We start from the raw sequence: 72,089 nt of genomic DNA on the forward strand, positions 1-72,089 counted from the left end.
TCTAAAGAAGATGGTTGTTGATCGACAGCTTTTTTCAAATATCGATCAACATTGATTTCCGAAGCGTCATCCTATATGTCAACAACATTTTCTACCTCCATACTTGCGTCCATCAATCGTGTGTATTCCTCAGCTCTGCTGTCAACACTAAATGTCTCTTCTTCACTGGACGTAAGTACTTTCTCCAGGGATCATCTGAGCACAAATCTATGAAAGATTCTTCAGCTAACTCAGAGATATCATCCACGTAGGAAGTTTGTTTATCGATCAAGGGTCGTCTAATCAGCTTTCCCATGTCGAAGGTCATCGGAATGTTTAGACATATCCTACCTTCCTCGACATCGATGATCGCACCAGCTGTAGCTAGGAATGGTCTACCTAAAATGAGGGGATCTTTTGGTTCATTTTGGTATTTCAGTACAACGAAATCCGTAGGTACGTGACAGTTGTTAATCTTTATTGGCACGTCGTCAAGTACCCCCTCAGGTATTCTAACGGATCTGTAGGCAAGAACAAAAGTTATTTTTGTAGGCTTGAACTTTTCGTATCCCAGGGATATCGCGACATAATGCGGCATAAGGTTCACGCTGGAACCTAAATCACAAAGGGATCGAGGAAAGCTCTTGTGTCGTATATTACAATGTAGAACAAAACTGCCTGGATCAGGTCTCTTAACCTGTTTCGCCTTGGATTATTGCACTTACTTCCTCTGACGATGTGTTCAGTACCTGGGAAGCTGTTGGATACCATATCTTTTACATATTTCTTTATTGAAGATGAAACTTTTATGGCATCACTCAGTGGCATTTCCAACGTGATTTTATCGAATGCTTTCTTACAGATCGCCTTATCTAATTCTCGCTTAGTCGGCATGTTTTTATGATGAAAGGGCGGTAGAGTCTTATACACTCTCTCTACGGCCGTTCAGCAGGAGTTGAGCGTCAATCGATATTACTTTCAGTTTGTCGATCGATATTTACTGCAGTGGGTCGATCGATGTTAGTTCCCTCTTGTCGATCGTTTTCTAACTCTTCTTCTAACTCCTCTTCTTCCTACTTGAGATCGATGGATGCATCCTTGGTGTTGGACCGCTCACTTTAGGTGTTTCAGATTCAGGGTTGGGACTATCGAAGATTATTGGTCGTGACCTATTTTCGCCGGTTTTCTCAACGTCAACATTTTTTTCCGCTTGGTTGATCTCTATTTTGCTCAGGTTGAGGCTTCGTCCGCTTCTTAGTAACACAATATTAATTTGATGTTTCGGATTCGCGTCAGTTTGCCCAGGGAGACGTCTTGCCTCTCTTTTGATGGTGATCGCATTTTCCGCGACTTGACCATCCAATCTCTTAATGTGTTCACTTAAAGCGTCAAATTTTCTCATTAGCTCACTGTAGATCATGTCTATTTTTCCGTTCAGGCCAGTGGCCATTTTGCGATTTCCAGTGAAAGTTTGGTTTAATCTAAACTTCCCCCTGCCTCGGCGTGAGCCAACAGTAGCATCGTAATTTTGGGTAAAGCTATCGTAGGGATAGGGTACCTATCTTTCAAGGTTGAATTATCTACGAAGTCTACTCGTTGTTCTAATTCAGAAAGGGTATCATCGTCAATTTCATATATCCCAAATTGGTTTTGTCCCTCTAGAGTCGAATGAAGCGAATCTATAGATTCTTTGATTTTGGCTAAAGGTGACACATCCATTGAGTCACCTCTCCTTTCTCGCTCTACGTCCATCATTTCGTAGGATCTAACCGTAGCTACATTCTTGATCAAACGCTTTGCCTCTTCAGGGTTCCTGGTACTGAAGTTCCCTTCACTGGCTGTGTCAAGCGTGATTTGGTAGTGCAAGTTAATACCTCTGTAAAAGGTATTAATGAGTTGTGATTCTGGATAACCATGGTGGGGCCATTCAAGTTGGTAACTCTTAAATCTCTCCCATTCGTTTCTGAATGACTCCCGTGGACCTTGACGAAATGTGGAAATTTTCTTCCTTACATCCCAGTAACGCGTCTCATCGAAGAATTGATTAATGAAGGTATTCCTTATCTCCTTCCAGCAGGTTAGAGAACCCGTAGGTAGTCGGTCCAACCATTTTCTAGCATCGCCTTCTAAGGAGAATGGAAAGATTTTACAGCGATTGTACTCATCATTCATCATATCTTCTAAGTGTTCGATGTGATCGTGTGGGTGCTCTGAGACGGTTCCACGGAAAGGGTTTTGACGTACCAAGAATAAATATTCGAGACTGACCCCGGATTTCTTGGTATCATCTTTTGGTAGTTCAATGGCGGACCTATTGGAATAGGTTCTGCCAGGGTTTAAGTAGTCTTGCAAGGGCAATTTTGTTTCATGATCTCTTTTCGAGATCGGATTTATTTTAATAGGGATTTCAGTCCCCTGTTCATTGATGATTTGGTTAATTGCGTTGCTTAGTTGACCTTTAGGTTCTCCTAGGACTACTCCCTCATTAGCATTATTGGTAAGAGGAAACTTACCTGCTTCCGGTGGGGTGTCGTCGATCGATGTTTGATGAAAGGCATCGATCGATTTTGTGTCGACTTGTCGCTCGATGTTGTTGTCATTTTGCCGATCGATATCCGGCCGAATTCCATATCTTCCATCTTTAAGTTCATGTGTCAGCAGGAAAAGCAGGAAAACTTTTTGCAAATTTAGTAACAAAATCTAGACTGAATTCTAAAATTAATCTAATGGTAATAAGAAAGAGTCCTCGGCAACGGCGCCAAATTTGATATCACTCAAAATTACCCTAAGGAGTGAATTACTCTCTCAAATAAGAGGTTCAGATGTAGTACTTAGGGATCGAATCCACAGAGACTCTAGGATTACACAATAGATTATGGTCTTGAAATAAATCTAGATTAATTGGTTTATAAGTTTTAAAACAGTAAATGGATTGGTGAGCAAGTTTATTGCTCGATTGATTTGTTTTGAGGTTGTTAACAGTTGGGAGAAATAGCTAGATTCAGGTATGTTCTCAGGTATGATAAGTAATACTTAAAGTGGTTTTTAGGGGTTTATTGATATTAATTGTTCTTGAATTCAAACTAAGATATAATCAATCTGATTATCTAATCTGGATCACGGATTTCAACTCTCGTATGTTAATCACGAGAAAGTGTCGATCGATGATTCTTTACGAATATCGATCGACACACCTTTCAAAATATCGATCGACAGGGCTATCGCTGCGTCGATCAATACTTCTTCCAGAAAGATTTATGGATGGGTTTGATTTATATTCTCTAACTCACTAGACCAACTCTCGTCTGTATATAGTCAGTTAGATCATACTAGTTAATTTCATGTATTGAGTCAAACAATTGCTTGATCTCAATTAATCCTAAGATCTAAGTTTAAAGGGTGATCAATCCTAAACTTAGCTTTAAGCACAACTAGATGAAGAACTATATTTCTAAACACCCTAACAATTGTTGTTGTCAGTAATACATTTAACAACCTATTGAGAAACCTAAATCTAAAATAAGGACTACTCAGACATATTTATGGAACACGTAGTTATGATGGTTTGAATAATACTTAAATAAAATGAGTAAATAGAGTAAGCAACAAAGTGAATGAAAGCAAGGGAGTTCAAGATCTTCTATGTTTTGCAGTGTTGATCTATCTCTCCAATTCTAAGCTCTCTCCTTTCAATGGTGGCTTCTTGCTTCCTCCAAATTAGGTCTAAAAAGGTCTCTAGGCAAGTCTGCCTCTAAAATGATACAAAACCCTAATAAATAGCCTAACAGGCGGCCAAGAACTTTTTAATTGTAATTATTGAAACTTTTGTGAAACTTGAAATCTTCTAATTTGTCATTAAATCTCAGGTGGCTTCGCTGTCGATCGATGAGAAGAGGTCAACATCGATCGATATTTGTTGGCAACCGTCGGTCGATATTTCTTGGTAACCGTCGACCATCTCATATTTCCAGCAAAGCTCAAAAGATCTCCAAATAGCTCCATATACATCATTTTCTTCTAGTTAGTACCTGAACCTGTAATTACTCTAAATAGACTCTATATAATAGTAAATATATCTTAAAACATTTATAAACCATGGCTAAAATGGGTAAAATCCTTGGTCTATCAGCCTCTAAACAACTTATCATTTCTAGCTTTCCAGATGTACAAAATTATCCAAGGATAAGGGTCCCTATCATCTTCTGGCTCCATAATACTATTCTTCCTCCAAAAAAGGTAGTCCATATTAGCATAAATACTTGATACATGGAAGATTTGAGTGCTCGGTGGTGTTGAAGATAATTCCCATGCTTGTAAGGCCGGTGGGCATTCAAAGATCGCATGAGTAACAGTTTCATGTGGCTCACCACATCTTGGGCAATAATTATTGCATCGCATATTGCGACGTACCAGATTTCTTATTACCGCTATCTGTCCTGAGATTAGTTGCCATATAAGATGACAAATATTTTGTGGAGCATTCACCTTCCAAGCAAAGGCTTGGAGTTTGGTTAAGCTGGGTTGTAGAACTTTTATATCCTCCGTAGCTCTCATCAAATTTGTAGGAGCCCAATATCCAGACTTGACAGTATATTGACCATGTTTGGTGTAACTCCAGCAAAATGTATCACGTCGGTGAGTAGGGCTTATGGCCAAACTCTGAATTATCGATATATCCTCTTGATCCACATATTGTTCCAATAATCGAGCATCCCACTCTTTTGATTCGAAATTAATAAGACTGCTGACGGTCATCTTTGGGTTTACTACTGGGACCCGGGCATGAGCCAGCCTTGTTGGCATCGAAGGAATCCAATGATCCTCCCATACATTAATTTTATATCCTGAATGCACTTTGCTTCTAATACCCAAAAGTAATAGCTTCCTCGCAGCTATAATACTCGTCCATACATACGATGGGTTATCCACTGCACCAGTTCGCAACGGCAAACTCAAACGATAATATTTTCCCCGAAGAACTCTCGCCACTAATGAGTCTGGAAATTGAACAAGAGGCCAAAGCTGTTTAGCTAAATGAGCTAGATTGAATTCATGGATCATTCGGAAGCCAATTCCTCCTTCCTCTCGCGGTGCTCACATTTTTCCTATTTTGCTCAGTGAATTCCTCTTTTTGATGGATTCGACCTCCACCAGAATTGGACAATGGCACTCGCTAGGTTCTCACATATCTCCAAAGGAAGCAGGAAACTGGACATGACATAAGTCGGAAGAGCTAACAAGATATATTTGATTAAAACTTCCTTTCCTCCCTTAGATAACCATCGACCACTCCAACCATTCACCCTGTGTACTAGTTTTTCTTTTAAGAAAGCAAATAGTTTACACTTGAATCCACTAATATCCTCTGGGATTCCTAAGTAGGAGCCCAACCCGCCTTCGTTTTGAATACCAAGTGTATTTTTGATCTGCTGTCGATCATTCGCTGGAATCCTTTTACCAAAGAGTAATGAGGATTTATCAAAATTAATACATTGACCTGATGCTTTCCCATATTTCCTGACTACTTTCATAACTTCTTCACATTCACGGGGCTCCGCTTTACAGAAGAAAAGGCTATCATCAGCAAAGAGAAGGTGTGATACTGGGGGGCTAGCACGTGCGACTCGCATACCCGTTATCTTCCCTTGATTCTCTGTTTGATTAAGAAAGCTAACGAGCGCTTCCGTGCATAGAATAAATATGAAAGGAGACAAAGGATCTCCGTGACATAAACCTCTTCCAGGGATAATGTTTCCCCTTGGTTCTCCATTCATGAGAACTTTATACTTGACCAAGGTGATGCATCTCATAATCCAGTCAATCCATATCTCTGAAAAACCCATCTTTCTCATGACTGCCTCAATGAATGACCATTCCATCCTATCATATGCTTTGCTCATATCAGTTTTTATGGCCATTCTCTTAACCCGTCCTCCCGGTTTGGTTCTTAATGCGTGAAACATCTCCTGAGCTATCATGATATTATCTGTAATCTGTCTACCAGCAACAAAGGCTGACTGAGTCTCAGATATCCACTGTGGAAGAACTTTCTTCAATCTTTGGCATAAGACCTTAGATATTATCTTATAGCTGAGATTACATAGACTGATAGGTCTAAACTTTGTCATCTCATTTGGCTTCGTTGTCTTCGGGATTAATCAGATGTTCATGTCATTCAGGCCATGCACCATTGTCCCCTCAAAAAGGAACTGATTAACTATACGAATTAAATCATCTTTGACAATATCCCAAAACTGCTGGTAGAAGAGAGCTGTCATTCCATCAGGTCCTGGTGCTTTTTATGTGTGCATAGCGAACAATGCTAATTTGACCTCCCATTCAATTACTGGATCTGTAAGATCTTCATTTATCGCCCCAGTAATCATTGTCGATACCTCTGATACCGCATCAGCTATATCCTCTGGGTTGGAAGACTCAAATATTTGTCTAAAGTAGCTAGTAGCAATGGCTACTAGTCCTTCCCTATCCTCCACCACATTTCCATTTTCATCTAGGAGTTGTGTTATCATATTCCTTGCTCTTCTTTGCTTCACCAATGCATGTAAATATTTTGAGTTCCTATCACCTTCCCTTAACCAGAGAACCCTACTTTTCTGTCGCCAAAACATCTCTTATGCCTTAAGAGCAGCAGATAGTTCCTTAAGAGCGTCTGCTATTTCCTCAGAGGTAGCATCATCATTCAAATATAGTCCCTCCACCTTCTCCTTAAGCTCCTCTACTAACTTTTCCGAATTCACCTTGTTTTGACTCCTCCATTGACTCAAAGCTTTTCAACAGCTAGCAATATGTTCCATTATATTCGCTTCAGGAGGCAAATCCTCTGACTTCCATCCTTCCAGGATGACTTTCCTTAGCTCCTCATTATCCTGCCAGCGTTTATCAAATTTTAATTTCTTATTTTTCCTCACTGGTTTTGTGAGAATGTCTGCTAGGACCGGACGATGATCCGAGCTCCAAAGCCTGAGATACTTAACGGCTGAATGAGGAAACTTTTCATGTAAATCCTCATTCCCCACTGCTTTATCCAATCGGCATCTAACAGTTGTCCCTCCTGATCTTTTCCCAACCCACGATAGCATATTCCCAGTAAATGGAAATTCCAGCATGCCACAATCACTCAACATTTGCTTGAAGGGCAAGAAGGAGCTATCAGAGCGCCTTCTGCCTCCTTCCTTTTCACTATGATCAGTTATTTCATTAAAATCACCTATCATGAACCAAGGTCCATTTCGTGTTGTTGAGAAACGCGTAAGACATTCCCATACCTGATCCCTACATTCTAAAACATGGTCTCCATAAACAAATGTCATAAAGACTTTTATTCCATCAATGACTGCCTCAATGTCAATCATTCTGTTATTCGAAAATAAAACATTAACTTGAAATTCATCCATAAATAAAAGAGCTAATCCTCCGCTAAGGCCAAGTGGCTCAACGGTAAATAAGTGATCAAATCCTAAGTCGGCCTGAATGTTTTGCAACAGCAGCCTCCTATTCTTCGTCTCAGAAAGAAACACGAGTCCTGGGCGATGCTTCTGACACACCTCCGTAGGGCGTCAAACTGTGAGGTTGTTTCCAATCCCTCGACAGTTCCAACTGAGTGTCCTCATAGATAATCTCGTGATGAGTTTTTGGAACCCATCAATACATCACCTTTGGACGAGCTACCTCTCTGCTTCTTCGAACTCTGGTAATGTCGCCTTGACCTACTTGAGTCTCTAGTCGTATGAGCTCCTTGAGACGAAGAGGAAGACTTGCGAGGAGATCCCCGACGAAGGATCTCAAATTTTTTACTTTGCAAGCCCAATGGGACATTCGCTTTAGTGCCTTGCTTACTGATCTTCACCGCTTTAGCATCATGCCCTCTAGCATCATGGCATGTAGTCTTCATGCTCGCCACATGCTGAGCCGTGGTGTCCTCCATCTCTTTGAGGTCCAAACCAAGTAAATCCTCATCTGGCACGTCACACTCCATCAATGCATCCTCATGGTGATCCTCATTGTCCATATCGTTCAAAGCTCCAATGATTTGATTATCTCCAGCAGTGGTTACCGGTTCCTGATCACTGAGATTCGTGAATGAGGGATCTAGTAAGCCCTTTAGCTCGCTTTGTAACATTCTCATCCATGTCATGGTCGCCTCGGGATGGCGTAACAATATTGCTAGCCAGTCTTTTAGCGTTGTTACCCTCTCCCGACCTGAGACCTTGTTGAGCATTAGAGCCATTTAGACCATTGTTTCTTGTGGGAGAAGTTTGTTCATAGGGAACAATCTCACGAGCGCGTACCGATGTTATTGTATGCTTGGTCATCTCCGCTTTCTCTTGCCAAGTTTGCTTCTGATGACGGTCATATGGACCTTTAGAAGCTCGAGAACCCCCATATCTGTCACTCCTAGAAAGATCATTGCGGCGTCGCACGATCCTATCTGTATGTGTGCCACGTAACTCGCCAGAAGGAGGTTTCCTCTGCGCATACTTCCTATCGTCCTCACCATACCCTGAACTGATTGAGTTTCTGGTAGATGTTTCCATGCGTGTCACGTAAGGCTGACGGGAGAGTGCACTTGCCCAATGATCATTGTTGAAGTTGTGGCGCTGTGACTGTTCCTTTGGAAGCTGCATCCTCGTAAAGATACCAGGACGCTCTGTTTGTGGTTGAAGTCGAGACCGCATGTCCGAAGAGGGACAATGATCCTTCTCATGCGTAAGCATACCACACGTAGAGCAGTGTTTAAAAAGCATCTCATACTTTATCTCAATAGTTACCTCATCCCCATCCTTCTACTCTACTTTCCGTGAGAATTTAAGGGGTCGACGAGTATCCACATCGACGAGCATACGGCCCTCAGCTACGTCCAAAGTGTCAACATGAAAATGGCCTCGTCTTGCACCACTGTTTTTGAGATTTTTATCCGTCCAAAGATGCAAAGGAATACCAATCACTTGAACTTTAAAAGGGATGATCCAAGGTAATCATCGTGAACGATGGGTTCCCACCTCACCAACACAAACATGCAGAAGTTGAAATGAAAAGGACCATGTCGAAGAACAGAGCTGAGATCCTCTTCCGAAGTGAAATTGAGAAGAAACTTCCCATTGCCCAAGTCATTGGCCGTAATGCGATCTGCCATGCCCCATTGTGATGGCATCTTCTGGAGTAGCTTATCGACATTTTGTTTCTTAGGGTTGAGAATCTTTCCAATAAGTGATAAGCTAAACTCATTGACGATTAATGTATCATCCTGATCCGTCAGTTTGATCGGCGCATCATCATCCTCGTAAAGGATGCCCTTACCTTTTATGTCCGCCGTGTGGCTAGAGCGGTGCCTGTAAGATGACCCCATACGAAGATATGGAGATCAGATCGCAGGTATGAAGAGATCTGTGTTACGGCCTGGAGAGCTGGAGTGTTCTGAGCACAAGTGACCGTAGATGATCTGAGATGATAGGGGCCGGGAGCGCAATTGAGAGTTCTGATAATCCCCACGTCGATGAACGTGGTGATTAGATGGAGATCAAAGTTTCAAAGGAAACTTCAATCTAGAGGATTCGCCAACAAGAATCAAGCCATCAAACAGACGATGTTTGGGAGATACGGCACCGGAGAGGCTTTCCCGGAGCAAAGTGAAACGCTTTGAGCACATGGAGTGTGGATAGTTTCCCTTGCGCTGATGCAGAGCCCGCAGAGTGCAGGATCAGCGTCAAAAAGGTCCGGAAGTTGAGATCGCCATTTTCATCTCTTCGAGAGCGGCTAGGGTTTTGTTCCCTTCTCTAATGTAAAAAAAAAAAGTTGTCACTGTTATTCAACCCTCCTATTATCTTTTTATAATATAAAACTTGCTATACAACATACGAGCTTTAAAATAATTTTGGGCTTTTGGACAGCGAGTTTTAAAATATACATCTAACTTAATAATTCAAATAAAGTAAAACAAGATGGTCCTCTTAAATAGATTAGATCATTTTCCGCGCCACACGCGGAAAATTTCTATTTAAATTTTAGTAGTAATTTTGCTATGTTAAAATAAAATATTATAAAATCTTCATGTGTTTATAAACTATCTAGTGTATAATATATAGTATAAGAGGAAAGACATATTCGGATTTTTTTTGTTGGAATATTACATATACTTTTATCTTACAATGGTCATGACCTAACAATCGTTTTTGAATTAAAATATTCTTAAAATATATAGTAAAATGTGTGCACAATCATAAATCTAAAATAAAGATATGCGAACTAATATATATTAATAGTTTTTATATATTAAAAGAATTTTAATGACAGTTTTAAAATTTTATTGCAGATCAAAAAAATATTCTTTATATTATAGATATTTTAACAAAAAAAATATGAATATTTCTAAAATTGTTGCATTTTCGGGTTCAAAGAAACCACATAACTACTAAATATTAAAAATTATAAATTTCTTCATCTTGATTATATTTTGCTAAAGTTTTAAATATTTACAACAAAATGTTCATCTTGATCCTTCACGATTCAAATTTGGGTTAGTGGATGGTTTAATCACCACATCATTAATACCTACATGCGGACGGAGGAAGAAGATGAATCGAAAGCCTATAGTTTGAGCCGATATCGTGACGCGTTTCAAGAATGCACAGTTTCTATTATTTAGAATGGGTTTCACCAAGCTTTATTTTAAAATCTTGTGCAATCAAAAGCCCAAACAAAACTTAAACTTGAATAAATAAAACGCTCTGTGTTGAGTCAAGGGACACATGTCGCACCAGGAAACTTCGAATTAATTATAGGGCAGACGACGTGGACATCTTGGAAGAGAAGCAAACTGTTCTTTATATTTAAACTAGGGTCGGCCCGGGCTACGCCCGGGTTTTTGTTTGAATTTAAATTTTGATTATATATTTAGTATGTTTATTTTAAATATAAATTTTATAATCTATCATAAACATATAAGTAGCTATCGACAAATATAAAATAATTTTAAATTATTCAATCTTTTTGTCTTACGCTATTCAAAAAATTTTGTATCCATTTTTTTGTTATTGAAAATTATATATAAGGTGAAGAGCAGAATGATCAAAAATTAATTAAATTTTAGTTATGGTGTTTAATTGGTTAAATTGTTTTAATGTTTACTTAAAACTATTTATAACATTTGTTTTCAATTAGTCTCTAAGTAATTTAATGGACTATCCCCTTAAATTTACAACCAATAGTATATTTTAAAAAAAAATAATTAATTTTTTCAAAAATTTATGATTATATAACACCAACAAAATTTATTTAACCCGATTTGCTTAACTAATTGATTTAGTTAATGAATTAGTTAAATTTTAAACTGAAACTTTCTCAATGAGAAAAAAAAATGAGAAGAAGCATTTAATGTTTTTTATAAAACTGTAATGACCTGGTTTGCTTAACCAATTGGTTTAGTTAATGAATTAGTTAACATTTAAACCATAGCATTTCTCTAGTTTTTTTAACTGTGTGTATAAGTGTTCATACATATCTGATTATTTATCTTTTGGTCAAAACATAGCTAATTATTTAATACCTATTTCTATCAAAATAACATAGTAATTTGATAAAAAAAAAATAGTGATTAGTGTAAGGCTATTGTATGTTTTTATTTCAAAATGTAATGCAGGACTATTTTGTTGGTATTGCTTTTTTTTTTTAGTATTTTCTGGTTCTTGGTCTTTAATATTTGTTGTGTTAATAGTCCTGATCTTTTATGAGTATTGTAAAGGGCTTTTTGCAAAAGTAACTCAAAACTTGAAGTCAAACAGAAAACTAACCTTTTCTTTTGACTCCTTTTTTTTTGAGATTTTAACCCCACACCTGCATTTTATCTACGAAAATGCCATTAACATTTTTTTTTTTTTTTTTTCGAAAATGGCTTCTTTACTGTCTCAACCTCATCTTCTTCAAGTATTTACAATATTGCCACTGCAATGAATAGTGGCAACAACCTTGTACGAACTGTTTGGAGCTTTTAATGCCCTTTAATGCACGTAAATCTCTTTACACTCTCTCTGTTTCAATTGTTATGAACTAAAAACAACATTTCTTTCACTTTCTCTCTATATTCATCCAAAAAACTCAAGCTTTTGATTCAAAATATGGGCTATGGTTGACAGAGCCATATTTCTTTCGTTTTTACTTACGGTTGCTTTCGTTTGAGGTTCTGGGTGGTTGGAGAAGACCCTGTGTGCAAACGAAGTCATCTCACCTAGTTTAAGGTACGAATTTGAATTTTTTTTCAAGATCTGTTCGCGTAGAAGACTTACTAGTAAGTCATCTGTATGTAGAAGACTTACTGATGAGTCTTCTGGTCAAACGGACGACTTAAATTAAGTCGTCCAGCTTTGTTTGTTAAAAAAAACACTCCAGACGACTTATATATACGTCGTCTACGAGAAACGGGCTAGTTTTGCATTTGACCGAATCGTGTCAGATCTTTGACTATTTCTGGACGACTTATAATTCAGTCGTCTCTGGGAAAGTTAAAATTTTAATATTTTATGAAAACTTGACGACTTACGTGTAAGTCGTCCTAGGTTAGTTTTGTAATTGAAAAATAAAACTTCATAATTTAACTTTAACCAGACGACTTAATATAAAGTCGTCCCTCCAGAAGACTTAATTTAAAGTCGTCCGGGGAAAGCAAAGTCGTCCAGAATTTTTCCCAATTTTCTGGTCAAACCTTGCTTATCCCGGACGACCTTAAATTAAGTCGTTTAGCTGGACGACTTTCATCTAAGTCGTCTGGAGAAAGTTAAATTTCAAGTTTTATTTTTCAATTACAAAACTAACCTAGGACGACTTACACGTAAGTCGTCAAGTTTTCATAAAATATTGAAATTTTAACTTTCCCAGAGACGACTGAATTATAAGTCGTCCAGAAATAGTCAAAGATCTGACACGATTCGGTCAAATGCAAAACTAGCCCGTTTCTCGTAGACGACTTATATATAAGTCGTCTGAAGTTTTTTTTTAACAAACAAAGCCGGACGACTTAGAATTAAGTCGTCCCTTTTAATTTTCAATTGCAAAAGTGACCTCTTTAGACGACTTACCTTTAAGTCTTCTGGACGACTTAATGCTAAGTCGTCTGCGGCAATGTTTATTGAACTTCTTCATTTTCTCTATGTTTACTAATGTGTTTTATTTTGAATATTTGCAGATGATTTTTCAGTTACATGCAGTGTATGGAGAATGGTTGTTGAGAGATTTCCGTTGGGATTTTGTGGTTGATGATCTCAAAGGAGCAAGATTGTTTTTATTGAATGAAGATTCAACACATGCTGAACTTGTTGCAATGGCTCAAGAAGATTATAACCTGGACATGAGAACAGTGAGTGTGGAGATTAGCTACTCATTACCAGCAGAAATGATGATGGCTCCAGGCAGTCTTCCCATTCATGTTACAAGTGATAGACAAGTTCGAAACTTGCTGGAGATACTCAAAACCCATAGAGTATGTCTTTGTGTATCAAGCCGCAGCAAGGTCGAAACGGTTTCAGAGAAAAGGGATATTGATGAAGCTGGTGAATGGGAAAAAGATGTTGGTGATAATGATGAAGCTGGTGAATGGGAAGAAGATGTTGGTGGTGATGATGAAGATGTTGGTGATAATGAGTTTGTTGAAGATGAAAATCAAGATGGGGAGGAGGAAAATGGGGAGGAGGATGCTGATAATTCTATTGTTGGTGAAACGGATCAGAATGGTGGGGATTACAGTCTTTATGGAAAGGTTCCAGATGAGGACGAGGAAGATGATGATAATATTTTTTTTGAAGAAATCCAAAAGGCATATGATAAGACAAATGCTATTGAAGGAGGAAAATCGAATGGTACCATCTATGTCAACCAGAGTTTTGTTAGCAAGGGTGCACTGCTTTCAGAGCTGCGGTTGGCAGCAGTGAGGGGTAAGTTTTCTTTCAGATTATACAAATCAACGAAAACTCTCGTTGTGGCAACATGTCCGGTTAGCTATTGTGGATGGAAGGTCAGAGCGAGTGTCAAACATGGGACAAACACGTTTTGGGTAACAAAGTATGTGGAAAAACATTTATGCTCAGCGGGAGACCGAATCGCTCAGCGGAGACACTGTACTCCGAAGTATGTAGGTAGTCTTTTCATTGATCGTGTTGGAATCATTGATGGGATAACTCCGCAGCATATCACTGATGCAATGAGGAACATGTTTGGCATGGCGCTTGATTACACCACTTCATACAGAGCACTGTTATATGCACAAAGATTGGTGAGAGGATCAGCAGAAGAAGGGTATTCGCGTCTGGCATCATATCTCGAGCAAATCTCCATTGCAAATCCTGATTCTATCACGGCGATAGAACTTGATTCTATGAAAAGATTTAAGTATCTATTTCTCTCTTTTGGAGCTTCTATCAAAGGTTTTAAGTATCAGAGAAGGGTCATTGTGGTGGATGGAACTCACCTAAGTGGAAAGTATGGAGGAACTATGTTAGTTGCAGCCGCACAAGATGGCAATTTTCAGATATTCCCATTGGCTTTTGGGATCGTGGATGAGGAAGATATACCTTCTTGGGAATGGTTTTTCACAAAATTGGCTAGTTGTATATCTCATGACAAGCCTCTGGTGATAGTCTCCGACCGGCACAAGGCCATTAAAAGTGCGTGTGATAAGGTGTTTCCTTGGGCAACCCGAGGAATATGTTATTATCACCTTCAAGATAACATTGTCAAAAAGTTTAAAGGGAAACATCTCATGTACTTGGTGAAAGGGGCTGCTTATGCTCACACGGTTTACGATTTTGACCGGTACATGGCTGAGATACGGAGTGCAAACCCGGAACTTGCAACGTATTTGGAGAAAGCCGACGTCAGGCTATGGTCAAGGGTTTATTGTAAGGGGAACAGGTTCAACATAAAAACAAGCAACATTGCTGAATCTATTAATTCCGCACTGAAGCGAGCAAGAGGATTTCCGATTACGTTCCTGCTGGAGTTCATAAGGCAGAAGTTAGGAAAATGGTATTGGAAAAGGAGACAAGATGCTTTGAGTCTCACAACTGAACATAGCCGGGCTGTTGAATACTTGCTTGCTGTTCGAGAAGAGATAGCGGGTATGATGACGGTCGAACCAATTGATGGATGGCATTTCTTTGTCAAAGGTGGCAAAATGGACTGTGTGGTTGATTTGGAACATGCAAAGTGTGATTGTGGTGTCTATGGAGTGGAGAAAATACCTTGCTCTCATGCTATAGCTGCTGGAATACATGCTGGTTTGCATATCTCCACACTTGTATGTCCACTGTACTCAAAGAATTATCTGTATGCAGGATACTCAGAGAATATATATCCTATCGTGTCACAACATATTGAGGAACGAGAATGCTTTCCTCCAGAACTAAAGCGTGGTCGGGGGAGACCGAAGAAATCAAGATGGCAATCTTGGTTGGAGCTATCTAGGATGAGAGGACACAAACCCAGGAAGAAACACAGGGCACGGAGATGCTCAAACTGCAAGGAAACTGGCCATACGAAACCACAATGTACACAACCAGTTGACTAGTTGTCCAGACGACCTAAATTTAAGTCGTCCCGTCTTGATTACCCGTCTAGACGACTAAATATTTAGTCGTCCAGTGTATTTTATTTTTAGACGACCTTCTACTAAGTCGTCCAGTGTATTTTATTTTTAGACGACCTTCTACTATCCCTTCAAGTGTATTTTATTTTTAGACGACCTTCTACTAAGTCGTCCAGTGTATTTTATTTTTAGACGACCTTCTACTATCCCTTCAAGTGTATTTTATTTTTAGACTACCTTCTACTATCCCTTCAAGTCGTCCAAACCTTCTAGACGACTTATTTGTAAGTCGTCCAGTTGGAAAACCTTCCAGACGACTTATAATAAGTCGTCCAAACCTTCTAGACGACTTATTTGTAAGTCGTCCAGTTGGAAAACCTTCCAGACGACTTATAATAAGTCGTCCAAACCTTCTAGACGACTTATTTGTAAGTCGTCCAGTTGGAAAACCTTCCAGACGACTTATAATAAGTCGTCCAAACCTTCTAGACGACTTATTTGTAAGTCGTCCAGTTGGAAAACCTTCCAGACGACTTATAATAAGTCGTCCAAACCTTCTAGACGACTTATTTGTAAGTCGTCCAGTTGGAAAACCTTCCAGACGACTTATTTGTAAGTCGTCCAAACCTTCTAGACGACTTATTTGTAAGTCGTCCAGTTGGAAAACCTTCCAGACGACTTATTTGTAAGTCGTCCAGTTGGAAAACCTTCCAGACGACTTATTTCTTCCAGACAACTTATATCATGTTCAAATACAAAAATCATGTTAAAAAATCATGTTCAAATACAAAAATCATGTTCAAAAATCATGTTCAAATACAAAAATCATGTTAAAAAATCATGTTCAAATACAAAAATCATGTTAAAAAATCATGTTCAAATACAAATCTAATCATACATGCCCACGAACTTATCACCATCCACATTTTCTTTCAGATGCTGATCAACAAGCTCCTTCCATATATCCACCGCCATATTATCCCTCATTTTCTTCGCGTTGCACCTAGCAAAGTCTTTAGGGTCAAAGGAGCCCCCGAGCGCATGACATTCAATGTACTTTACAGTGTACACGCCACAATCACCATTGTTGGCCGTGGGTACACCTTTCAGCGGTCTCTCATATGTGTATGGCTCCAACCCGTATTTGACCCGCATTTCGTCGGTGGCTGCGCACTCAACAAGCAGATAAGGGACCATCTGGAGAAAAGGCTCCATTATCGCATCCCATGCGTCTGGTACACTAGATGAAGGTATGCTGTCCCAGACGACTATGTGCCTCTTAGGGATCGATATCCAAATAGCAACCCAATGCTTGTCGTCCAAGTTCACTGGCGCATAGATATCATCAATGTCCTCCCCCCACTTCTTGTTTGATTGGCAAAATGAAGGTATTGATCCGTCATAAAAATACGACGCCCCACCAGGTAGAACTCTTCCTAAACCTTTGTGATCAGGTTCCGATGTTTTGAAGAGCTGATACTGCTCTCTCCAAGACTGAGAAAAGTTGTGATCCAGGAAGCACATTCGCTCGCTCCTGAAAGCTTGTGGGTTCTCCTGATACCTCTGCCTTAGCACATTAATCCAAGCATCTATATGCTGCATATTAAATATAACAAGTTAGAAGTTACCAGACGAAGACGACTTAATTATAAGTCGTCTACGTGGTCGTCCAAGTAGACGACTTTCCAGACGATTTATCTTTAAGTCGTCTGGAAAGTAGTCTACTTGGACGACTTTGTAGACGACTTAAATCGTGTGCAGAAGACTTACGCAGTCTTCCAGCCATCCTCTGGCTGTCCGGAGGAAGTGGTACCACCTTGTTGGTGATGTACGTGGTTTGTCCTCGATCTTAGTTAAATAATGACTGCAAACAAAAAAGCAATCAGTTTTGGACGACTAAATCAAGCTATTATGGGTAAAGCAATCACTTACGGATCAGTTTTCAACCAATCAGCGAGTTCCTTCAACTTTTCTTTGTTTACTGGCGGAAATGGATTATAGGCTGCCACTTTATCTTTTTTTTTCTCTGCCATATAAGGAGATCTCACAGTAGGAGCAGGTTTCTTCGCTCGTTTACTCTTTGCACGCTTGTCCAATACAACCAGGCTCGGTTGTGAAACTGGATCGCTTGGCTCGGTGGAAGCGAGGCTCGGTTGTTGATCTGTGGAAGCGAGGCTCGGTTGGTGATCGGTGGAAGTGACAGCAACAATCTCTTTGGAGGTGACACCATCTGCTTTATTTACCGAGTTCGCCTCGGTTGCTGTATCCTCCGGCAACCATCTCTGCAATAAAAGTTGCACACAAGTTAACCCTGGACGACTTAAATAAAAGTTGTCTGGACGACTAGTTGACCCTGGACGACTTAAATAAAAGTTGTCTGGACGACTAGTTGACCCTGGACGACTTAAAATTAAGTCTTCCGTGGTCAACTAGTCGTCCAGACAACTTACGTTTAAGTCGTCCAGGGTCAACTAGTCGTCCAGACAACTTTTACAGTCGTCTGGACAACTAGTTAACCCTGGATTTGATACTAACATATTTGATTTGAGGAGGCTGTTTCTTTTGAGGAGGAGGCTGTTTCTTTTGAAGAGGAGGAGGCTGCTGCTGTTTCTTTTGAGGAGGAGGAGGCTGCTGTTTGGTTTGATGAGGAGGAGGCTGGTTACTAACCACGGTTTCATTGGCATGAGGGGTAGCCTGTTTGTTTCTACCCCCGGTTTCTTTGGCAAGAGGGGTAGGCTGTTTATCTTGAGGGGTAGCCTGATTGGTTAGAGGTGGAGGGGTAGCCTGATTGGTGACACCAACCTTCTTCTCCACAGCTTCCAATCTATCAGACAACTTCCTAAACTCCCTCATGCACTTATTAAACCCTTTTTTCATAGCCTCAGCTACGCCCTTGAACATAATTTCCAACTCCTCTCTGGTCACCCCTCTAGCCTCTTCTCTAGCCTCTTCAGGAGCCTCTTTACGAGCTTTCTTCCGAGGTCTTGGATTGTCTTCCTCCTCCTCCTCCTCCTCCAACACAACCATCTCTTTGGCCTTCTTCGATGGAGTCACAACCTTAGGTTTTGTATTGACCTTAGTACCAGTGACTTCCCAGCAATCCATGGTCCACTTCCACGGTCTCCGCTCATACATGACTTTAATGATGTTCTCCGCGGGCAGGTCCTCAACCTCAGAGTCCCATTTTGGCCACATTTCACTAATGTCCTTCTCAACAAAGTTGATCACGCGGGTCTGCAGTAAATAGAAGAATCGAGTTAGATATTTGAAAAAAAATACTAAATAGACGACTTAATTATAAGTCGTCTACTAAGTCGTCCAGCTGGAAGACCTTCCAGACGACTTATAATAAGTCGTCTAATAAGTCGTCCAGATGGAAGACTTTCCAGACGACTTAATTAAGTCGTCCGATAAGTCGTCCAGCTGGGAAGACTTTCCAGACGCCTTATTATAAGTCGTCTAATAAGTCGTCCAGATGGAAGACCTTCCAGACGACTTATAATAAGTCGTCTAATAAGTCGTCCAGATGGAAGACTTTCCAGACGACTTATAATAAGTCGTCTAATAAGTCGTCCAGCTGGGAAGACTTTCCAGACGACTTATTATAAGTCGTCCGATAAGTCGTCAAGCTGGACGACCTTCCAGACGACTTATAATAAGTCGTCTGCGCAGTCTTTTGGATTGAAGTAAATACCTGACTCAAGATAGCAGCTTTCATTGATCTGCGGCCTCTGCTGCCCTCGTAAGCCAGTATCGGTGGAGACGGACTGTCTGCTCTGGGACCACCAATACTAGCACCCAATTCCGGCATAGCTGTGTACGTCCAGACTTGAAGAACTTGTATAAACCCATCCACGGTGTAACAGCCAGCAATTTCTTTGTTCCACAAAGAGTCCATCAGCACCTTAAACGCGACTCTCCCCCATGGATAATTCTCAAACCGTTCTAAATCCATCACTAGCCTTGCCAGAGTAGATCGTGTAGCGGTTGAAAACTTTCTCCCTTCAATGAATCCAGTGAAGATGGAGAGGTACGCGAGCCGCTTGCGATCTTCCCTGGACCAATCCCCGCATCTCTTCAGTGCTGCTATTATCTGATCAGTAGTTGGCCCAGCTTCCAGATGAACTCCCAGCATCCCCCAGAAAGAAACCATCTCTGGGGTAACGTCACATTTTGGTGTCTCAAGGTCCTCGATGTACTCGCAGTTTAGACCAGTGAGGTTTTCAAACTCTAACAGTGAAAACCTCAAAGGTTCTGGACCAACGAGAGACCACATCTCATACTTCTTCTTAATGTCCAGCTTGAAACTGAGCATGTAGTGAACCAGCCTTGAAGCCCAACCAAATCCCTGCTCCTTGAACTTGATGAAAACTCCCAAACTCGACTCCTTGAGCTCTTCAAATTCGTCATCAGTAAGAGCTTTCCTAAGAGCAGTATGCAACTTGCTGTTATCCGTATGATACGAAATGCTATTGTGGGCTTCTGGCTCTTCCCCTGATGTGTATAACCTACGGGGGAGTTCTGGAATATCCATCCTTTTTGTCTGCAAAATAATCAAAGACAACAATATAAGTCCAGACGACTTAGTAGACGACTTAAATTTAAGTCGTCTGGAAAGTCTTCCAAATGGACGACTTATATTTAAGTCATCTACTAAGTCGTCCAGTGGAAGACTTTCCAGACGACTTAAATTACTTACAAGTCTTCCAGTCGCAGAAGGAGTTGGAGTACTCGTCATTGCGGTTATAGATCTGAAAAAAAAAACGTGAAACGGTGAGAATGAGTAAATTGATAGAGACAACGTTTTATGTTCATCTTTTCCTCGAGATTGATGACTTAGCGGCGTTAGGGTTTACAGAGAAACGGCGCTAAGGTTTACAGAGAAGAAGCGGCGGCGCTAGGGTTTAGAAGAAGCGGCGGCGCTAGTGTTTAGAGGAAGCGGCGGTGAGAACGTTGGTGACCACGGTGGCGAGGGCGACGGTTTGTTCAGAAATAGTGGAAGCGGCGGCGCTAGGGTTTAGAGGAATCGGCGGCGCTAGGGTTTAGAGGAATCGGCGGCGCTAGGGTTAGAAGAAGCTGCGGCGACAACGGTGAGAATGAAGTGAGATAGATAGCTGACGTTGAGAACGATGGTTTGTTCGGAAATCGTGGGAATTCGAAATCGCCTTTGAGAGAGAACTGTTAGGGTTTCTGAATTTCGTGAAAAATGAAACAAAAAAAATAAAAATCACCTTATATATTGGGTAAATAATCCGGTTAGCTTTAAAAGTACATTGGTAAACTTTAAGGTTTGGTCCGGTTTAGACGACTTATTCTGGCTGATAATGTACAACAGACGACTTAATATTTAGTCGTCTGTTTTCAGACGACAAAATATTAAGTCGTCCTAGACCCTAAAATGAACCCCTAAACTAAAATGACTAGATTAACTAACTAACCACGTTATAAAATCAAATTATACTTAAATAGTGTTTACTATACACAGAAATGAACACGCATAAGTAATTTTAAAAATTTTCAAAAACGGTTTTAATGCTTTCCAAAATCTAACCCTAAGAACACATACAATACTACAACATATGTTGATGAAACATAAACTAAAGAATATCATGACTCACTACTTTCACTCATCTATGCTGAAAACAATTGAAATTTGTTATATCTTAATTTATACCTCCTAAGACATATGTTAATTACATAATTCCCATTTTTCACTTATCAAAATATTTTTTACAAAATTTTTAAATTATGTTTAAGACTAACTGTCCAGACGACTTTCAGTTAAGTCGTCTGGACGACTTATTTTCAAGTCGTCTAAACAGACGACTTGCGAGGGGTAGAAACGTAAAAAAAATTCCGTTTTTTTGTTTGGTCACAAGGGGATAGTTGTAATTTCAATAGCCTTTTAGGTTACTTTTGCCTTTGACCCAAGTTGGGGTATTGTTTTGGTTTGACTCCAAGTTTTGAGTCACACTTGGCAATTCTCCCTATTGTAAATTTTGTTTAGTTAGATTTTTCACTTTGTTGGTTTAAAATTTAAGGGATTAAATTATGATAATTGTGTAGCATATGCATGTATATGTCGTCCACTGCTCATTTTGTTTTAATAAAAAATAATGATCTAATATTAGAAAAAGCTCCCAAAATTATTATTTAGGATTCCTATTATTTGTAGGAAAAAAATATTCTTGCACGTTAGAGAAATATAGATATTCTTGCACATTAGAGAAATATAGAGAAATCACTTCATGTCTTCCATGTATTTTCATCTTCAGGTCGTGTATATATTATAGCTTACTTGGAAACATAATCAAATGTAATCTGACAAAATATGTTACAACTTTGCATTTCTCAGGACTCAGATGAAATGTAATCTAACAAAATTACATTGGCTGATGGCTCTTTCAAGAACAGTTTGTTTCCTACATCTGTTCCAACCATTTTCCAGTTATCAGAAGCATCTTTCACATAAAGCTATCATGTAATATAGAAAAAAACAAAAAAATTGAAACATTGACATTAACTGCAGCAAAATTAAATTGGATCAAATAGAAAGTAAAAAAAAAAAACAATATGAGCTTGGTATCAAGACGGTTGCGCACACAATTCAAGTAGACAGTTTAGTCATGTTTTTTATCTTTAGATTGACAGCATTTGTGCAGGGTGCAATAAAAATAATGAATGCAAATACTAAAAGAATTCGAGCTTCTAAGACTTCCTATATTATTAACAGTATATTTCTTATATATCAATAACAATATACTTGTGTAGAGTGACCTTTATATATAAATATTCCTTACATAATTGGCTAATTCTAAATTTCATTTCCAAGCTATACTAAGTTGTCTGTACACAAAAAAATTGTATGAGAACAAAAAAAGGCTATACTAAGCTGTCCAAAACCTTGTCCTTAAAATATCAACCTGCATCACATGCCTTCGATTTTTACCATTTGATAAGGCTTCAAGCTTTTTGTTGTTCAAAAATAAAAGAGCATAAGATGGTTACCTAGTTAGTGCTTCAATCAACTGATGTACCTGAGTGAAAAGGATACAAAATTTTACCAAGAGAATTGGTGAGAAAGGAAAATAGCGAGAGAAGTGATCACCACATCATCAAACCTCTTGTTAGTGTGAAAGTACCCAACAATATTCAAACCTTAGAGCCACGTAATGCTCCACTATCTAAACACAGATAAATAGCAAAACAATTATGTTTTTTGCATCGAAAACACATGGATACACACTAAATCTCTCTCAAACACAGCTATAGAACAATGTTGCGCTTGTGGTTAAACCCAAAAAATCCAAGATCTAAATTTTCTATGTTAAAAAGACACACCATTTATAATTTACTGACAATCAAACAACATACATAACATCAAGGAGACAATTTAATTCCGTAGACGAACTAAAACTCCACAATCTGTAATCCAATATCAAAGTTCAGTTTCAAAGTTGATTCAAATCATAAGATGAAGAAGAGAGATTGACCATGATGAGCAAGATCTCGAGAGGAGGGAGGTGAGCGAGGTTAGAGTGAAAGATGGAGAGACGGTTGAGACGTCCTCAAAATCCGCTAACAGTGAACAGAGTACCCGCCTTGAGATGGTGGTGCCGGAAGGTGTCTCGAGTGTCAACTGAATCACATGTGAAAAAAGCCTAATCAACCAACAGTTTCAAGATTTCTCATTCAAAAGAGTTTAAATCAATATCTGAATACAGAAGTTTGGATAATTATGAGTTAAAATGCCCATGTAGTTTAAAAAGAAGCTGTTAAAGAGTTTTAAGAATGAAATACCTTATCATCGAAGAGGATTGTGTCAACTCGTCACAGCGTTGCACTTTTCAGTTTCTGAGCAGCCGCACCTTGACGACGGAAGATCAACAGCCGAATTTTAATCCAGCAAGTAAAACAGAATTTAGTCATTATATAGAGAACAAAATTTTAGAATGCAATTGGAATTGTGAGGATGATTCTCATGAGATGAGGCCTTACCTTTTTATAATGGGAGATCCACCGCTAGTAAGAGGGATAAGAACCATTGAATCTGTAATTGTGGATCTAGTGCTTTCTTAAACAGTTTCAAGCAGTACGGTACTTCAGTACGGTACTTCAGTTTTAATAATATAGAGCAAGAATTTGAGACATGGATGTTAAGGTGGCTTCACCACGAGAGAGCAAACTCTCTTTTATATATAAAGATAGGGCCAGTCAGCGCTACGCGCGGGATGTGATATATTGTTGTTGCTTAAATAAGATATACTTACTATCAACATTTTTTGTTTGTTCATATGGTTTGCCTTTGGATTATTTGTAATCGTTTGGTCTTGTCACCATGGTAGTGAGTATTAGTCATACCTTTGCAATTTAGTATTTTATAATATCTATATTATTAAAACTGAAGTACTATACTGCTTGAAAACATGAATAACAGTATAAATGAGAATTGTTTGGAAACTTGAATAACAATATAAAAATGATATAATGTCATTTTAGTAATTTCATTAATACAGTTAATTTCATTGTCTTTCAGTCAATTTAACAATTTCATTAATTATATTACTTTAACAATACATCACATCATTAATTATACTACCATAATAATAGTGCAGATTTTTATTTATTAGTTAATCAACATTAATTTTGTGCCATTTATAAAAATAAAAATGTAAAATAACTGAGTTTTGTATATGGTTAAATGTTCGGTTTAGTTTGTTTTACTAAAACTTATTTTAGTTTCAATCGGTGGAAAATTACGTATCAAAAAACATAATTCAAAAACATGTTTTTGTGAATAAAATAATAACTTAAATTAAAATAATAGAAATGTATTACATTTATTGTCATTTAATTTTTCACTCCATATAATTATTTTACTAAATAAAAAAAACTCTTTCTATTTCACTTATTTAGCCAAACACATAAAATAGTTTTTTTATTAGTTTATAAAATCAGTTAGGCATGAACATTGTCTATCCATTTAGATACTGATTTTTCTTTTTGGGTATCGTTTTTTTAAATTAGGCCCCGCTTGAGTATTATAAATTTATGTGTGGGTTTTGAGTTGGGTCCTTCTGGGTCTGGATAGATGAGTTCAGTTATGATGTATAAGAACCTAAAAATATCTAAATAACAAATGTATCTGGAACGGGTTCAGATATTTGCACAAAAAATAACCATATTACCAGATTTGGTCAAGATCTTTTGAATATAATTAATTATATTAGGACTCATCTAAAATATATAACACTAATTATGAAAAACAAATATCAATGTATAAAAATGTAAGAATCAACGTCGATGCGGGTGTGCCGGTCAATCTCTAGTATTAACTTAAACGAAGTAACATGGAAACATCAAAAAAAAAAATTTGGTTAAAACGGAAACATCAAATTGGTTCTAAATAGCAAATATACCTATCAATCAAATATTCCTTTTTGTTAAATATGGAACCAGTTCAAACCAGATAAATGTAGTCTCGATTATAAAGTTGCCCCATCTCATCTAATCAAAGTGACTATGGGCATTACAAAGCTATGGAAACTAAATGCTATAAATTGTAGATTATTGCCAAAGAAAAAGACATGTATCTGCAATCCATATTAAGTGCAATTGAAAGAGAAATTTTCCAAAACGAAACAAAAAAAACACCAAGTGCAATTGAAAGAGAAAGCTGTCCCTTAAGTATAAATTTTTTATAATCCCAAAACCAACCATTGATTAATCAAATTAAACACATTAAACACAATTTAAGAGTTTAATTGAATTTTAAAAAATTTAATAAATAGGAAAAAAACGTTTTAAAAACATCAAGATTAAAATTTTAGTTTTCTAATTAAAATTTTTAATAAAATAAAAGTTTACAAACGTTTTAAACTTTTTTAAAAATAAAACTTTTTAACACGTTTTTAATAAAGTTTATTAAAAATTTTTTTATTAAATTGTTTTTATAAAGTTTTATTTTTATTTTTATAAAGTTCACAAAGTTTATTTTATTAAAGTTTTATTAAAAACGTTTTAAAAGTTTTATTTTTTATTAAAAACGTTTTACAAAGTTTTATTTTATTTTTTATTTTTTTACAAACGTTTTAAAAACGTTAAAATAAAAAATTTAACTTAATTTTTTTACTAAAAAGTTTAATAAAAAGGAAAAAATGTTTTTTTGAAAAAACGTTTAATAATCACGAAAACTGCAAACACATTTTAGGGAAATTAGAATATTACAAATATTTTTTTTTTATATTTGTGACAATGTAAATCGACCTATATTTGTTTTTGGGAAGTTAGAGTATTACAAATATTCTTAGAATATTTTCTTAACTAAAACTTCCATAATTTTCGCCAAAATCAGGTTTTCTTATCCGTAGAAGGCATTTTCTACACTGCGTAGAAACAAGACCAAAATCCCATAAGTAGATTCTACCTCATTTAGCCGTTTGAATAGTATCTAGATTTCACATTCCTAGAATTTTAGAATACTTCATAAAAGTAAAAAGTGCATTCGTAGAACAAATAGCTAACTTTATAATTAGTAGAATTCATAATCCTTATTTTTAGAAGTTTAATTAAAAGTAGATTGTTCGTTCTAAAAATAGATGAACTTGTTTAATCTGGAATTAATTTCTACTAACATATTTTCCGTAGAAGATGAAATATACTTTTAGTAGAAAATAATTTGAAATTTTAATTTATCAAGTTTTTCAACAAAAAAATATCAGTTTGTGTATATGGCTGTTTTTATCAATTGTTTGTATTTTTTATTATTTTTTAATTCATAAAACTTTTTATTTCATTAAGTTTTAGAAATGAAAAGGGTAAAATGGACAAAAAATGGGCAAAAAAAAATTAAACTAAAGGTACAACCATGTTATTTTTTTTGTTCTGTTTTGGCAAATTTTCATTGAAATTATGTAATGAACAATTGAGAGATATTATTGACAGATATTATTTTAGTTAAGTTGAGTTGTTTTTGTTCTGTTTTGGCAGGTATCCCCAAATTAATAGTCGTCCTCGTGAAGAAACTTGGATTTAACAGAGATTCGCATCAATTTCTAAATATGATTCTCTGATATAAGATTAGATCATATGGTTTAGATTTGTTAATTAATGTTAATCTAGATATAATTTAAAGGTTCTAAATCACTTTGTTGTTTTAGAGATGGATTAGCAAGGCATATTGAAGTTTTTCCAATCGTCAGCCACTCAAATGGTTGGATCCAAGTGAAACACATAAAGATCATAGATCACAATTCCTTGTTAACTTGAAGAAATCCTCTAAAAATTACATGTCCGTAATCTCTCTTCTTTTAGGCGAATTTATGCTCTGTAACGGTGATTCCAATACGGGATAGAAACGACGAACATAGAGAGAGAGATAAAGAATTAAAAAGTAATGCTTGCACCGAATGGATTTATATATGATTTCACTAAGTTGGCTAAAATGGTCAAGTAACAAACCTACGTATGCGCACCCAGCAAATTAGCCGACCCACAAATAGAGACCCAAATAATGCAAGCTGATGCGTCGGTGAGAGTTTAAATAATTTTCCTATGGCTTGTTTGGTGCTAATCCCAGGTTTTTCCTTGTATTTTAGTTCAATTTAAATTATTTAACTATTATATTTGAGTATTTATATCTTGCTAAACTGATTAAATAAAAAAACTTAACAAAATATGAATTGTTTGTATTATTTGTTGTCATTATTAATTTATAATTACTAAAATTAAATATATTTTTTTTGTCTTTAGTAGCAGAAAATATAAAAGATGGTGAGCATGTTGACGAAAATAATTAAACTTTAATTATAATAGAACAAACTATTTGTGAACAAAGCAAAAGTATAACAAACTACTTCATAATCCATATGTTCTCAAACAGCGGAGTACGAATCCGTATTTCAGTTGCCTCCCATTCTCTGGAAAGTGAACATATTTACTCTATCCAAAGCACTTGAATTCAAAACAACCCAATGTTTATGCACTTGATTGCGTTAAGCCAGGATGATGAAGGTGACATTGATAATCACTCGTGTTGCCGATTGCTTGCCTCTAGCTGACTTGCCAGTCACCAAAATCCATCCAAGAATCACACGGCTGAAGAAGAGGAAAAGAGTCAGATAGTTCTTACTTAAGAAAGCACACAAAGAACATTCCAGGGTTTTTACTCGTGTAATGACCTGTATCCCAAAAATTGAAGAAGCAGCAGGAGAAGATGATTAGATAAGATCATAGGAGTTAACAAATTAGTAGACAGTTGAGAAACATGTAGTGGAAGATTATGAGCTTGTAGGAGTTATATACAAGCTCATCTTTCAAAACTTAAAAACATTACAAAATATGCAGATTTTTCACTTACCGAGACCAAAAATTGTCAAAAGGTAAGCAGTTGAATCAGTGATAATCGTGTTTTCAAGATTTTATCATAAGGCTTCTGTAACAGACATAATTTAACTATTAGGGGCTGTTCTTACACGGAATTAAGAAAGTTTCTTATATCACTGGAACTATTAGTGGCTATAGAAGAACTCAATTTAACTCCAATCTGCTCGATTTCAGTTTGGACATTTGCAGGTAAAGACACCTGAAGAACCCCCATCTGCTTTGCTGAAGCAAGATGTTCTGAAATAGCTCTACGCTGAGAAACTATGCTATCCGCTTGCCTCATGACATATGCTAATGTCTCTGTCGTGCTTTTATTGTACCTGATCTGACCCAAGTATAGCAAAAGACATCCAATTCTGCAATAAGAGGAGCTCAAAATGCTAAGAACTCAAAGTCTCATGCATGTTTCTACATAAAAACCTTCAATGAATAAACAGACAAATCACAGATATTAAGTGAGCAAAGTGGTGTTTACATCTCTTACATTTCAATAAGAGTGAAGAAGAGGAGGAAGATGAGGGGGAGAAAGTAGTATCTAATAGATTTGCTGCTGAATTTCATCGAGCTCTTCTCCCTACCAGGCTGTAACAACAAACGAACCCAAAATCAATAAAAAAACAAAACCATCTACACTCAAGCATTCCAAATCAATAAAAGAAACCAAATCATCTAAACTCAAAGCATTCTAAATCAATAAACGAAACGAAAATTATCTAAAATCAAGCTTTTTACTGAAAAAGAAGTTTCAACGGTTTTGAGGATTTGTGAGGATGATGTTCACATGATGAAATCTAACCTTTTTTATAGTTGTAAATGCACCGCCTTGAAGGGAGGGAAGAGGCATTGATGGAGAATGCGTGGTTGCAGTGGATCGAAGGATTTAAGAAGAGTGTTAATGACCAAATCAATTCATCCCCTAACGGTACAGTGGATAAGAAACGGAGACGAAACGACACTAAGATATCTCGATCCAGTGAATCGTCAACACGATTCTTCTCGACTTACTCTCCCGAGACTCCATTGTCAGACATGAATGAGAACTTAAAGACAGATAGAACCCTAAATGGTGTCGGCTCCAATTGCGGAGGAAGGTTAATGAAATATGTGGGCCTATGTATGATATGTTCGACAGCACAAACAAAGATCGAAGCCCAGCAATTGTAAACGAAGACCGTAAGCAACGAAACCCAAAAATAAAGAATAAAAAAAAGAGGACACAGTGTCATCACCTCCTTTACCTAATTGATGACGTGTCCTCGCCAGAATAGAGTTAACTCTTCTTCTTTATATAAATAGATAGATAGATAGATCATGATCTTCTTAATACATGAACATTAATTATACTCACTTCTCCACTTTCTCCAGAAAACCTAAGCAAATTCCATTATATATGTCATTTTAATCACGACTGATGCGTTCTTTAATTCTTCTTAATACATAGGACATGATTTTAGTTTTTTCTTGACTTCTTTATTACTTCATACAAGTAATGAAATACGTACAGACATTTTCAAGAAAACCTTGTATCATAATTAGTTCATCAGTTCCTTGCAGCTGAACATTAGTTCATTTCCAAAAAGAAAAATATCATTATAGTGCAGTCAAAAGCCAAGAATACATGTATACAGACCATATAGTTGTGAGTAACCTATTTCTTAGTTGTTATCATATATAATCAAGTGTTTTAAATTTCTTTGGTTTATCAAACTGAATTCGGTTCAACATATCCTTATGAATTGAAATTGGTCTTCTAATGGTATGGGATTCAATGCACGACATTTAAGAATGAATATTTCCTCTTTATTGGTCCTATACATTTAGTAACTATAATTTATTTTTCCATTTTTGAAAATGTTAATCAGTTATATAGTAATCAATTGTGATATTCTTTACAAATTAGGCAGACCTTTTATTATGTCAATTACCTTTATTATTTCCAAAGTTTTGGTCAAACCCCTAAATTTGTTTATATGTTATGGACGTATATATATATATATATATATGGATTCTTCATATGTCAATATTAATACAAAGAGTGACTGCCAAGCTAAATCTACAGCCTATATAAACGAGTGACATATAGATTTGTAGTCGTTCATTGCACCACATTAAAAGTATTTGTGGTTTATAGTCTGATCTGTTTCCACAGCTATTTGTTAGTATATTTATTTTCTTTTTTAATACTTAAACTCACATTCTCTTTTATGCGTTGCAGATGTTGAAAGTAGATTGTCACTCAAACAAAAAAAGGTGGGAGGTAAAACCTTCGTTAAATAAAGTACTGCGACACATGGAGACTGATTATATTTCAGTAGCGGAACAGTTTTGAATACTTTTAATAATCACTTTTCGTATATATGTATATGTTTGTAATCCAATTGCCCTTAATGTGCAGATGCAGAAGCATATTCTCTGCGTGGATACGGCAAAGATGATCATGCAGCAAATGCTAACTCACAAGTCTACAACCCTATCTAGACAATTTGGCTCTGTTATCTAACTAAACATTTTCATACAATCATGTTCTATTTTTTTTGGTAACTAATCATGTTCTACTCTTTATTGCGTATGTGTCTTTTTCAAGGGAGTTTAATATTTTTAAGAGAAATTTGGCGTCCATACCACATCTACTCCCCCAAATTACGCGCATACCATAGTTTAGGAGAGCACAATTTTGATGACCATTTTGCCCATACATATGCAGCTAACCAAAACAGTGCAACCCTAGCTGATACACTACACTTTTCAGACATCAACGCTTTCCGAAGACGCTACTTGCTGTGTCAGAACATCTGTTCGGAACTATGCTAGGCGTTAGTCGGGCGGCCATTCCGGGCCTAGAGAGTTACCAAAAAATCGGGGATTAAGCGGGGTATACGCGGGGATTAGTTTTATTATTATTTTATTTTTTTTATTTTTTTTTGTCGTCTATCCATCTAAGCTAGATCAAGTGGAGAACAGATGAGCCGATTCTCCTAAGAGCATCTCCATCTGTCTGGGTCTGATCTATATGGGAAAAAAGATAGCTTCTGGTCCTTGCATCCTTTGCTAAAGCGTCTGCCCGGCCGTTCCGGCTCCGAGGAATATGAGATATCCTCACATCCTCGAAGTCCTCTTGTAATTTCTGTAAAGCCTCGATCTCTGTCGCGAACGCTGGCCAATCCATCGGGTTTGTAGTCATTTCCACTAAGTCCGAGCAATCCGTCTCAAACCGTACCGAGGTTATCCTTCTGTCTCTCATACAAGAGGCTGCCCAAAGTAAATCTTCCATCTCAGCATGCAAAGGTGAAAGGCTCCTGTGACACGCCCTTAATCCGAAGTATTCTGAGCCCATTTGATCCGTAAGACTCCACCCTAAGCCACTGACGCTGCCATTATTGATCCATGATGCATCAATTTGACAGGTAGGGATTCAGGGCATCCAAGGGGGGCACTATCTCAATCTCTGTAGTGGGGGGGGGGGATCGTCCTGATCCTCCTTTGCTTCCTCCTTCTCGTTAGCTTTTCTCCAACATTCTGCCTCAAGAGAGGCGTGTTGAAGAGTGTCGATTGGGGATACATCTTTCCCATTTAAGAGTTTGTCGTTCCTTGCCTTCCAAATGTACCAACAAATCCATGGGAAGGTATCGAATTGTGGTCTCAAAGGGGCCACCTCTTTTCTCTTCCAAAACAGGAAGTTCATGTTTTGATAAATGGATGTACTCGGGAAGTAACCCGGAAGGGACGGATAGTCCGATAAAGCCCAAACCTGAAGGGCTGGGGGGCATTCAAAAAGAAGATGATTAATCGACTCCACTGGGCCAGCAGATCTAGGACAACTCCTATCGGTGCCCAGGTGTCTATACATGAGCCTCTCTGCCGTCGCCACACAGCCCGAGATAGTCTGGCACAAAAAATGCTTCATCTTGCTCGGGGCCTTTATCTTCCACACATGGCTCTGTAGGCCTGTGATACTTGGTTCTATAGCCCCTTCTTGTGAAAGACTCAACTTGGTTGATCGAAGTAGGTCATAGCCGGTTTTAACAGAATAAACTCCTGATTTTGTGTGGTTCCAAACATATCCATCCGGAGCACGAGAGCGAGAGGGTTTCAGCCCAAGTATGAAAGGGATATCATCTGGGTGAAAGAAATCCCGTAAAAGTTGTGTATCCCACTCCTTGGTATCATTCCTAATAAAAGACTGAACAAGAAGTTGGGGGTAGTCTGTATACAATGTGGTCAGCATGTCTAGGTGGTCGGGCCACTCCATCTGGAACCCAAGACTCACTCCAAACCCTCGCATCTCGACCCGTACCAATTGTTTTCCGTAGACCCAATATGAGTAGAGGTTTTGCTGCCATAATACTACGCCATCCATATGACTCACTCCAAACCCTCGTATCTCGACCCGTACCAATTATTATAATATTTAACTTAAATATAAAATATAAATATATTAGAATGTAATAGTTTTTTTGTATGTTATCATTGAAATTTATATTTATTGGTTGAACAAAATTAATTGTTAGCATATGTTAATACCAAACATTTGAAAAAACTAATTATTCTAGACTAGTTTTTGAATGTTTATTATATGTATACGTCTATATATTAAGCTCTGCATTCTACTACCAAAGATTCGCTATTTCCTAGTGGTTGAGTCTCATGTTCTGCGCCTAATAACCTGGGTTTGATGCTTCTTGACTGCAATTTATTTATTTCTGTATTGTTAGTATTGATGTTCAAAAGTCTCACATCGGTTACAGATGAAAAAGGAGACAAAATCTGACTCTATATGTAGATTTCAGATACTAAAAAAAGGGTAAAGTATTTGGGCTTTGAAATTCTTCTATAGCCCAATATATACTTTAACAGTTTATAACTTAGGTTTATATAATTGGACCGATTAGTTATTGATTGGGCCGCCTAATCGGTTAAATGGACTGCCTAATTAGTTAAATGGGCCGCCTAATTGAACATGAGTCAGAACACATACCTTTAATCTTTATCATCTAATAAAAATCTTCTAAGTGGCCGCATTTTTTAAACATGAGTTAGAACACATACCTTTAATCTTTATTATCTAATAAAAATCTTCTTTATCAAATAATTAATAATTTTAAGCTTCTCTCCTCTCCTCTTTTCTCAAACTTTTCTATCTACTCTTCTACTCTCGACATCTCTAATGTCTGCTTATATATTTTTTGTTAATAGGTTTGTTTCTTGAATCCAAAAATCTTTGTAATTAAAAAAATGGATGAAATCCCATCTCATGAACCTTTGAAATATTTTTGTACCATTTTTTCTTATTTTATTTTCGATCTGATTTTGTTAAATGATTTTTACCAAAGAATTCAAAATAAGTTTTTATGTTTCCTTTGAATTTATTTTATAGGTTTGATTGTTCTCTTCAAAAAATTGATCTTTGATGGTAATCTTTTTGGTTTTGGTCCTTTAGATTTATGTGTGCAAATAGGAGAAAAGATTTGTTTTGCGGCATCATCGAAAGTTGTATCGGGTTTTGAGTTGGAACAACTTAGAAAGTTCTTTCCAAGATTTGCAAGCCGTTAAAAAGTGAAGTTTTTTAAGTTAGATCAAGATGTATTCTTCTAGTTTTTTTCTGATGTATATAACTTCAATGTTAATCGTCATTATATCGGTTATCAGATATTATTTAGATTTTAGTGAATCTTTAGTTTTATTTCATTATTAACTGTTATAAACATGTACCACAAATTGTAACGGTTAATAAGTTGTCAAATGGTTATATACATAATTTGTTAGTTGATACAATGTAGGATACACGATTTATTAGTTGATATATGAGTTATTATATGAGACATATTTTGTTAGTTGATACACGACTTAAGACCAAGAGATGAGTACTCATTGGTATGTATGTTACTAATTCTTTTAACATTAAATTAGTCGTTATAACTTGTTAACAAAAGATGTAAATGCTACATAGTTTGTTAGATGTTACATGGTTTGGATACATGACTTGTTAGATGATACATTGTTTTAGGTACATGATTTGTTAGTTGATACATTATTTCTTATCGGGTACATGATTTGTTAGCTGGTATATGATTTGTTAGTTGTTACAAAATCAAACATTGTTTTTTGTAACATGGCATGTTAGCTGATAAATGATTTGTAATGTGATACATGTTTTGTTAGGTGATGCCTATATTGATAGTAAATAATTGATAAAAAGTGAGTAAGATCTTACAAAAGAGCTGTCGATAATTGATACTTGGTTTGTGAATTGATTTGATAAATTGTATGTCAGCTTGTATATTGTTTGATACTTGGTCTGTCAGCTGATAAATGGACTGATACATTATATGTGAGTCAGTATCTTGTTTGATAAATGATTTGTTATATGATATATAATATGTTATTCTATACATGTTTTGTTATCTGGTGAATAGTTTATTATTGCATGATTCGCGATTTATTACATGATACATGATTTGGTTGTTCTTATAGCCGACACTGATATAATATTATAAGGTTTGTTGACTATGTAAATAATTGAGAATTTATGTCCAATAAATTTAATGTGTTTAAATAGGAAAACATACATAATAGTTAATACTCATTCTTTGATACCAAAAATATTAAAAGTGTTGTTGTAAGTTGATATATTGGATGTTATCTGCTCCAGACAATATACCGAGTAACAAACCTTGTATCAGACAAAGAGAACAAATTTTACCGAACATATATTAAGTAACTGCAACACCAGTTTTTAACAACTAATAAAATATAATATCTACTAACTAAAAAAATCAACTAACACATATGTTTTCAAAAACGGGTTCTTCTTGAACTTCTGATACACCACTACATGAATTATTGATTTTCATCAAGTTTTTTAAATCTTTCTCGAAATTTTTATAAAAATTCATTAAAGTCTTTTTTTATATTAGAAAAAAAACATTGAAAAAGTTTTAAATCTGAGTTTTTCTAAAAACTTGATTGGAAAATAAAAAAGGTGAGGATGAACACCAAATTTTTACTAAGATAAAAACAAAAACTATAAAGATGATTCAAAAACTAGCGAAAGTGATGAAGAAGAAAGGATGAAATGTTTTTACAAATAAAAATTATGTAGAAAGAAGAAAGTGCAAGAAGAAAATGAGTGAGGTGAGAAGAAAGAGAGTGCATGAGACGAGAAAGAAAATGAGTGGAGGAGAAGTGCTCTAATGTGTCAGACCCACTTTTTCTGCAACTTGCTGTGTCGATGTCGTTTCAGAAGCTTTCATCATATAGAGGGGCAAAATCGTCAACTCGTGTAACAAATGGCATGCATCAGACCCGTTAAGTCAATAAATGCATACTTAACGAATATTGACCTTAGTTAGGGATATTTACCTAATTCTCCCTAATTTTAAATTGAGTATGACTATTGGAGGTTACCTTTATACTCTATTTGATAGACATTCATATTTTAAAGACCAGATAGGCTGTTTAATTTGTCATTTGCAATTATTCCATTAGCATTTTTCTGAAGAGTTAGTTCCTGTAATACTTAATCATAATTCTGTAATTTTTAGACTGATATCACTCAAATTATCCTAAGGAGTGAATTACTCTCTCAAATAAGAGGTTCGGATGAAGTACTTAGGGATCGAATCCACAGAGACTCTAGGATTACACAACAGATTATGGTCTTGAAATAAATCTAGATTAATTGGTTTATAAGTTTTAAAGCAGTAAATAGATTTGTGAGCAAGTTTATTGCTCGATTGATTTGTTTTGAGGTTGTTAACAGTTGGGAGAATAGCTAGATTCAGGTATGTTCTCAGGTATGACAAGTAAAACTTAAATTGGGTTTTTAGGGGTTTATTGATATTAATCGTTCTTGAATTCAAACTAAGATATAATCAATCTGATTATCTAATCTGGATCTCAGATTTCAACTCTCATATGTTAATCACGAGAAAGTGTCGATCGATGATTCTTTACGAATATCGATCGATACACCTTTCAAAATATCGATCGACAGGGCTATCGCTGCGTCGATCGATGTTTCTTCTAGAAAGCTTTGCGGACATGTTTGATTTATATTATCTAACACACTAGATCAACTCTCGTCTGTATCTAGTGAGTTAGATCATACTAGTTTATTTTCAGGTATTGAGTCAAGCAATGGTTTGATCTCAATTAATCCTAAGATCTAAGTTTAAAAGGTGATCAATCCTAAACTTAGCTTTAAGCACAGCTAGATGAAGAACTATATTTTTGAACACCCTAACAATTGTTTGTGTCAGTAATACATTTATCAACCTATTGAGAAACCTAAATCTAACAGTAATTACTCAGACATATTCATGAAACACATAGTTATGATGGTCTGAATCATACTTAAATAAAATAAACAATAAAAGTAAGCAACAGAATAAGTGAAAGCAATGGAGTTCAAGATCTTCTCTGTTTTGCAGTATTGATCTATCTCTCCAATCATAAGCTCTCTCCTTTCAATGTTGGTCTCTTGCTTCCTTCAAATTAGGTCTAAAAGGTCTCTAGGCAAGTCTGCCTCTAAAATGATACAAAACCCTAATAAATAGCCTAACAGGCAGCTAGAGACTTAAAATGTAATTATTGAAACTTTTGTAAAACTTGAAATCTTCTAATTTGTCATTAACTCTCCGGTGGCTTCACCGTCGATCGATGAGAAGAGCTCAACATCGATCGATATTTGTTGGTAAACGTCGGTCCATATTTCTTGGTGACCGTCGACCATCTCCTGTTTCCAGCAAAACTCAAAAGATCTCCAAATAGCTCAAAATACATCATTTTCTTCTAGTTAGTACATGAACCTGTAATTACTCTAAATAGACTCTATATAATAGTAAATATATCTTAAAATACTTATAAACCATGGCTAATAATGGGTAAAATCCATGGTTTATCAACTCCCCCAGACTTACTCTTTTACTTGTCCTCAAGCAAAACATACTAGAAGTCTCTCTGAAAGAGGTTTGAAGACAGCAGAGACTCACACAATTTTAAACTTAGAATCATCACCTCTACAATATTGCAATCCACATCTAAGAAGTCCTAATCACAAAAGCACATTATACCATATTCTTGCTTAGCAACCAAATTCACCTAGTCAACAACTTAGCAAATCCTGTCTGACAATCCCCTCTACCAACCTCATTTCTTAACATAAATAAAAGTGCATGCTTTACCTTGGGAGTATCGATCACAGGACGCAAGGATTTCCAAACAAGTATCTAGACCTGCAGGTAAACAATAGTTCTTTTCCTCTCTCTCTACTAATTTCTCCCTTAGTCAAAGTCTGCTTTATTGCAAGATTATTGACCAAGGTTGGACAGGCTTCCATGAATCAAGCTTTAATGGTTTTAGCCACCAAATCTTGTTCACTTATTTTTGACCTATATCCTAGGATTCTTTGTGAATCAAGCCTTAATGGTTGTAGCCACCAAGTCATGTTCGAATCCTTTACCTATAGAATTCTTATGAATCAAGCCTTAATGGTTGTAGCCACCAAGTTCTGTTCGGATTCTTTCTTAAATTATAATCTATAATTATTTATATATATATATATATATTATTTTATTTATTTATTTTATTTTTCGAAATATAGAAAGAGAGGGTGACATATCTACACAAGGCTTTACCTTCCAGACTTGTTTGAAGAATCCGATCTCATGTATACCAAGCCCCAAGACAAGCAAAGTTGAGCTCAATTAGGTTGGAGGTCAGCTTTGGTTCCTTCAAACATTCTCAGCAAGTGTAACATAGTTGACAGGTTGATCCACTTTAGTATCTTTAGTGCTATCTGCAACTAGTAAGTCTGGAATTGTGCTAAAGAGTGGTTAGATAACAAGCAAAAATCTAATAAGTTCATTATCTCCTTTTTTGACTCGATAAAACATTTTTTATTTTTTATTATTTTTATTTTTAGAAAACAAACTAATATCAGTAAATACCTCCCCTAGACTTAAATTTCACTGTCCCCAGTGATATTCGGTCTAAGATTGGTTGGTTAGAGGAGAAATAATAAGTACTAAGTTAGATATTATACAAGAGAAAAGAATGTTCATACCCCTCTGTATCAAATGTCGATCGACACATACATCTCACCATCGATTGATATAAGCGCATCACCGTCGATCGACGTAAGTACCTCTTCGTTGATCGATAGCGCAAAGATAGAAAATTTATGCACTAGCTGCAACGTATCGAGGTGTCTAACTCATCATAGAATCAGTATCAGTTAGCTAGGTTAGCTCTGTTAGACAATCCAAACACATGCAAGGTTAGCAAAATAGATAAAATCCAGTAATAACATAGATTAATAAGTTCAAACGTAAATCCTAGTAGTACGAAAGTAAAAGAAAACGTAAGTAGATAGGGATAAAGATATGAGGACTAGTCCTCATCAGTGGTTTTGTCGCTGGAGGTGCCTCTGCGCTGGCGTGATGGTCCTGCTGCTAACGGTGGGTTGGCTCGCACACTCCTCATGCTCGAACAGCGACATCTCGATACTCTAGCCCAGATGGCAGTGAGAGCATCGACTACGACACGCTGGAAATCTCCTTCAGGGCGTGTAGACATGTCTGGCATAGGTGGGAATGGCGGGAGTGCAGCCTCGGGCTGATGCGGCTGAGGTCCTCCAGGTCGCTGGACCGTGTAGCGTCGCGGCATGGTTGCTGGGGCTCGGAGGAGGCGTGGGTTGATATCACTCAAATTACCCTAAGGAGTGATTTATACTCTCTCAAATAAGAGGTCGAGTTGTAGTACTTAGGGATCGAATTCACAGGGAGCTAGGGAACCTAATGGATCTAATATGATTTGTTAAGTAGGATGTTTTTAAGATTTAAAATGTAAATTTGCAGTTTTGGTTGAGCAAGTAATTGCTCGATTGATTGGTTGAGGTTTTGGTGCTTAAAAGAAAATAGCTAGACTTAGGGTTTCTATACAGGAAACTTGGAATTTTAATCCTACAGATGCCTAATGAGTTGCATGCATGATAATGTAAAGCTCAACTGTCAATTCAACAAGTCCATATCGCATGTTTGAACTTGTCTATTAACTAGATCAAATGACCCAAACAAATGTGTTCGATCAATAGCAGTGTGATCAATAATCCCTCATAGTCTCTTTAAACCCTAAATCTAACAATGGAACTACTCAGACATGGCCAAGCAATTCATGAAAGCAATTAGGTTAGAAAACTTCATAGAATAGTAAAAAAGATATAAATGGAGTTCCAATCACAAAATATAATTTTGGATCTTCTCTCCAATCTACCACAATCCTAAAATCTTTTGCTGAAAGTAATTAAACTAAAAACACAGAAAAGCACACTTTGCCTCTAACAAGGTGGCAAAACTTATATAATTAGGTTAAAACTCGTTAGGGGCAATCTTATAAATTGGTGAAGACTTGGGCTTCAAGTTGGTTGTGACCAAACGGGCTTTTTGCGTGCTTCGCTGTCGATCGATGTTCAAGTGTGAACATCGATCGATATTCCTCCTCCAATATCGACCGATGGTCGAGCTCGATGGTCATCTCGGGTGCTTACTCCAAATATCTCCAAAATGCTCCAAAATCATCACTTATCTCCAAATCACTCCTGATCTTATAAATATAATAAATAGACTCTATAATATAATAATAGATAGTAAAAACACCTATAAACCATGGACGAAAATGAGTCAAATCCATGGTCTATCAACTCCCCCAGACTTACCGTTTTGCTTGTCCTCAAGCAAAACAAACAGGCAGTCTCTCTAAAAGAGGTTTGAAAACAGCAGGGACTCACATGATTTAAAACTTTGAATCATCACCTCTACAATATTGCAATCCACACCTGAAAAGTCCTAATCACAGAAGCACATTATACCATATCCTAACTTAGCAACCAAATTCATCTAGCCAACAACTTAGCAAATCTTGTCTGACATTCCCCTTTACCAACCTCATTTCTTAGCACAAATAAAAGTGTAGGCTTTACCTTGGGAGTATCGATCATATGATGCAAAGAATTTCATAAAAGTATCTGGACCTGCAGGTAAACATTAGTTCATATCCTCTCTCTCTACTAATTTCTCTCCTAGTCAAAGTCTGCTTATTTTGCAAGATCATTGACCAAGATTGGACAGGCTTTCATGAATCAAGCCTTAATGGTGGTTGCCACCAAGTCATGTTCACTTCTTTTTGACCTATATCCTAGGATTATTTGTGAAGCAAGCCTTAATGGTTGTAGCCACCATCCTGTTCTAATCCTTTACCTATAGAATTCATATGAAGCAAGCCTTATTGGTTGTAGCCACCAAGTCCTGTTCGAATTCCTTCCTAAATAAATCTCTAATATATATAAATATAAATATTATTACTATTTTTTTTCATATCTATATTTCGAAAATAGAGAGAGAGAGGGTGATAAATCTATCTACACAAGGCTTTGCTTTCCAGACTTGTTTGAAGAATCCGATCCCATGTATACCAAGCCCCAAGACAAGCAGCTGTGTCAAGTTTAGTATTGGATGTCAGCTTTGGTTCCTTCAAACAATCTTAGCAAGTGTAACATAGATGACAGGTTGATCCACTTTAGTATCTTTAGTACTATCTGCAATCAGTAAATCTAGAATGGTACTAAAGAGTGGTTAGATAACAAGGAAAAATCTAATAAGTTCATTATCCCCTTCTTGACTCAATAAAAACTTTATGTTTGAAAATATATTTTAATAATTCATGAATAAACTAATATCAGTAAACCTCCCCAGACTTAAACTACACTGTCCCCAGTGTAAATTCAGTCGGAGTTATGGTGATAATAAATCATAAGTACTCAATGTAACGAGTTAGAACGATATACCAGACCGGAATGGATGTCGACCGATGTAAGGATGTTGATATCTGTTGATGCAGGTGTTGTCCTGTCGATCGATGTCGACAGTGCCTCATCGGTCGATACTAAGGGCAATCGTCTACTCGGATCTATTTTTTTTTATGACCTGCAATAAATAAAAGCCAACATAAATAATATGTTAATAAAAACTAAATAAATATTACCTAATAGTGAGCTGCCTCCCACTCAGCGCTTTGTTATAGTCATTTAGTTTGACTTTGGAGGTGATTGGGCTAGTGATGTTGAAAGTTGGCACTTGTTGGGAAACAAGTCTCCATATCTTCTTTTCGCTTGTTGAACCATGTACCAGTGATGTCTCTCATTGCTTCATCTCCTTTGCGCCATTTGTCCTTCATTATTGTAGTTGCATCTTCTATCTTCTGCAATCTATCTCCAAGACTCTCCAGATTGAACTGATGTCTCATAAGTCTGGTGTATGTGTCAGCTGAGATCTCCTCTCCATGGTTGTGTGTATCAGACATGTCGGATGTTATCTTCTGAACTAGCCTCCCTCGGTTTGAAGCTTTGTCGTCCGATATTTGTTGATGAATATTGGTCAATTTGTTGTTGCGTCTGTCGATCGATGGTGATACTTCTGGTCGACGGGCAATGTAACTCTGAATCTCCACCAATTCCCCCTGAATAGCTTCTATCTTTGAGGTCAAAGCACTAATGCTAAGATCCATTGGGAAATATATGTCATCACATCTCCCATCAAGCCTCTCTTCTGTAGATTCCAGAACTCTTTAGATCCCTTCTACTATCTCATCTATCTTTGCCTTGGTGTGAAAATCTGGTTGAGACTTTATCAAACGTGGTTGTGGTGGGTTGGCGTCGACCGATGCTGGTATGCGGTTGTCGATCGATGTGCGTAAGCGACTGTCAATCGATGTGTGGAAGTGGTTGTCGATCGATGTAGGTCGAGCAACGTCAGTCGCGTTCTGAATTCTGGCTATGTCTTGCTTCATATCCTCCATGCAAATCGTCAGCCAACTGATACTATCATTCAGTGGATAGTAGACACCATCAAGGTTCAGCTGTAAGGCTTCTTTGTTCTTCTCGTGTTCTCCACAGACTCCATAGAACATCTCATCGATCTCGTCCTTGGTGTAGATCTCTGGTACCAGCTTGGTCTGTGTGAATGAACAAGCATGTTCAGGAAGACATATGTAGCTTGGCTCATCTCTTGAAGCTCTTTCCAGAAGTCTTCTGATATCTCTGTTGTGAACACGAATGGTGTGTCCATCTAGATCTCTGGCGTATCCCTGATCATCTTTGTAGATTCCATACTCATCCTTCTCTTCTTAGTAGAATCTCCTGGTACCCAAAAGATCGAAAGCTCTTCTGCCGAATTCTGGCCTTCTGTCGGACGATGTTGGGGCGTCAACGTCGATCGATGGTTGAGTTGGATGGCGAGTCCTCCGTTTGAAGCTTTTGTCTATGCCACAAGCTGTGTCATAGAACTCTTTTGTAGCCTTCTGTTAGTGTTCTGGAATGCTGCATTGATGTATGAACAGGTTGTCTGCTCCATTAGCTGTCTGAAGGATGTCTGCGATGTCCTCTCGAGATACGTGCAATGTACGTCCGTCTATTGCTCTTGCGTAGCCATCTGGGTCCCTGAAAATACCAAATTCGTCTGGCGTTAGATACTGGTTAACAGATTTATCTTTTTCGCTTACAGTGATTTTTGGTTTTGGATGGATGTCGATCGATGTTGTATTATTGATGTCGATCGATTGTGAATGATTGGTGTCGATCGATGGACGGCTCTCCCTGTCGATCGGATGGCTGAAACGTGTTCTTTCCCAAGCAGCTGCTGCTTGATTCTGATCTGTTTCATCGCGTCTTTGCATGTTGAGAAGCTCCTCGTATGTGAAACCCTCATTAAGTTCATCATCTCCTTGATCACGGTACGCTGTCTCTACAGCGTAGCTCTCGTGATAGCGATTATCTGCCCAACTGCCAGTTAAGTAATCTCTGTCTCTGGTAGCGTCAACGTTAGTGTCGATCGATGGAAAGTAGGCATTACCGGTCGATATCTGATGGTGGTTCGGTTGGTGAGGTTGAGTGTCGATCGATGTTGAACCGTATCTGTCGATCGATGGCAACTTCTTTTTCCAAGAGGAATGATGGAGAAATCTATCTTCCTCGTCAAGAGTCGCTCTTTGCTCTATAGCTCGTTCTTCCTCATAATCTTCATCATTCTCCTCTGTATGCATGGTGTGTGTTGCCATAGGGAGAATATAGTAGTTGCTTTCCCATTCTCCTTGACTACTGTCGACCGATTCTTCCTGTGGGGTGTCGGTCGATTTCATATGGGCACTGTCGATCGATATTGCAGTGGGAGTCTCGATCGACGCTGAGTATTCTGTCTCATAATCGACTCCACAGTGGCAAGCTGCAATGATTCCTGGATCATTGATTCTTCTGGAGGTCGTCTGTGGCTTCTTGACTGGGATATGGTCGTAGTGGGCATTAGGATCGATGAGTGTTAGACACAACTGGTTGGTTTGCAAGTTGCACACTGCTCCCACTGTTGACAAGAAGGCTCTCCCAAGTAATAGAGAAAAGTTCCAGTTCAGCTTGATGTCCAAGACATGGAAATCTACTGGAACTAGGGCATTAACAATATGCACCTCTAGGTCTCTCACAATTCCTCCTGAGTTCCTCTGGGAAAAATCCACAAAAGTGAATAATTCTTGTGAAGGCTCCACTTGCAGACCCAGATGGTCTGCAATAACCCTAGGTAGGATGCTGACTGATGCTTCTGTGTCGCACAAGGCATGTGGGAATTCAGTACCCTTCACTGTGCAAGGTATTACAAATTGCCCAGGATCACTCTTCTTCTTCAATGTAATTCTCATCCTCATCTTTTCTCTAGCTTCACAGAACATTTTCCTGATGTCTTCTTCTGTCTCTCTAGTTTCTCTGAAGAACATCCACAATATGTGGGTATAATAAGCTTCATTGAATGGCTTATGTAGATGAATCCTGAAGACTCTTTTCTGGAAACTTTCATTTTCCTTTTCATTGGCCCCCCTCTTCAGATGTTTCGCCACTTTTTCCTTTCTTTTCCTTAGGGTTCTTCCCTTAGGAACCCTATCAACTTCCATAGGATCCAATCCATCATTTGAAGGTGTCCTGACGGTCTCCGGTATGTTTTCTGAAGGTTTGGGTTTGGGCCTGAGTGCATTAAGACGTGCAACATCTATCTTTGGCATATGCACTTGGTACGTAATCGGTGCTCGTCGATCGATAGGCGCTTGAGGTTGTCGATCGGTGACGGGCTCCTGATGTCGATCGATGGTGGGGTCAGAAGGTCGATCGATGTTTACGTAGACAAGGCTGGGCGGATGTGGGTGTTTTGCTGCGAACTCCTCGTGAGTCATGATCCTCACGGCTTTGCAAGATGCGGTTGATTTCGTAGGTGTTGTCGAGCGATGTCCAAGAGAGGACATCGATCGATTTTGGATGACATATGTCGATCGATGTTCGTGGCTTGGCGTCGATCGACACAAATGTGATCCGCCGAAACTCATCAGACTTTCTACTTCGAAATCTCCTTCTTGCAGCTTCTCGTTCTTCACCACTTGCCAGAAATCATCCCCAATGATGGCATTCACGTGGTGTCGCATCACATCATCTTCTACCCCTTTTGTTAAGGCTCCCTGCCTCTTAACAACTTCTCCTATCTGAACAACCTGCATCTCTAGCTTCTTCACATGAGTTTCAAACTTTGTGTTCAGGTTGGTGTAGACAGAATCAATCTTCCCATTGAAGTCCACCGTCATGCGCTGCTGTCCCTCTAGGACTCTATCAAGCATCTCCTCAATCTTGCTCTCTTGAGTTGGCGGTGGTGGCTTCTGGTAGTAGGAGCTTTCATAACCCCTGTTGTTGCTGTAGTTTTTGTTGTAGGGTTTCTGGTGCTGCGAACTCTGGTTGAAGTTACCCCTATTTCCATAGGAGTTTATGTTTCCTCCCTGGTTCCCGAACCTTGGAATCCAGTTCCACTGATGAAGTTCACATCTGCTTCCTCTGCTCTGCCCTCTGAGCCTACAACCTCTGCTTCATCAACCAAGCAGACCTGCTTCTTGAGAAGCCTGGGAACACTGTCCAGCTTTGCCTTCACCTCATCCATCTAATCATTCCCAAGGATGGTGGCAGATTTCTTCCTCTCAAAGTCAGTGTTCTTGGTGCTGCTGCTAGATGCTAGGTTCTCAATAACCTTCATTGTCTCCTCTGGATTCCTGGTGTTGAAGTTCCCATTGCTGGAAGCATCAAGAGCCATCTGGTACTGCACCGCGATGCCTCTATAGAAAGTACTGAGCAGCTGTACTTCATTGAATCCATGGTGTGAACAGTCTCTCTGATAAGACTTGAATCTAATCCATGAGCTTTTGAATGACTCTGCAGGCTCCTGAGTGAATGTAGCAATCTTGCTCCTCAAGTCTTCAACACGCACTTCATCTAAGAAGTTGCATAAGAATGCATTCTTGATGGCGTCCCAGGATGTCAGAGATCTTGGTGGTAACTGCTTAAGCCAATGCGAAGCATCTCCGGCAAGTGAGTACTTGAAGAGCTTGCATAGGAAGTAGTCTTCAGAGAATCCCTCGACTTTAATACCAGATATAAGATCTTCGAACCTCTTCAGATGGTCCATAGGATGCTCGTGAGATAACCCATAGTAGGGTGTCTGTCCCACGAGTGTGTAGTACTGTGGCTTCAACTCGAAATCCCTCTGAATAGTGGGAGGACGAATGGTTGATCGGTTGGTGTAGAACTGATCTGGACGGTTGTAGTCAGCCAACGTTCTGGTTCGAGCAGCCTCATCTACAGGTAGAGTGGCTCCTGTAGCTTCAGTGTCGGACTCAGGGATTGCAGCCCCCGAGCATCTATCCTCTGACCTTCTCCAAGCTTACAGGATTTGGTGAGAACAGTAGTTGAGTTTCCTTGTTACTTCTAGTACTGCTGGGAAATGTACCTGAAAATCCAAGAAAAAAATTTTATGTCAGAAACTTAACAAAAATTAAATCAATAGGCGATCAAAGCTCCCCAGCAACGACACCAAATTTGATATCACTAAAATTACCCTAAGGAGTGATTTATACTCTCTTAAATAAGAGGTCGAGTTGTAGTACTTAGGGATCGAATTCACAGGGAGCTAGGGAACCTAATGGATCTAATATGATTTGTTAAGTATGAAGTTTTTAAGATTTAAAATGTAAATTTGCAGTTTTGGTTAAGCAAGTAATTGCTCGATTGATTGGTTGAGGTTTTAATGCTTAAAAGGAAATAGCTAGACTTAGGGTTTCTATTCAGGAAACTTGGAATTATAATCCTACAGATGCCTAATGAGTTACATGCATGATAATGTAAAGCTCAACTGTCAATTCAACAAGTCCATCAGCTATCACATGTTTGAACTCGTCTATTAACTAGATCTAATGACCCAAACAAATGTGTTTGATCAATAGCAGTGTCAATCGATAATCCTATAGGGATATCGATCGATACACCTTTCGCTCCGTCGATCGATTATCCAATATGAATATCGATCGACGCGCTTCTAGTTAAGCTTTATGCGCGGGTTGAATGAAGATTACTAAGCTCACTAGATCAGCTCTCGCCTTACTCTTAGCAAGAAACTTAGCTCAGTTAGAATGTTTTCAGGATGAGAATGAAGCTCTCGCTTTTATCTATCAATCCTAGGGCAAGTTCTAGGTAGCTAATCTAGAAACAAACATTAATGAATAATCCTAATGACAATTACCACAACTCAGCAATCTATAGTTGGGGCTAATCTCTCATAACCTATTTAAACCCTAAATCTAACAGTGGAACTACTCAGACATGGCCAAGCAATTCATGAAAGCAATTAGGTTAAAAAACTTCATAGAATAGTAAAATAGATATAAATGGAGTCCCAATCACAAAATATAACTTTGGATCTTCTCTCCAATCTATCACAATCCTAAAACCTTTTGCTGAAATTAATTAAACTAAAACACACAGAAAAGCACACTTTGCCTCTAACATGGTGGCAAGTCTTATATAATTAGGTTAAAACTCGTTAGGGAAAATCTTGTAAATTGGTGAAGACTTGGGCTTCAAGTTGGTTGTGACCAAACGAGCTTTTTGCGCGTTTCGCTGTCAATCGATGTTCAAGTGTGAACATCGACTGATGGTCGAGCTCGATTATCATCTCGGGTGCTTGCTCCAAATATCTCCAAAATGCTCCAAAATCATCACTTATCTCCAAATCACTCCTGATCCTATAAATATAATAAATAGACACTATAATATAATAATAGATAGTAAAAACACCTATAAACTATGGACGAAAATGGGTCAAATCCATGGTCTATCATGAGTCAGGGCGGAACTGAATGCTGGTAAGGCCATGGCCGAAGTCCGTGAGTGTACGAAGTGGCAGCCTCACCAAGTGCGTGCCGTCCTCATCCCTGAAGCACCGGTGGCAGTCTTCCTTGAGCCACTGGGTGCTCGTGAGGTGCGCTGCATCTATGTAGATGATCCGGTCATCCATCTCAGCATCGTCTAACGGGACTCCGCAATGTAGGAAAATCGGGGTAAGTAGTAGGCTCCTGATCGTCTCCTTCTTCTTTCCCTTTGACTAGAACGGCTTCATCTTGAGCTTGGCCAGATGCTCAGCAAATACGGCTCCAATGTTGGGCCACACGTCGTCTGCGGGCTCATCGATGTCCTCCATGTGAACCAAACTCCTCACCGCGTGATAGACCAATGTGAGCTTCTGCACCCGAACCTTACTAGGTTCCATCTTGCACAACAGAGTGTTGGTAAGGACCTTCTTGAAGTAGCGCCGAGTCGGGTGATGGATGTCCGTCTGAAGAGTCTTTGCGGAGTCGAAGAAGCCGGTGGCTATGTGCCCCCGAAATGTCGATATCCCTGCGAAGTCGGGTACGATGGCGTGCTGACCCTCGTTCTCGAACCCATAGATAGTGCAGAGAGTCGAGAGAGGGACTCTGTAGCAGATGCCGCGAATTAAGAAGGTCAAGATACCCTCATTAGCTCTCTTTGCCCTCTCGTTCGCATAGTAGACATTCACCGTGGCCATGAACTGATGGACCAGCTCCGGGTAGAGAACCTGTGCGTTAGTGGCCATGTTCCCCATACCCAGCTCTTCGAACAAGTCCTCGAGGTCTGATTGATGCCCAACGATCGGATCACGTCTGGATCGACGAACCGCATCGGCTCGATGGAGACCGTCAGCCACTCATTGTAGAATATGCTGACACTCACAACAGTAAAAGGACCTGACCAACGAGATCAGAGTTTTCCGGGAAATAGTGTTAGCCGAGAGTTATACATCAGCACTTGATCATTTGGTTCGAAGTGCCTGGAGATGATCTTTTTATCATGATATGCTTTCGTTTTTTCTTTGTATATCTTTGACCTCTCGTAGGCTAAATGTCTTATTTCATCCAGCTCGTTAAGCTGTATGAGCCTCCTTTCGGCTCCTGGTTTGATGTCGAAATTTAATAATTTAGTAGCCCAGGCTGCTTTGTGTTCCAGCTCAACCGGTAAGTGACATGATTTTCCATAAAGCAGGTGAAATGGGGTGGTTCCTAAGGGAGTCTTGAAAGCAGTCCGGTAAGCCCAGAGTGCATTGTCCAATTTTCTAGTCCAATCTTTTCTAGATGTTCCTACAGTCCTTTCTAAGATTTCTTTGATCTGTCGATTTGAGACTTCTACCTGCCCGCTCGTCTGCGGGTGGTAGGGTGTAGCAACTCTATGATGCACTCCGTTCTTCAGGAGTAGTCCTTCAAATATTTTGTTAATGAAATGGGATCCACCATCACTTATGACTATTCGGGGAATTCCAAATCTCGGGAAGATAATGCTTTTGAAAAGCTTAATAACTACAGATGCGTCGTTCGTTGGGGAAGCTACTGCTTTGACCCATTTTGACACATAATCAACAGCGACAAAGATATATTTATTCCCGTAGGAGGAGGGGAAAGGACCCATGAAATCTATCCCCCAACAGTCAAATACTTCTACTTCTAGAATAGACTTCTGTTCCATTTCATGTCTTTTACTGATTTTTCCTCTCCGTTGACATCTGTCGCATTGTGCTATGGACGCATGAGCATCACGAAACATAGCCGGCCACCAGAATCCTTCTTGAAGAATTTTTGATACCGTTTTAAAGGTTTCAAAATATCCAGCATAGTCGGATCCATGGCATTGGAATAAAATATCGGGTGTTTCAGTTTCGGCGATGCAACGCCTATACATCCCGTCAGAGCAGTGCTTGAAGAGATATGGTTCGTCCCAGTGATATCTCCTAGCTTCTCTTAAAAACTTTTTCCTTGTACACCCTCTCAGCTCTTCGGGTTCTATGTCAGAAGCTAGATAGTTCACTATATCAGCGTACAAAAGTCTGCTCCTTGAACCTTTTTCGACTGCGTGCACTTCCCAATGCAGACTTTCATCTACGGGTGAATCATGGTCAGGGTGCAGCTCGTTGTATGCGACGTTTACTTTTATATCGAAGGTGGGATTATGGGATTTATTTTTTTGTTTAGATCATCTGGAGTGTCGATCGACATAGTATCTATGTCGTCGATCGACATAGCATCATTGTCGTCAATCGACAGTTCTTCGGAAGTGAGACATACATTTCCGACGAATGAATCCGTTTGGTAAACGTTTTCCGTTGGTAAGAAGTCATCGATAGGAACGCCATCTTCTATTCGTATCCGTGAAAGATGATCTGCAACTCTGTTTTCTACTCCTCTATAATCTTTAATCTCTATGTCGAATTCTTGAAGTAGAAAGATCCATCGCATGAGTCGTGGTTTCGTATCTTTCTTTTGCATTAAATATTTAATCGCAGCGTGGTCAGTATGGACGATGACTCGCGAGCCGACCAGGTATTGGCGGAAATTTTCAAATGCATAAACTACAGCAAGCAGTTCTTTTTATGTTGTTGCGAAATTCCTTTGTGCCTCGTCGAGTGTTCGACTGGCATAGTAAACTGCATGTTGCTTTTTGTCTTTCCTTTGGCCTAGAACTGCTCCTACAGCGAAATCGCTCGCATCGCACATGATTTCGAAAAGAAGATTCGAGTCAGGTGCTTGTACGATGGGGGCAGTTATCAAGGCTTTCTTTATTTCCTCAAAAGACTTTATGCATTCTGGTGTGAAGTCGAATTTAACGTCTTTTCAGAGGAGGAAAGTGAGAGGTCTAACGATTTTGCTAAAATCTTGTATGAACATCCTGTAAAATCCGGCGTGTCCGAGAAAACTTCTCACGTCTTTTACGTTCGTAGATGCAGGCAAGCCGGTCATTACCTCAATCTTCGCCCGATCTACTTCTACGCCAGCAGCGGACACTTTATGTCCTAGGACGATCTCATCGTTAACCATAAAGTGGCATTTCTCCCAATTCAGAACGAGGTTCTTTTCTTCACATCTTGCCAGGGCTTTGCATAGGTTATCGAGACAGTTTTTGAAACTGGATCCATACACAGAGAAAACGTCCATAAAAACTTCCATGAAATCCTCTATCACATCTGTGAAGATTGACATCATGCAGCGTTGGAAACTGGCGGGAGCATTACAAAGACCGAAAGGCATCCTGCGGTATGCGAATGTTCCGTAAGGGCATGTAAAAGTGGTCTTTTTTTATCGTCAGGATGTATAGGGATTTGGAAAAATCCGGAATAACCGTCACGAAAACAATAATATTGGTGATTGCCAATCTTTCCAACATTTGATCAATGAAGTGTAAAGGGAAGTGATCTTTCCTTGTGGCAGCGTTCAACTTCCTATAGTCGATGCACATCCGATGTTCGGTGACAGTTCGCGTAGGGATGAGCTCATTTTTGTCATTCTTCACCACAGTGATTCCGCCCTTTTTTGGTACGACATGCTCAGGGCTAACCCAGTTGCTATCCGAAATTGGGTAAATGACCCCATCATCTAGAAGTTTGTTTATTTCCTTTTTGACAACTTCTTTCAAGTTTGGGTTTAGTCGCCTTTGGTGCTCCACTGTCGATTTTGAATCGTCTTCTAGGTGAATCCGGTGCATGCACATGTCTGGAGAAATACCATGAACATCCTCGAGAGAGTATCCGAGGGCTTTCTTATATTTTCGCAGTTTGTTTACTACATTAGTCAGATTGGCGTTCACGATTACGTGGTAGGAATTTTTATAGAGAAAGGCATATTTGAGTCCAGCGGGTAGTTTCTTTAACTCAATCTTTGGTGCTTTTTCAGGATCCCAATCTTCTAAGGGAGATGGTTGTCGATCGACAGCTTTTTCCAAATATCGATCGACGTTTATTTCCAAAGTGTCATCCTCTATGTCATCAACATTCGCTACTTCCATACTTGCGTCCATCAATCGTGTGTATTCCTCAGCTCTGCTGTCAACACTAATTGTTTCTTCCTCACTGGACGTGAGTACTTTTTCCAGGGGATCGTCTGAGCACATGTCTATGAAAGATTCTTCAGCCAACTCAGAGATATAGTCCACGTAGGAAGTTTGTTTATCGATTAAGGGTCGTCTTATCAGATTTTCCATGTCAAAGGTCATCATAATGTTTTTCCAATGTTTAGACATATCCTACCTTCCTTGACATCGATGATCGCACCAGCTGTAGCTAGAAGGTCTACCCAAAATGAGGGGATCTTTCGGTTCATTCTGATATTTCAGCACAACGAAATCCGTAGGTACGTGACAGTCGTTTATCTTTGTTGACACGTCGTCAAGTACTCCCTCAGGTACTCTAACGGATCTATCGGCAAGAACAAAAGTTATTTTGGTAGGTTTGAACTCGTCGTATCCCAAGGATATCACGACAGAGTGTGGCATGAGGTTTACGATGGAACCTAAATCACAGAGGGATCGAGAAAAACTTTAATTTCGTATATTGCAATCTAGAACAAAACTGCCCGGATCAGGTCTCTTGACCGGGGTTTCACCTTGGATTATTGCACTTACTTCCTCTGAAACCATCATGACGCTGTGTTCAGCAGCTGGGAAGCTGCTGGATACCATGTCCTTTACATATTTCTTTATTGATGATGAAACTTTTATGGCATCACTCAAAGGCATCTCCAACGTGATTTTATCGAATGCTTTCTTGCAGATCGCCTTATCTAATTCTCGCTTCGTCTGTGTCTTTTTAGGAGGAAAGGGTGGTAGAGTCCAATATACTCTCTCTACGGCTGGTTCAGTAGGAGCTCAGTGTCGATCGACATTGTTCCCAGTTTGTCGATCGATATTTACCGTAGTGGGTCGATCGACGTTGGTTCCTTCTTGTCGATCGATTTCTACATCTTCTTCCAACTCCTCTTCTTCCTCCTCGAGGTCGATGGCTGCTTCCTCAGTATTGGAACTCTCTTTCTCTTGAGGTGTTTCTGATTCGGGATTGGGGCTATCAAGGATTATTGGTCGTGACCTATTTTCGCCGGTTTTCTCAACTTCAGCACATTTTTCTGTGTTGTTGATCTTTATTGTGCTCGGGATGAGGCGTTTTCTGCTCCTTAGTAACACAGCATTAACTTTACGTTTCGGATTTGCGTCAGTCCGCCCAGGGAGACGTCCTGTCTCCCTTTTGATGGTGGTCGCATTTTCCGTGACTTGACCGTCCAGTCTCTTAATGTGTTCACTTAAAGTGTCGAACTTCCTCATTAGCTCACTGTAGATTATGGCCATTTTGTGATTTCCTGTGAAAGCTTGGTTTAATTTAAATTTTGCTCTGCCTCGGCGTGATCAAACAGTAGCATCGTAATTTTGGGTAAAGCTTTCGGGTTAGCGATAGGGTACCTATATTTCAAGGTTGGGATATCTACGAAATCTACTTGTTGTTCTAATTCAGAAAGGGTATCATCGTCAATTTGGTAAATCCCAAATTGGTTTTGTCCCTCTAGAGCAGAATGAAGCGAATCTAGAGATTTTTTAATTTTGGCTAAAGGTGGCCCATCCATTGAGTCAACTCTCCTTCCTCGCTCTACGTCCATCATTTCGTAGGATCTACCTGTAGCTACATTCTTGATCAAACGCTTTGCCTCTTCAGGGTTCCTGGTACTGAAGCTCCCTTCACTGGCTGTGTCAAGCGTGATTTGGTAGTGCAAGTTAATACCACCGTAAGAGGTATTAATGAGTTGTGGTTCTGAATAACCATGGTGGGGACATTCAAGTTGGTAGCTCTTTAATCTCTCCCATGCGTTTCTGAATGATTCCCATGGACCTTGACGGAATGTGGAGATTTTCTTCCTTACATACCAGTAACGCGTCTCATCTAAGAATTGATTAATGAAGGTATTCCTTATCTCCTTCCAGCAGGTTAGAGAACCCGTAGGTAGTTGGCCTAGCCATTTTCTGGCGTCGCCTTCTAAGGAGAATGGAAAGATTTTACAGCGATTGTACTCGTCATCCATCATATCTTCTAAGTATTCGATGTGATCGTGTGGGTGCTCTAAGACGGTTCCACGGAAAGGGTTTTGACGTACCAAGACTAAGTATTCGAGGCTGACCCCGGATTTCTTGGTATCATCTTTTGGTAATTTAATGGCGGACCTATTGGAATAGGTCTTCCCAGGGTGTAAGTAGTCTTGCAGAGGAAATTTTATTTCATGATCTCTTTTTGAGATCTAATTAATTTTAACAGGGATTGCAGTCCTCTGTTCATTCATGATTGAGTTAATTGCATTGCTTAGTTGACCTTTTGGTTCTCCTAGGACTACTCCCTCATTAGCATTATAGGTAAGAGAAAACTTACCTGCTTCCGGTGGGGTGCCGTCGATCGATGTTTGATGTGCGGCGTCGATAGATTTTACCGTCGACTTGTCGCTCGATGTTGTTGTCGTTTCCTCAATCGATATCCGGCCGAAATCCATATTTTCCATCTTTAAGTTCCTGTGTCAACAGGAAAAGAGGGAAAACTTTTAGCAAATTTAGTAATAAAATCAAGACTGAATTCTAAACTTAATCTAATGGTAATAAGAAAGATTCCCCGGCAACGGCGCCAAATTTGATATCACTCAAATTACCCTAAGGAGTGAATTACTCTCTCAAATAAGAGGTTCAGATGTAGTACTTAGGGATCGAATCCACATAGACTCTAGGATTACTCAATAGATTATGGTCTTGAAATAAATCTAGATTAATTGGTTTATAAGTTTTAAAGCAGTAAATGGATTTGTGAGCAAGTTTATTGCTCGATTGATTTGTTTTGAGGTTGTGAACAGTTGGGAGAATAGCTAGATTCAGGTATGTTCTCAGGTATGACAAGTAAAACTTAAATTGGGGTTTTAGGGGTTTATTGATATTAATTGTTCTTGAATTCAAACTAAGATATAATCAATTTGATTATCTAATCAGGATCTCGGATTTCAACTCTCGTATGTTAATCACGAGAAAGTGTCGATCGATGATTCGTTACGAATATCGATCGACAGGGCTATCTCTGCGTCGATCGATGCTTCTTCCAGAAAGTTTTACACACAGGTTTGATTTATATTCTCTAACTCAGTAGATCAACTCTCGTGTGTATCTAGTCAGTTAGATCATACTAGTTTATTTTCAGATATTGAGTCAAGCAATTGCTTGATCTCAATTAATCCTAAGATCTAAGTTTAAAGGGTGAACAATCCTAAACTTAGCTTTAAGCCCAACTAGATGAAGAACTATATTTTTAAACACCCTAACAATTGAGTGTGTCAGTAATACATTTGTCAACCTATTGAGAAACCTAAATCTAACAGTAAGGACTACTCAGACATATCCATGAAACACATAGTTATGATGATCTGAATAATACTTTATTGTAAGCAACATAATAAGTGAAAGCAAGGGAGTTCAAGATCTTCTCTGCTTTGCAGTATTGATATATCTCTCCAATCCTAAGCTCTCTCCTTTCAATGGTAGCCTCTTGCTTCCTCCAAATTAGGTCTAAAAGGTCTCTAGACAAGCTTGCCTCTAAAAAAATACAAAACCCTAATAAATAGCCTAACAGGCGGCCAGAGACTTAAAATGTAATTATTGAAACTTTTGTAAAACTTGAAATCTTCTAATTGTCATTAACTCTCGGGTGGCTTCACCGTCGATCGATGAGAAGAACTCAACATCGATCGATATTTGTTGGTAAACGTCGGTCGATATTTCTTGGTGACCGTCGACCATCTCCTGTTTCCAGCAAAGCTCAAAAGATCTCCAAATACATCATTTTCTTCCAGTTAGTACATGAACCTGTAATTACTCTAAATAAACTCTATATAGTAGTAAATATATCTTAAATACTTATAAACTATGGCTAATAATGGATAAAATCCATGGTCTATCATATACTCGTTTTGTGTTTGATAGACGTGTCGTGCTTTGTAGATCAACTTGGTTGAGTTTTTCATTTCCAATTATTCCTTAATCATTCAAATATGAAAATTATATTATACATTATCTATACAATTTTACTTCGCGCAAAGTGCGGATCTCTACCTAGTGTTTACTTTATTGCTCCATGTTTCTTTTTACATGAAGTTTTAGCATAAACACACAAATTAAAAAAAGTTTACTTTTGTTAAAACCACTTGACTACAAGAAAAAAATAAGTAAAAATAGGTAATCATTGCTATTCTGAACTAAGAGAAAAAACTACACATTAATTTTTAATATTTTATTAAATATTTTAATAGTTTTACATAAAAAGTTTCAAATCATCATATAAATTGAAACAAAAACATCTTTTAAAACATCATATAAAAAGAAACGGAGAGAGTACTATTTTATTTTATAAATTATATTTCTGATTTTATTTCAGATTTAAATCTATTTTCATGTTTTCAAATGTATAGATTTCAAATATAAAAATTAGCTTACAGAGTAGACTTCTAATATGATTTTTTAATTTCTTACTTTTGATCTAATGAAATATATTAAAATATGTTTTAATTTTTTGTCACATATTTTTCCCATAATATTTTCTTATTTACAGTTATTCTCCTCCATAGTTTTCGTCTACTCCTCCCAAAAATATAAAATTTACATTTACAGATTTTAAATGTATATTTTATGTTTATACTGAAATAAAGTTATAGATTCAAACTCTATAAATATATTTATTTTGCTACTATTTTACCTTATAAAAAAATTTGATTTTTTTTCTTCAAATTAAAGATATTTTTCACTCTCTTAATTTACAGATTTTCAGATCTAAAAATTAGCCGATATTTGAATTCTACTAACCTTAACCTGTAAGCAAACTTCATTAGAGTCTATTAAATACATTTATATTCTATTTTTCTTAATTAAATAGAACACAACAAAATTGTGCCTCATTTGAAGATGAAATTGAACTATATTATATGAATGTATAATATAATATAGATTTAAACTCATTTTATGTAATATAAAAAATATAGAAATGAATGTTTGTTTTAAAATTTTCAAACCATATCATATGTAGAAAAATCTATATATTTTACATGTGAGCTAATAAATTATATAGCTGTATTTTTTAAGTTAAAGTTAGTTAGTATTAGAGGGAAAACATATTTACAATAAAGAACATTTATGTGTGTGTAAAATAGGGAAAAATGAGAATTAATGCATAGTATATATAGTATATCTAGCCTAAAAGTTGATATAGTTATTTCATGAATTGTAGTTTTTTTTTTTGGTTTTAGAGTCAAATTTCCCAAATTATACCTTTGATATGCAAAATATTCTGCTACAAATTTTGAAATCTGGTCTTTTTCTTTCAGGATGTCTAGAGAGAAACCGAAACAACTCGCAACAATTATTGCATTCACAAGGCACAGGGAAGTGACTTAACCAAAATTCGAAGGAATGCCTCATTTAGGCAAACATTTTGTAATTAAAAACACATAGTCAAGGTCTTAATTTTCAAGTTTACAAAAGTAAAACTAAAATTTTGAAAAGGAAGTTATTTGGCACGGTGCCCATATATTATATGAGACGGGCCTGGCTGGTCACAAAGATTTCGATTATGGTTGCATCTATTTATTTATAATAATAAAGGAGACTTTTCTCACTTCTCCTTACGCCACATCACGAAAAAGAAGGGGGCAAACACTGCCATATGGCGTCTCAAAACTTTTTTCAATATCGAGTGTTTTCTCTAGACCTTTAGTTAAGAGGCTTGACCAAGTCAAAACCTTATTTTCTGGCCCACAAACAAAATATTACTAACGATTGAGTTCTTCCTTTCTTTGATGCCTTAACCGTAACTTCCATCATATCGTCTCCCCTCAATTCATATGACGGAGTAACTCAAAGCGATCATGGTGGATAATTAATTCATCCCACTATCTCCCCTGCCATTAAGTTTTCTCACTTCTCCTTTAAACCGAAACAACTATTTATATATGTCGAGAAGGTGCTCTAGATGAATCACAAAGCTTCTTCAAATCATAATCTATTATAAACCCTAGAAACAGAGCTTGCACCTATGGCGATTTACCAGTTCCATTTTCCTATTTGAATACATAACATCGTAAGGAGACGTAACATTGTAAGGATACGATTGTCAAACGCCTTCTTCGTTTTTGGGAGGCAAGGACATGAAGAAAGCTGGTGAGCTTCTGGGCGTGAACCTGGTTTCTCTCGATGCGAAGGTAACCATCTTTTAATGTTCGTCCTTTAATTGTTTTAACATTTTCGTTTCATCTTTCTAATATAAGGCTTCTGACTAAAGAGTTAATCTTTTCATTAGACAACGTTGATCCAAGGGTCTATAGGAGTTCAGAGACTCAACACTTTCAAACATCTGCTGAAGGAAGGGTGAATCTATGAGCTAAGCTTATTTGATGCTACCAAAAGCAACAGACCCGACCAAGATTGTGGTGCTGATGGAGCCAATCCCAACAGAAAATTTCAGGTTTCCAAAATATGAACAGCTTAAGGTTTTGGAAAATACAAACGTGAATTTTCCGGGTTTGTTTAGCCACCCAGGCTTTTCCCATTCTCTAACATGTTTGGCTTAAACTTCTCGCAAACTTCCCGTTAGTTACCACTGTTTTCTGCAGACGTTTTTGGTGATGTTTGTGACATCAAGACCACCTACAACGATGAGACTCATGCTATTCAACGTGTTGTGGTTACAGTCCTGATTGACAGGTATATTAGCCGATGGATAATGTTTTACAGTTACTAGTTGCTATTTTTTTGATTAGCTGATGTCGGAGGTCTCATGTTAAACATCTACCTACTCTGCAGAAGTATGACCGTGTATGTTAGTGTGTTTGATTTGGTTACAAATTAGCTTCATCAGAAATTAGAGGTGGCAAGTTTGGATCCAAAAGTCATTGTTGCCACAAACATAAATCCAAAATTAGTTGGAGGTGAGCATTGAATGTTAGTGATTTGATACATCCTCATCATACCAGTGTTCAAAATTTTCACATGTGTGACTACAGGTAGGCTTTTCTTGAATGCTACCTTGGAATGCACTTCTATTTTGACAACGAATGCATCGCTGGAAAGAGTCTTCTAGGAGCGTAAGAAATTCCAAACTGTAACTGTTGTCTAAGAAAATATTTCCTTGGTTGTGTCTGATGATGTTATAAGAGGAAAATTGTTTCCTTAGTAGCAACTCCACATCTTCTTACTTGGGTGTGCAGACAATTGAATCAGTAGCTTTTGCTGAGCTGAAAACCTATGTCCTTAACTCTCCACCCCAGGTAGACCAACTTAATTCGTACTACAACTATTTTTTTTGTTCTTAAATCATGGGCATGCTTATAGATTTCACCTCCTATGGACCCTATAGGCTGCAGAGTTTTTCTTGCACCCAAGGTTTACATCTTATGCTTACCAAAAACTGCAGCGTGAATTCACCTCTTTCACTTGCACATGCTGCAATGTCGACAATGTAGATGGTGTTGTGAGGTATTGCACTTGAACCAAAAATAAAGACTCTTTTCCAGCCTATACGTGGGAACCGAAATTCGCACTGTCGATTTCCATTTAAATTAGGAAACTAGGAAAACCCTAATTTCCCAGAGGTCCCGGATCTCTGCGAGAGCCGACGGCAAGTGACCAAATATATGCGGAAATCGTGAAAAGATAACAAACGAGTTTAGAGAAAACAGTAGATCTTATTTCGAGTCCGCGTAAGAGCGTTGCGATCATTACAAGAGATCATAAAAGCCTTGGCCGCAAAGGCTTTCAGCGAGTTACCTAGTTCTAGCGGCCTAAAAGCTTAAACCTAGTTGAGTCGCAGCTCGATAACAAAAGACGAAGAAAATACAGAAAAGGTTTTTGATTGATTTCGGACTGAACCTTATGAAAGGCTACCTACGTACCCCTTTCGAGGATCAAGCTGAACGTAGTTCAAGAGTGAACCAAGAGATCGAACTGCTTGTGCGCGTTCGTCTGGTAATCGGGTGCCAGTCATGGAAACAGAGCATGTCGAGAATAATGCCTCAGAACTTCTAAGTGCCGAGAGTTCTGAGTCTAAAAAGTTGTCCCCCGTGCCTCTCGTCTAGGACTCCTTATATACTCGCTCCTAGGTCGGTTTATGCTTTTTCATCTTCTGCACTTAAGCCGTCATAACTTAAAAATGGAGATATTCCGTTTTTCCCGATTTTTCTAATTATCTTCGAATACTTCGTATTTATCCGCGGAAATTTGACATTTATCTTTCCTTGCGAACCAAGCATAAACCGTCCTACGGTTTATGGGCTTTTGGTTAAGAAATCGTAAGTGGGTTTCGAGTCACGTCTTAGGTCTCTTTGGACCGTTGTTTAACTCGAAACGTTTATTACGGCTTCTTTCGATAAAAACGAACTTTCCGCGGTTTTTATCATAAAGTTCGATTGATGACTTCAAATGACGAGAAACATGAAATGGGTTGGCTACGGTCTTCGGGAGATAGCAACAAAGAGTAGACGAGAACGCATGGATTCGGGTCGTATCGATTTTTAAGAAAGCATGGTCGCTACGTAGCGACCGAGTTGTGTGCGTGCTCGGTCGCTACGTAGCGACCGAGCCGTGTACGTGCTCGGTCGCTACGTAGCGACCGAACTTCAGGGAGAGCTCGGCCGCTGCATAGCGGCCGAGCTTTAGTGAGAGCTCGGTCGCTACGTAGCGACCAGTTTTTGCGCTGGTTGCTACGCGGCAACCTTGTTCGAGTCTTTCTCCGCAAGATTCTTCGTAAAAATAAATCTTTTTCTAAGATTTGTTTTTCTTAAAAACGGTCATGCCGAATTTTACGGACTTTCAGACATTGATTCCGTCGTGACCGATTTTGACCCCAACAGTTAGCCCCCAGCTCATTAGAACCATGAGCTTCTAGCGTGAGGTTTTAGCGAGTGGCTTGGAAAGTTAGGTGCGTTAGGCGGAATTAATGGTCGAAAAGGTCCGTGGTAATTGGTCTTCTCGCTCTTCTAAAAGTAGAACGCGATAAGATTGGGGATGCGCCTTATGACAGCTGCCTACGTACCTTTGTTGAAGGGATCAAGCCTTTCGTAGTTCGTCTTGGAGTTAAGGTTCGTATGACTAGTTTTCCAGCGAGACCTTTATGGTCTTGTTTTTATGTAGAGGTTATCAGGCGTGTTGCTGCCGATGGCATTTTATATGGGTGTAGAAGGAAGACTACGAGTTGTCATCTCGTAATCTAACTCTGTGTGAACTGCTATATCCGTGATCTGTTTCGAGAATTTTCCGCAGTGTGTAAAATTGTGGGATTTCTGAAGACGCTCGAATATTGGCAAAGAGACTTATTTTGGGATCTCGTATCAAGGTTTTTGATACTATGCTTAGAGATGTTAGAGACCAGTGCGCTGGGTTTAGGGCAAGACCTAGGTTTACTCCTGGTTTTAGAGGGTGCGATGACTAATTTGACTTACGTATCCCGTTTCAGTTTCATCCTGATTCCATACCGATTTAAAGTCCGCGATAGGTTCTCGGCTTATACGACTTGTATGGTTGGAACCGAGTATCTCTCCAAGGACAATTTTTAAGCCTCCTGGAAGTGCTGACCAAAAAAATTGGGTTTCTTTTATAGCGCTATTATCCTTGTGTCGGATGTACGAGAGTCATCTCTACGAGATGGCTAAGTCTGTTTTGGACATTAAGAGTTTGTTGTGATCAGCAACAAACTTAATGGTTAAAATTACCGTTTCGAGTCTTCGCGAAGGATATGTTTTGAGAAGATGTTTGTGCGTATGACTGTCTGGTCTTCCAAGAAAGTGTTTTTATCGAGGAAGGAAATTTCGTCGAAGAACGAATCTTCAGGCGTCTGCGACGTCTCGCGATGCTGAAGATTTGTTATTCTTTCGTATGCCGCGTTTCGTGCTTGAAATGTTCGCGGGCTTGAAGATGTTTCGCGATGTTTCAAGGGATTAATCTTAGCCCTGCGTTTGGGAAACATTCTAGTTTGACTACGGATGTTCGCAGCCAGAATTGTTATTCCTGTTTGGATTTGATTTGCGATCGAGGAGTTAGGCCCAAGGGGTCGCGTAATTTTGTCCCCGGAAAGAGGCATCCTCCTATACCGTGCTTTGTTTGGTGTTGGCCTTCCGAGATTTCTTTCGTGTCTATTTGAGGATGATCCGTATAGCTATAAGAGCTCTGTTACGAGTTTTCCTTACATGCCGCATTTTACGAGTAAAACACAGCGGGCTTAAAGTGAATCGTAGTATATGGAACTTGGTAGATTTTTGACAAGTGGAACCTTTCCGTTAACTGTTTGGTTGTTAGGACTGAGTTTTGTTATGACGAATTTACCGTATGATTCCCGTTTTGGGTGGTACGATAATTGTTTGTGTAATCGTTACTTGGCGTTTCAAGACAGATTCCTGATTACCGTTTAGCCGTCAAGTTATTGGAGCAGTGGTTGCTCAATTTTTTTGGCTTTTCATGAAGGTTGTGCTCAGCTTTATAGCCAAGGACGTTGTTGCCAAAGGATTAGACCATGACATTTTCGTGCTGTCAATAAGGTCAAGTCGGTTAGAATCGTCCTTAAAGGGGATGCTGTAACCTAGTTCGGCTTCGAAGGAAAGGCGTAATTGGGCGAGTGACGAATGGCGTTTATCGAGATTGAAAGGCCGAGTATGCCCATGGTGGTAGAAAACGTTTTTCCACTTTAGGGTTAATTTATACGATGAAAGTTTCGTATAATGTTTCCTTTATTCGTATGGAAGTTGTTTCCTTTGTTTCCGAGGGAGATAAAGCCTAAGAAGCTCGATACAGAGCCCGTGCGGGGTCAGTTGCGGGGTGATTTCCAGCTCGGACGTGACCAAGCGGAATGAGAGCGGATGCCAGCGAGTCGCGAGGCTAAAGAATGAGACCTTTCAGATCGTGGTGCGAGGAAGTAAAGTTTATATTGGTCGTCCAATGTCGGATCATACAGCTTGGTTTTTGCTATAAGGAAAGTACTTTTTCGTAAAACCTGTTACGTTTACTTTTGAAAGTTACTTCGTATGACATGATATGATTATACAAAGGATTTTTTGTGTAAGTAACGGGCGACCGGTTTTTACGAATTTATTAAATTGACGCGACGTATGGAGATGTCAAAATAACGATGTTTCCGCAGATTTTTGAGAAACGTTTCCGCTTTTGTTTTAATTCTTCGGTGAAAGTTTCTTTGAGTCACTCATGGAGTTTTACCAAATGTTATTTCACCGAGATCTAGTCGCGAAACGTTTTTGCGGGTTTCTTGAATGAATCAGTTAAACAGCGATAGAATTAGTCGACGAGCGGGGAGGACGTGATCTCTTTGTCGTATTTTCTGTTACTTTTGTTCTTGATTTTGCTTTGTCGCAAATATTTTTGATGTTTTTCCGTGGGTTCGACGGAAAATGAGAGTGATGCTTTGATGCCTGAAGATTTCTCATATAATGATTCTTATACGAAACTCGTTTTATTAAATCGGAAAAAATCTTTACGACTTCAGCAAATCATCGACTTTCATTCTGAAGTTTGGCAGAGGTTTTCTAAACGAATGATTGCGAAGATAGATGCTGTATAGTCTTTGAGAATTTTTCCAAGATGGTTTGGATCAGTTCCTAGCGTTTAGACGAATCTCAGATTGTCGTTTGCTTTTAGGATGATCTTGACGAGACACCGCATTGTATGAATATTTTTCCGCATATTTCTACGAGAGTTCGCTTTGTCGAAAGCGTTTTCTTGTCGAAAGCGTTTTCTTGATCTTGACGAGACGTCGCATTGTTTGAATATGTTTTTTAAGTATGGGAGTATACGAGTATAGTATACGCACCTAGTCCGTCCCTTTTTTCTCGAGGAATAAAATGATCGACAGTCCGAGTCGGTTTGAAGACGATGCTTGGACTGTGATTTGTTTGTTTCCAGGTTGAAGACTTGGAATATGTCGGTTTCGAGAGAATTGCCAGAAACGAATCGGTTTTAAGACGACGTTCATGTCTCTAGTTTTTTCTCTCCTTAGGAAGCAAGCTTGATATGCGTAGCGATCGTTTCTCGATTTTCGGAAAGTTTAGATCGGTTTGCAAGATCTGGACGAACAGTTATGGGATAATATATCGAGACAGGAAAAATCACCCAAGACTTAGTTCGCTATATTATCCACCTACGTTTTACGTTCCCTAAAGCTCTATGGCAGTCTCAAATGTGTTTTTATTTCTTAGTGATTTCCTACGAAAACTCGAAGTCTGATTTCAAAAATTTCAAGTCGTAAATACCTTAGTTCTCTCGAAGATGCAGTTTTGTCTCTTCTCGGTTTTGCTTGCTCATTTCCCCTTCCTCTTCTCGTGTATGTTCGCCTTTTTTCGATATTGGTGTTTATCCTTTGAAACTTGACATTTATCTTCCGAAATTGAGTGATACGAAGTCAATAAAAAGGTTCAACGTAATCGTATAGTTGAGGCGGCTAAGGTGTTAAGTTAACCGTTGCCGTATTATACGATTAATCTGAATCCACGCGGGAAAACTAGCCTTTGCGGGGTTTTTTTTTTATCGTAAAGTTTCAATGGTAACTCCAATCGAGACGAAACAAGAGACGTTTTGATCGAGATTTGAAGGAGAACACAAAGATGGAGGTAAGGGCGAGTAGGAGCAAGTGAAGGAGTTTAGACGAGTCTTACTTGTTTTCGTCGTAAAATCTCAACGGAAACTCCGATTGAGACGAAACGAAAAGCGTTTCGATCGGGATTCAAAAGAGAACACAAAGGAGGAGCTTTTTGAGGCCTGACAGGTCACTATGTAGCGAGCTGGAGGTCTGAAAGGTCGCTACGTAGCGAGTGGAAGCAAGCCAAGAAGAGTCCTACTTGTTTTCGTCGTAAAATATCAACGGAAACTCCGATTATGACAAAACGAAAAGCGTTACGATGAGGATTCAAAAGAGAACGCAAAGGAGGACTTTTATGAGGCCTGACAGGTCGCTATATAGCGAGTGGAGGTCTGACAGGTCGCTACGTAGCGAGTGGAAGCAAGCCAAGAAGAGTCCTACTTGTTTTCGTAGTAAAATCTCAACGGAAACTCCGATTGAGACGAAACGAAAAGCGTTATGATGAGGATTCAAAGTAGAACGCAAAGCAGGACCCTTTTTAGGCCTGACAGGTCGCTACGTAGCGAGTGGAGAGTTGTCTTGAGCTCGGTCGCTACGTAGCGACCGAGCCGTGTACGTTCTCGGTCGCTACATAGCGACCGAGCCATGTGCGTGCTCGGTCGCTCTGTAGCGACTGAGCCGTGTGCGTGCTCGGTCGCTACGTAGAGACCGAGCTGTGTGCAGGCTCGTTCACTACGTAGCTACTGAGCTTGGCTGGAGCTCGGTCGCTACGTCGCGACGGAGCTGTGTGCGTGCTCGGTCGCTACGTAGCGACCGAGCTTGGCTTGAGCTTGGTCGCTACGTAGCAACCGAGCCGTGTGCTTGCTCGGTCACTACGTAGCGACCGAGCTGTGTAATCGATTTGTTGTGCTTCCTTTTTCCGCGATTAACCTATGGGTTTTCTGCGGTTTTTGGGAGAACAAGTTTTACCCTTCTGAAACATTTTCGGAAAACGTGTTTTGGTAAAACCCTTACGCATTGAGATTTATTTTCTTCGGTAATGAGCCAAACTTACGGGGTTTGAGAAGATTTATCGTTTTCATTTATGTTTAAAAAGAGAAATCGCGAGCTCGTTTCATTGCACTTCCTGTGACGAAAAGTCGCAGCAAGGTTTTCGATTTTCTCAAGAACTGTGGCGTTTGCGTAAGCGTTGGTCATAGGCGCAGTAGCGGCTGGAGTTTTCTTACCAGCGTTGTTGCAACCTGCGATTTTCTCTTTCGTATTTCCAGACATTGTTTTGATCAAGCGTTTTGCGGCTATGAGTTAGAGTAATCCGTACCCCCCCCCTCCTTCTAGCGCCAAACTGTGGGAACCGAAATTGCACTGTCGATTTCCGTTTAAATTAGGAAAAAAGGAAAACCCTAATTTCCTAGAGGTCCCGGATCTCTGCGAGAGCCGACGGCAAGTGACCAAATATATGCGGAAATCGTGAAAAGATAACAAATGAGTTTAGAGAAAACAGTAGATCTTATTTCGAGTCCGCGTAAGAGCGTTGCGATCATTAAAAGAGATCATAAAAGCTTTGGCCGAAAAGGCTTTCAGCGAGTTACCTAGTTCTAGCGGCCTAAAAGCTTAAACCTAATTGAGTCGCAGCTCGATAACAAAAGACGAAGAAAATACAAAAAAGGTTTTTGATTGATTTCGGACTGAACCTTATGAAAGGCTGCCTACGTACCCCTTTCGAGGATCAAGCCGAACGTAGTTCAAGAGTGAACCAAGAGATCGAACTGCTTGTGCGCGTTCGTCTGGTAATCGGGTGCCATTCATGGAAACAGAGCATGTCGAGAATAATGCCTCAGAACTTCTAAGTGCCGAGAATTCTGAGTTTAAAAAGTTGCCCCCGTGCCTCTCGCCTAGGACTCCTTATATACTCGCTCCTAGGTCGGTTTACGCTTTTTTTCTCTTTTGCCCTTAAGCCGTCATAACTTAAAAATGGAGATATTCCGTTTTTCCTGATTTTTCTAATTATCTTCGAATACTTCGTATTTATCCGCGGAAACTTGACATTTATCTTTCCTTGCGAACCAAGCATAAACCGTCCTACGGTTTATGGGCTTTTGGTTAAGAAATCGTAAGTGGGTTTCGAGTCACGTCTTAGGTCTCTTTGGGCCGTTGTTTGACTCGAAACGTTTATTACGGCTTCTTTCGATAAAAACGAACTTTTCGCGGTTTTTATCATAAAGTTCGATTGATGACTTCAAATGACGAGAAACATGAAATGGGTTGGCTACGGTCTTCGGGAGATAGCAATAAAGAGTAGACGAGAACGCATGGATTCGTGTCATATCTATTTTTAAGAAAGCATGGTCGCTACGTAGTGACCGAGTTGTGTGCGTGCTCGGTCGCTACGTAGCGACCGAGCCGTGTACGTACTCGGTCGCTACGTAGCGACCGAGCTTTGGGGAGAGCTCAGTCGCTACGTAGCGATCGAGCTTCGGTGAGAGCTCGGTTGTTACGTAGCGACCGAGCCATGTACGTGCTCGGTCGCTACGTATCGACCAGATTTTGCGCTGGTTGCTACGCGGCAACCTTGTTCGAGTCTTTCTCCGCAAGATTCTTCGTAAAAATAAATCTTTTTCTAAGATTTATTTTTCGTAAAAACGTTCATGCCGATTTTTACGGACTTTCAGACATTGATTCCGTCGTGACCGATTTTGACCCCAACACTATATATATATGCATGTTAAGATAAAAAAACTCACTAACACAATCACAACATTCCATATAGGTATCGTGTGCAGATTGTGGTCACAGATCCAGCAGGCTCTGCCGTTTTCGTTGCTTGCTTTTGAAAGGGAAAAAACGAAGCTGACGAATGTTCCTGCCACAGAGGTTGCACAGCTCATGGCCTCATGGTATTGTTTCTAAGCTTCAAATATCCATCTCTGTTTACGGTATCTACATATTTTTTATGTTATCTGGTTATTGTCCTGTAACGGTAGAGTTTTTAGTTTTAGAACTTTTGTTTCTAAGGTACCTATTGATAGACCATGGATTTGACTCATTTTCATTCATGGTTTATAGGTGTTTCTACTATCTATTATTATATTATAGAGTCTTTTTGTTATATTTATAAGATCAGTAGTGATTTGGAGATAAGTGATGATTTTGGAGCATTTTGGAGATATTTGGAGCAAGCACCCGAGGTGACCATCGTGCTCGACCATCGATCGATATTGGAGGAGGAATATCGATCGATGTTCACACCTGAACATCGATCGACAGCGAAGCGCGCAGAAAGCCCATTTGGTCACAGCCGACTTGAAGCCCAAGTCTTCACCAATTTACAAGATTACCCCTGACGAGTTTTAACCTAACTATATAAGCTTTGCCACCATGTTAGAAGCAAAGTGTGCTTTTCTGTGTTTTTAGTTAAATTAATTACCAAAAGGTTTTAGGATTTGTGATAGATTGGAGAGAAGATCCAAAGTTATAATTTGTGATTGGAACTCCATTAATATCTATTTTACTATTTTATGATGTTTTCTAACCTAATTGCTTTCATGAATTGCTTTTGCCATGTCTGAGTAGTTCTACTGTTAGATTTAGGGTTTAAATAGGTTATGAGGGATTAGCTCCAACTATAGATTGCTGAGTTGTGGTAATTGTCATTAGAATTGTTCATTAATGTCTGTTTTTAGATTAGCTACCAAGAACTTTCCCTAGGATTGATAGATAAAAGCGAGAGTTTCATTCTCATCTTAAAAACATTCTAACTGAGCTAAGTTTCTTGCTAAGAGTGAGGCGAGAGCTGATCTAGTGAGCTTAGTAAGCATTATTTAACCCGCACATAAAGCTTAACTAGAAGCGCGTCGACCGATATTCATATTGGATAATCGATCGACGGAGCGAAAGATGTATCGATCGATATCCCTATAGGAATATCGATCGACACTCCTATTGATTGAACACATTTGTTTGGGTCATTAGATCTAGTTAATAGACAAGTTCAAACATGCGATAGCTGATGGACTTGTTGAATTGATAGTTGAGCTTTACATTATTATGCATGCAACTCATTAGGCATCTGTAGGATTATAATTCCAAGTTTCCTGAATAGAAACCCTAAGTCTAGCTATTTCCTTTTAAGCACCAAAACCTCAACCAATCGATCGAGCAATTACTTGCTCAACCAAAACTGTAAATTTACATTTTAAATCTTAAAAACTTCCTACTTAACAAATCATATTAGATCCATTAGGTTCATTAACTCCCTGTGAATTCGATCCCTAAGTACTACAACTCAACATCTTATTTGAGAGAGTATAAATCACTCCTTAGGGTAATTTGAGTGATACCAAATTTGGCACCGTTGCCGGGGAGCTTTGATCGCCTATTGATTTAATTTTTGTTAAGTTTCTGACATAATGCAGCATGACCAGGAGGGTCATCTGCGTAATGCAGCATGTCAGAGTATAGATGCTCAGGGGGCTGCAATCCCTGAGTTCGATACTGATGCTACTTGAGCTACTCTACCTGTAGATGAGGCTGCTTGAACCAGAACGTTGGCTGACTACAACCGTCCATATCATATCTACACCAACCGATCAAACATTCGTCATCCCACTATTCAGAGGGATTTCGAGTTGAAGCCATAGTACTACACACTCGTGGGACAGGCACCCTACTATGGGTTATCTCACGAGCATCCTATGGACCATCTGGAGAGGTTCGAGGATCTTATATCTGCTCTTAAAGTCGAGGGAGTCTCTGAAGACTTCCTCCTATGCAAGCTCTTGAAGTACTCACTTGCTGGAGATGCTTTGCATTGGCTTAAGCAGTTACCACCAGGTTCTCTGACATCCTGGGGCGCCATCAAGAATGCATTCTTATGCAACTTCGTCGATGAAGCGCGTGCTAAAGACTTGAGGAGAAAAATTGTTACATTCACTCAGGAGCCTGCAGAGTCATTCAAAAGCTCCTGGATCAGATTCAAGTCTAATCAGAGAGACTGTCCACACCATGGATTCAATGAAGTATAGTTGCTCAGTACTTTCTACAGAGGCATCGCGGTGCAGTACCAGATGGCTCTTGATGCTTCCAGCAATGGGAACTTCAACACAAGGAATCCAGAGGAGGCAATGAAGGTTATTGAGAACCTAGCATCTAGCAGCAGCACCAAAAACACTGACTTTGAGGGAAAGAAATCTGCCACCATCCTTGGGAATGATCAGATGGATGAGATGAAGGCAAAGTTGGACAGTGTTCACAAGCTTCTCAGGAAGAAGGTCTGCTTGGTTGAAGATGCAGAGGCTGTAGACACAGAGGGTAGAACAGAGGAAGCAGATGTGAACTTCATCAGTGGAACTGGATTCCAAGGTTCAGGGAACCAGGGAGGAAACACAAACTCCTATGGAAATAGGGGTAACTTCAACCAGAGTTCGCAGCACCAGAAACCCTACAGCAACAACAGGGGTTATGGAAGCTTCTACTACCAGAAGCCACCACCGCCAACTCAAGAGAGCAAGATTGAGGAGATGCTTGATAGAGTTCTAGAAGGATAGCAGCGCATGACGATGGACTTCAATGGGAAGATTGATTCTGTTTACACCAACCTGAACACAAAGTTTGAAACTTTGAGCACTCATGTGAAGAAGCTGGATATGCAGGTTGTTCAGGCAGGAGAAGCTATTAAGAGGCAGGGAGCCTTAACAAGAAGGGTAGAAGATGATGTGATGAAACACCACGTGAATGCCATCATTGGGGATGATTTCTGGTAAGTGGTGAAGGAAGAGAAGCTGCAAAAAGGAGATTTCGAAGTAGAAAGTTTGATGAGTTTCGGCGGATCATATTGTTGTCGATCGACGCCAAGCCACGAGCATCGATCGACAGAGGTCATCCAAAATCGATCGACGTCCTCTCCTGGACATCGCTTGACAACACCTACGAAATCAACCGCATCTTGCAAAACCGTGAGGATCATGACTCACGAGGAGTTCGCAGCAAAACACCCGCATCCGTCCAGCCCTGTCTACGTAAACATCGATCGACATTCTGACCCCACCATCGATCGATATCAGGAGACCGTCATCGATCTACAACCTCCAGTGCCTATCGATCGACGAGCAGCTATTACGTACCAAGTGCAGATGCTAAAGATAGATGTTGCACGTCTTAATGCCCTCAGGCCCAAACCCAAACCTTCAGAAAACCCACCGGATACCGTTAGGACACCTTCAGAGGATGGAGTGGATCCTATGGAAGTTGATAGGCTTCCTAAGGGAAGAACCCTAAGGAAAATAAAGGAAAAAGTGGCGAAACATCTGAAGAGGGGGGCTAATGAAAAGGAAAAGGAAAGTTTCCGAAAAAGAGTCTTCAGGATTCCTCTAGATAAGTCATTCGATGAAGCTTATTATACCCACATATTGTGGATGTTCTTCAGAGAAACTAGAGAGACAGAAGAAGACATCAGGAGAATGCTCTAAGAAGCTAGAGACAAGATGAGGATGAGGATTACATTGAAGAAGAAGAGTGATCCTGGGAAATTCGCAATACCTTGCACGGTGAAAGGTATTGAATTCCCACATGCCTTGTGCGACACAGGAGCATCAGTCAGCATTCTACCTAGGGTTATGGCAGACCATCTGGGTCTGCAAGTGGAGCCTTCACAGGAATTATTCACTTTTGTGGATTGTTCCCAAAGGAACTCAGGAGGAATTGTGAGAGACCTAGAAGTGCAGATTGGTAATGCCCTAGTTCCGGTAGATTTCCATGTCTTGGACATCAAGCTGAACTGGAACTCTTCTCTATTACTTGGGAGAGCCTTCTTGTCATTAGTGGGAGCAGTGTGCAACTTGCAAACCAACCAGTTGTGTCTTACACTCGTCGATCCTAATGCCCACTACGACCCTATTCTAGTCAAGAAGCCACATACGACCTCCAAAAGAATCAACGATCCAGGAATCATTGCAGCTTGCCATTGTGGAGCCGAGTACGAGACAAAATACTCAGCGTCGATCGAAACTCACACTGCAACATCGATCGACAGTGCCCAACCAGAATCGACCGACGCAAAAGGAGAAGAATCGGACGACAGTAGTCAAGGAGAATGGGAAAACGACTACTACATTCCCATTATGGCAACACACACCATGCATACAGAGGAGTATGATGAAGATTATGAGGAAGAACGAGCAATAGAGCAAAGAGCGACTCTTGACGAAGAAGATAGACTTCTCCACCATTCCTCTTAGAAAAAAAAGTCGCCATCGATCGACAGATACGGTTCAACATCGATCGACACTAAACCTCACCAACCAAACAACCTTCGAGCATCGATCGACAACGCCTACTTCCCATCGATCGACACTAACGTCGACGCTACCAGAGACGGAGATTACTTAATTGGCAGTTGGGTAGATGATCGCTATCACGAGAGCTACGCAGTAGAGACAGTATACCGTGATCAAGGAGATGATGAACTTCATGAGGGTTTCACACACGAGGAACTTCTCAACATGAAAAGACGCGATGAAACAGATCAGAATCGAGCAGAAGCTGCTTGGGAAAGAACACGTTTCAGCCATCCAATCGACAGGGAGAGTCGTCCATCGATTGACATCAATCATTCAACATCGATCGACATCAACAAAATAACATCGATCGACATCCGTCCAATACCAAAAACCACTATAAGCGAAAAAGATAAATTTGATAACCAGTATCTAACTCCAGACGAATTTGGTATTTTCAGGGACCCAGATGGCTAAGCGAGAGAAATAGATGGACGAACACTGCATGTATCTCGAGAGGACATCGCAGACATCCTTAAGACAGCCGATGGAGCAGACAACCTCTTCATACATCAATGCAACATTCCAGAACACCAACAGAAGGTTACAAAAGAGTTCTATGACACAGCTGGCGGCATAGACAAAAACTTCAAACAAAGGACTCGCCATCCAACTCAACCATCAAAAGACGTTGACGTCCCAACATTGGTCGACAGACTGCCAGAATTTGGCTGAAGAGCCTTTGACCTTTTTGGAGCCAGAAAATTCTACTGGGAAGACAGAGATGAGTATGGAGTCTAAGAGATGAGTATGGAGTCTACAGAGATGATCAGGGATGTGCAAGAGATATGGATGGACACATCATTAATGTGTCAAAGGAGAAGATCAGAAAACTAATGGAAAGAACTTCAAGAGATGGGCCAAGATACATATGTCTTCCTGGACCAAGCTGGTACCAGAGATCTACACCAAGGACGAGATCAATGAAATGTT

General features: G+C 39.0%; 3 protein-coding genes and 1 long non-coding RNA gene across 11 annotated transcripts; 1 reads left to right on the forward strand and 3 right to left on the reverse strand.

Annotated features, from left to right (window-relative positions):
• Positions 1–8,941: 8,941 nt before the first annotated feature.
• Positions 8,942–9,346, reverse strand: LOC106393613. Its single transcript, XM_013834298.1, has one exon. It carries the CDS (start codon positions 9,344–9,346, stop codon positions 8,942–8,944), a length of 405 nt encoding a protein of 134 aa, XP_013689752.1.
• An 18,003-nt stretch (positions 9,347–27,349) lies between these two features.
• Positions 27,350–29,158, reverse strand: LOC106392175. 8 transcript variants are annotated; one of them, XR_007325221.1, is made up of 5 exons: positions 28,749–29,157; positions 28,437–28,534; positions 28,152–28,308; positions 27,748–28,001; positions 27,350–27,664 (listed from the first exon to the last, which is right to left on the reverse strand). XR_007325221.1 is itself a non-coding variant. In XM_022709071.2 (5 exons), exons 1-4 carry the CDS (start codon positions 28,794–28,796, stop codon positions 27,942–27,944), a joined length of 363 nt encoding a protein of 120 aa, XP_022564792.1. In that variant the 5' UTR covers positions 28,797–29,157; the 3' UTR covers positions 27,350–27,664; positions 27,927–27,941. The 8 variants fall into 8 exon arrangements, 7 of the variants coding, with proteins under 7 accessions (XP_022564792.1, XP_022564791.1, XP_048617110.1 ...); XM_022709071.2 differs by having other exon boundaries at positions 27,927–28,001; XM_022709070.2 differs by having other exon boundaries at positions 27,350–27,747; positions 27,927–28,001.
• Positions 29,159–50,032: 20,874 nt separating this feature from the next.
• LOC106393611 lies at positions 50,033–52,532 on the reverse strand. Its single transcript, XM_013834296.1, has 3 exons — positions 52,165–52,532; positions 50,437–51,378; positions 50,033–50,324 (listed from the first exon to the last, which is right to left on the reverse strand). Exons 1-3 carry the CDS (start codon positions 52,530–52,532, stop codon positions 50,033–50,035), a joined length of 1,602 nt encoding a protein of 533 aa, XP_013689750.1.
• A 4,203-nt stretch (positions 52,533–56,735) lies between these two features.
• On the forward strand, positions 56,736–58,896 carry LOC125589250. The gene is made up of 4 exons (XR_007325421.1): positions 56,736–57,451; positions 57,550–57,953; positions 58,053–58,177; positions 58,253–58,896. It is a non-coding gene; the product is annotated as an uncharacterized LOC125589250 (long non-coding RNA).
• Positions 58,897–72,089: the final 13,193 nt, after the last annotated feature.

This window comes from Brassica napus, chromosome C6 (genome assembly GCF_020379485.1).
Source record: "Brassica napus cultivar Da-Ae chromosome C6, Da-Ae, whole genome shotgun sequence".
In the NCBI taxonomy this organism is placed as follows: domain Eukaryota; kingdom Viridiplantae; phylum Streptophyta; class Magnoliopsida; order Brassicales; family Brassicaceae; genus Brassica; species Brassica napus.

What these genes read in the sequence shown, in the direction of transcription:
- LOC106393613 (XM_013834298.1), bottom strand. Translation starts at nt 9,346, where the DNA reads ATGGGGTCATCTTACAGGCACCGCTCTAGCCACACGGCGGACATAAAA.
- LOC106392175 (XM_048761152.1), bottom strand. Translation starts at nt 28,796, where the DNA reads ATGCCTCTTCCCTCCCTTCAAGGCGGTGCATTTACAACTATAAAAAAG. An exon ending in CATTTACAACTATAAAAAAG is followed by an intron (nt 28,535 to 28,748) that starts GTTAGATTTCAT and finishes TTGTTGTTACAG; the next exon opens with CCTGGTAGGGAGAAGAGCTC. An exon ending in AGAAACTTTCTTAATTCCGT is followed by an intron (nt 27,665 to 28,041) that starts GTAAGAACAGCC and finishes CCTCTTCTTCAG; the next exon opens with CCGTGTGATTCTTGGATGGA.
- LOC106393611 (XM_013834296.1), bottom strand. Translation starts at nt 52,532, where the DNA reads ATGGCCATAATCTACAGTGAGCTAATGAGGAAGTTCGACACTTTAAGT. An exon ending in CTCGAGGAGGAAGAAGAGGA is followed by an intron (nt 51,379 to 52,164) that starts GTTGGAAGAAGA and finishes AAATCTGATAAG; the next exon opens with ACGACCCTTAATCGATAAAC. An exon ending in ATACCGCAGGATGCCTTTCG is followed by an intron (nt 50,325 to 50,436) that starts GTCTTTGTAATG and finishes GTATGGATCCAG; the next exon opens with TTTCAAAAACTGTCTCGATA.